Below are 70,190 nucleotides of genomic sequence, written 5' to 3' on the forward strand. Positions count from 1 at the left end.
TAGCAGGGAGTCAGTGAATGGTGGCGGAAGTCCTAGATGATGAGCTCACCTGTGCTGGGAGTGTGCGGCATGCAGGAGCACAGCTCGTGCAGAGGCTGGAGCAGGAGACGCCATGAGGCTGACAGGCTTGTCGCATTGCTGGAGCGCAAAGCAGGAAAAAGGCCCACTGTCCCACTCGTGCACAGCCCGTGAGCTGTGGGCCCCAGGGCCTCTCCGAGTGAGTGTGAGAGAGCCAAAAGGCAGCTGTTCCTTGGTAACCCCCCTCCGAAGGGTCGCCCCCCTACTTCTGCAGCTCTGTTTATTAGCAGCAGATTAGAGAGAGGAGGCGAAGGTGAGCCTTGTTGGGCTCCTTCTCCCTGGTCGTGGGCCCTTGGCAGCCTGGTCTCCGTAGCCACACTGGGCTTTACTAGACACTTGTTTGCTCCTATGTTCACGTTAGCTGCACCTTGCGGGTGAGCACACGGAGGCTCTGAGAGGGGCTGTGACGCGCCCTGAATCTCACCGCTGCAAGAGGCAGGACTGAAAGTGGACATGAAGGCACCTGCCACAAAGCTCTTGCCCAGCAGGGGCAGGAGGCCATGTCTGCCCGGCTGTCCTGCCACCCAGGCTCCCTCCTCTAGCATCCATCTGGGAGCAGAGGGTGGGTGGGCCTCCTCAGACTGCACGAGCCCGAGCAAGGGGCCAGCAGGGCAAGTTGGGACAAGGTGGATTTGGTCACAGTCCTACAATCCCTGGGCTTGTTGATCCCGCCACCCTGCTGCAGTCAGCTTAGAAAGCATCTTGCTCTCAGCAAACGGACTGGTGGATTTAGAGGCAGGAAGGGGCTGTGTGCACAACTTACTGTGACGCTGCTGTGGAGAATGAGTGTGTGTGTGTGTGTGTGAGAGAGAGAGAGAGAGAGAGAGACAGGAGAATCGCACAAGTCTGCACTGATTTCACATGAAAGGTTGTTTAAAGTCCCAGTGCACTCTGGGACCTGTGAGGTGACACCGCTCTTACATGTTGCCTTGACCCCAAGGTGGGAACTAAGGGCAGGACATGCCCCTAGGGTCAGGCTGCCTGGGTCCCAGCCATGGCCCAGTGCCTTCTAAGGTGGCTGAGCCGGCTCAGCACTTGGCACAGCCCCTGTTGTGCTGCGGGGAGCTCACCAGTCGCCATGTTGGTCTCCCTGTCCACTTGCCGGTGAGAAGGAGCAGCCTGTGGTTGGGGGTTAGGTCAGATGCTTGTCACAACATGAGGCTGTTGACGTGGGTTTCTGTCCCTGCCCGGACAGGGTGGCAGCAGCAGCAGCAGGCGTGGACGTGCCTGGCGAGATGAAGGGCCGGATCCCCACGGTGCTGCTGGCCTGTGGCTCCTTCAACCCCATCACCAACATGCACCTTCGCTTGTTTGAAGTGGCCAGAGACCACCTCCACGACACAGGTCAGTCATGGGTGTCTGAACAGGCCTCGTGGAGCCAGGATCCACTGTGGAGCTGCCGCTGTATGCACAGTGCTGTGCAGTGTTAGCCCCAGCAGGAGACGGAGCACAGCTCAGCATGCCCCCTCCTCACCGGGCTCACATTGCCCACAGCTGCGGGAAGGCAGCCGGTGCTTGGCAGAGCCTGGGCCTCAGCCTGGGCCTAACTGCTGGGTGCTCCCAGGGCTCAGCTCCACAGCCCAGTGGAGGAATCACCAGCCACTCTTCAGGCTATGTGAAAACCTTCGGCAGTGAGGTGTGTGTACTCCCCACGGCCTGGGGTGCTGGCTGCGCCCCTGGCGTGCTGAGGCTTTCTCCTTTTTCTGGAATTCTCTCCCCTCACAACCACTCCCTTCCCGCAGATGCGCTTGTCCTCCACTTGTGTTTCTTCCCTTTCTACCAGCAGCGTGAGACCTGGCGGAGACCTTGTGGTGTCTCCAGGCTTGTCTCTTCAGCCCTGCGCCTGACGCTGCCCTTGTAATGAAGAAGGTGTGTGAGTGTTGGTGGCGAGCAGCCTGCACTGTGAGCGCCTCTTCAGGCTGCGCTGCCGCAGCAGGTCATAGCCAGCAGGCACTGCTGAGCGCAGCGGTAACTGCCTGCTCCTTTGCCTTGAAGAATGCTTGGGGCAACAGGGGCTGGGCCACGCTGGCAGTGTTTGGATTTCCTACCGGGAGACCCTTTCATCATGGACATAGCATGGGTGCTCAGATTTGGCTCGTGGGTGTACATGGTTTTAAAAAGTTCATTTGTGATGTTTTGTCTTTGTTTTGCTAAGTCTGGGTAGAAACGGTCCCTCCCGGCGCATGGCCAGTCACTCCAGAGAGACCCGCAGCGTTGAGTGAATGGGTGAAGCACTCGGCCTGCCTTGCCCGCACGTGGTGGATGCATTCCCACATGGAGTGGTGGTTTTCCCAACGCAAAGTCACAGGCTTACTCAAGGAGGCTGGGTTAAGTCTGAACTCTGTTTTCTGTGATTTAGACAGATTGCTGTTTCTAATCAATGTAGCTTGGCCCTCGGCCTGTATTTCAACAACAGCCCACTTGTATTTCTCTTTGAGAAAGCAAATGTTGTCAGTTTAATTAATAATTATCCATTGAGCAACTCTCACACCTGTTCATTTCATATATTTACTGAGCATTTCTGTTCTCTACTCTGCCCAGCTACTGTGATCGGGGTATCGCCTGAGCTAATTCTTCATTCCAACCTTGGAAGATGAATTCACTTACTCCCTCACTGCCCGGATGAGCACGCTGGGCTCATCCAGCCAGGGCGGTGGAACAGCCGCCTGCTTCGTGGGCGTGCCCCCGCCGCCCTGCCTACCTCCTCTGTAGACTCGGCACATCTCCTGCTGAGTCCTTCTGCTGGGTATTGTACCAGGTGCAAGGACATAGGACAGGTTGCCCCTGTGTTCCTGGAGCCGTCTGAGGGTATGACAACAGTCAGATGCCACAAGGGCAAAATGACCAAGATGGCGTAGACCACTAGGGAGACATTCCCAATTCCACCAGCATGAGCAGCGTGGGGTTGGTAAAGGCAAGGAGTCTGGGAGAGACATTCCCAGTTCCGTTGGCATGAGTAGCGAAGAGTCTCGGGGAGCGTTTCTGAGGGCGTTAAGGACTGAGCCACAGAACAGGAAGGATGCAGAGGGCTCGGTGGCTGGCCCGGGATGCGGGGATGGAGCAGCCTTGCTGGTGGTGGTGCATGTGCGAAGGCCTGTGGGAGGGAGAAGGTGGCACCCAAGAGTGGGGCATCACCTGGGTTGGCATGAGGATTTGGGGGCAGTGGGAGCAAGCCGTGAGAGCCTTGCAGGCCTCTTGGAAGGAGTCTGCTTTTATGCTTGAAGCTACAAGATGAGGATTTTTGCCTCTCTTTCTCTGACTCTCAATGCTGTGCGTACTCACATATGCTAAGCAGTGTGAAGAGATGCCTGTTAACAAGCAGTCAAGGTAATTATTTTTTTAAAGATTTATTTATTTTTATTGCAAAGTCAGACATACAGAAAGGAGAGACAGAAAGATCTTCCGTCTGATGATTGACTCCCCAACAGCCGGTACTGTGCCAATCTGAAGCTGGGAGCAAGCGGCTCTTCCGGGTCTCCCACACGGGTACAGGGTCCCCAGGCCTTGGGCCATCCTTGACTGCTTTTCCAGGCCAAAAGCAGGGAGCTGGATGGGAAGCGGGGCCGCCGGGACCAGAACCGGTGACCATGTGAGATCCCGGCACGTCCAAGGCGAGGACTTTAGCTGCTAGGCCACCATGCCAGGCCCGAGGTAATTATTTAAAAATTTTGTTTATTTAAAAAGTCAGTTACCGAGAGAGGTCTTCCGTCACCTGGTTCACCTCTGATGGCTACAATGGCGGCAATGGTCGGGGCTGAGCCAGGCTGGAGCCAGGAGCTTCGCCCGGTTCTCCCACGTAGGCGCAGCGTTCCAAGCACGTGGGCCATCTTCTCCTGTTTGCAGGGAGCTAGATCGAAAGTGGCACTGTTGGCAGACAAACTGGCACCCATATGGGATGCCAGCAGCACAGGCAGAAGCTTAACCCACCATGTCACAGCGCCATCCCTTGAGACAATAGTTTTGACAGAGAGGTGGTAATGGCAATGGGGAGAAATTAACAGTTGATAGGAGTTGGAAAGCAAAACTGTCATAAAAGATGTAACCTGAGGCAGAGACAGAGCCCCCACATGGAAGGGCATCCTGGAGGAGGACCAAGATAGAGCAGTAGACAAGTTGAGCTGCAGGTGTGCCAAATTGGGAAGAATGCGGGAGTCCCACAGGAGAGAGGAGCCAGGAGAGGAGCCAGGCAGTCCAGGAAGGACAGAAGGCTCGCAGAGAAACCCGAGAAGGCCACGAGCTGGGAGGAGGCCAGAGAGTCTGTGTCTCCGTCTCCGGCATTGAGCGGGAGGATTTAAGTAAGGTTCAGGTTAGCTCAAGACTGGAAAATCCCAAGTGCAGACTAAGCTGTCTGCAGTGGGCGGTGGTGTCTGGGAAAGGAGCTTCGTTATCCAGCAGACTGGCTGTACATACGTCCAGCGACGAACATAGACAGCTAGAGAGAGTAGAGTGAGTTCTTGGGGGCAGGTGGGAGCATGGTGCAGTTTGCACATTGGTCAGCAGGGAGGGCTGAGCTGCCCTGGGGAGGCGAAGGAGTGGCCCTGGGAGCAGGTGTGCCCTGTACAAGCAGTGAGCGGCCACAGCTCCTGGCTCCCCAGAGCAGCTGGAAACAGCTCTCAAGGACTGTGGGGGCTGCATGGCCTGCAGTTACAAGCTGTGGAAAACAAAACCCTCGGCTGTAAATACTAAATTCCAATTTGTACTGTTTTTTTTTTTTTTTCCTCCTTGATGTATGGTCTAACAATCTTCAAACTCCTTTCTGGGTACCTGAGAAGTGAACAGTCAGTCACTTCGGGATCTTAGTAAGTTTTCTCAGTGTTGGAGGAGCAAGTCCCAAATGCGGCCAGAGAAGACTCGGAAACGCACTGTGATGTGGGGATGGGATTGGAGGTGTCTGTTGTGGGCTCATGGATAAATAAGGTGGGAAGAATGGTGCTTAGGTCCATGGGTCCATGGGTGGCTATACGAGAGCAGGTGAATGGATGAGTGTGGCCATGGACACAGACACATCTGTATCATAGCCCGGTCTGCATGTGCACGGAAATCAGGACACATCCCAGGAGCCACAGTATGAACCTACATCCTGAAGACCGTTCTCGACTGGAACGGCTGCTTAGAAAGCCAGTTCTGGAACTGGAGAGAGAAAGGACAAGATAGCCTTGATTCCTTGTGCTGGAGAGTACAGCAGTGCACAGGCTGGTCACATGTCTGGGCACACAGGAGCCGGCTGAAGGCCTGCCTCTGCCAATCTGAGCTTAAAAATAAATAATGAAGTAAAGGATCGTGACTCATTGAGTAGATTTGTAATTCCCAATTCTAAACTGATTGGAAAAAAAAATCATTGTGTGGTTAATCAGATGAACAAATGAGAGAGAAGAAAGAAAAAGTTCTTTCTTAGTGCAGATTCCAGTGTAGAAGGGACGGTAGAATCGTCAAATCACCGGTTGGCACTCATCCCAATTATTGATTTATGTAAAAAGCCCTAATGGATCCTAAAAGGAGTGTATTGAAATCACAGGGAATTTACACGGTCACAAAGTCATTTCTGACAGAAGGCTTATTCATTCTGAAGGGGAAAAAAATTAATAATAGCTTTGTAGCTGAGAAGCCTGGCAGACAGACCGTAACCACGTGGCTCGTGTGCAGAGCAGCAGATGGGCCTTCGGGGTGCCAGGCACACACAGAGGTGGCGCGTGGGAAGGACATGCCACCCGCCTGCAGCGTCCCCTCCGGAAGGGCATACCCTGGGATCGTCACATAGGACTTCGCGGAGGGTTGGGCCTGGGAGACCAGAAAGCCACTCCCGATCTGAGAAATCCCAGCAAGCCACAGCAGCCAAAGGCAATCTGTGATCTTGGACGGCTGTGCTGTGTGGTTAGGGCAATGGGGGACATGTGATCTGGTTTCTAAGTTGGAGAATTGTGTTACAGCATTGTGAATTTCTGTTGTTCATCATTGTATTGTGCTTGCAGAAAAGAATGGTTTTTTTATGCAAAAGAAACATAGTATTTAGGAATACAGGCAAAGCGTGTCCGAAGGTTACCCAGCTGCCTGGGAAGGTATGTGTATGAGAGAGGGCCGCACAGCCAAAGGAAGCAATGGAGCTGCTTCCGTTCAGGGAGTCAGCACAGTGCACCTGCGTAGAAACATTGTGGATCCTGTTCTTGCAACCTCCCCTGGACTCTGAAGTTATCAAACTAAAAGCGCAACATTTCTGAGATAAGAAATATAAACAATTAATTATGCATAATAAGCATTACTATACAAATAAGTAATAAATGTTTTTTAAATTGTTTTTTAAAGACAAGTTACAGTAGCCAGATTTAGGCTGAATTTGACAGTTCTTGGCCTCAATGATGTGGCTGCAGTGGGAGCTTGACCAGAGCAGCAGGGAGGGCCTCCCAAGCCCAGATGGACAGCCTGGCCTGCTGTCCTGTTGTCACTAGAGGGCAGCAGCCAGGACAAAGGTGAGTGTTGGGCGTGGTGTTTGGCTCTCACTGTTTGGCTTCTCCTATCTTTCAGGTAGGCAACACAGTTCTTGGCAGAGTGAGGCTTGCTAGGAAAGTGCTGAAGCTTGAGGAGGGACAACTCAAGACCTGCCACGTGAGACGATGAGAGCTAGAACCTCTTACGTAGTCCGTCAAAGCAGCTGGTCTACCTGGGGTCAGTACTGCGTGAGGCCTGTGGCTCTTCCAGCTGCTTCCGGATGCCCAGGTAGCCCCTCGCCAGAGAACGTAGCTGGGTTCAAACAGAGGCGGTTTGCTAGGTGGATGTGGTGAAAGTTGGAGGGCTATGGGGCTTTGGGCACTGCTCTCAGTCTCCTGAAAAGGGCTGACCTCGGAATCTCAGGCAGATCCCAAGCAAGGTGCGGGAGAGGGTGCAGACACCAGAGAGGAGAAAATGGGGTCTCATCAGGGTGGTGAGTAGGGAACTAGGAGGAGCTGACGGTGTCACGGGGACAGGGAGCAGGACTCCAGGACAAGGGACCGTCACAGGCGCTGGGGTGGGGAAGGTGTCCTAACCTGGGAAGAGCTGACGGTGTCACGGGGACAGGGAGCAGGACTCCAGGACAAGGGACCGTCCCAGGCGCTGGGATGGAGAAGGACAGGCATCCGAGACTGGGAAGAGCTGACGGTGTCACGGGGACAGGGAGCAGGACTCCAGGACAAGGGACCGTCACAGGCGCTGGGGTGGGGAAGGTGTCCTAACCTGGGAAGAGCTGACGGTGTCACGGGGACAGGGAGCAGGACTCCAGGACAAGGGACCGTCACAGGCGCTGGGGTGGGGAAGGTGTCCTAACCTGGGAAGAGCTGACGGTGTCACGGGGACAGGGAGCAGGACTCCAGGACAAGGGACCGTCACAGGCGCTGGGGTGGGGAAGGTGTCCTAACCTGGGAAGAACTGACGGTGTGGTCAGAGGGGGACAGGGAGCAGGACTCCAGGACAAGGGACCGTCCCAGGCGCTGGGATGGAGAAGGACAGGCATCCGAGACTGGGAAGAGCTGACGGTGTCACAGGGACAGGGAGCAGGTGCCTGGGCAACCCAGCTCTAGGTAACCCACAGCTCCAGCGGGCTCACTGATTCTAAGCAGTCAGGCCTTCTTCACCCGAGGGAGCAGGCCTCACCCTGGATAGCTCCAGTGGCCTGCACCTTGGTCACACAAAATGTTCCACCTCCCTGCCAAGGTGAGCTTGTACAGCCTTGTCCAATGCCCGAGGGAGGCTGTTCCATGCCTGCTAACCTGGGATCCCTGTTAACTGGAGAGAAGACTCAGGGAACTCTTGGTGGCTCGGTGCAGCCATCACTTTTCCTGCGTGGCCAGGAACTGTCCATTGCAAATCCTGTTCTCTGATTCTACTCTGGTTTGAACCCAGAGACCCAGACTTCATGTATCTTTTATGATCACTCTTTGATGGACTCAGCAGAAGCCTCTGGGGGTGGGGAGAGAGAGAGACGGTCCTGCAGGCTTAGGGCAAAGAACTGGGCACAGGCTGCTGCCCTGCCTCAGCAGGATGCGGGAGACTGCCCTGTCATGCTCCAGCCCTCATGCAGCCCTGCCCCTGGCTCACTCCTGAGTCCTGGGGTTCTCCTGTTTCTGTTTTATCTTAGGGGCCACCGCCCAACACAGAAAGAACCGCAGTGTGACGGTGGTGTTGGGGGGGACGCTGCTGCCGTTTCTGTGACGTCACTGGCTTCGGAGCCACCCTTGACCGCAGACCCCCTCCCTGGCCACATGGCCTTGAGCTGCTCGCTCCGTGTCCATAATCCGTGATGCCCAGCTGTAAGGTTGCAGCAGGAGCACCCTGCCTTGCAGGCTTATTCATCTCCCAGCTGAAATCAGCTAAGGTCCGTGGAGCCGCCAGGCCTTGCAGTACACCCAGGAGAGGTGTACTGTGTGACCTCCCTGTGTGCTGAGCAGCTGCACCTCCGGGCTGGCTCCCCCTGTGTCGGTAGCCAGAACTGGACAGGTTAACATCATAATATTCTCATATCTATGCATGGAAATGAGAAAACCACCAACAGTTCCTCCCGTCTGCCTGAGCCCTTGCTCTCAATGCTTTATGATCCTGCCTCACGCTGACCCTGCCTACCCCAGCCCCTTGCTCCTGGCAGCCCAGATTAAGTTGTATCATAAAGATGACAGCACAGCCCAAAGCCGCCTTCTTCTTCCCCCATTTGGGCAACCTGGGGCGATGAGGTGCTTTATGGCTCCTGCTTTTCCCTCTCAGTGACCTGCATTTTAAAGTCAAAGTGTATTTATTGAAATATCATTCACACACACAAAAAAGTAATATCACTCACATCAGCGATTTCTGTGTGAAATAATGTCTGGTGGGTGTCCAGCGGTGGCATGGAAGTCTGCTGCCCCGCAAGCCTGGCGTGAGCTCGGCGAGGATTAAATGCTTCCTGGCACCATCCTGGCACGGAGGTGCAGTGCAGTGGGAGATAAGGGGGAATGAAGCCATAATAGCTCCATTTAAGGCAGCGATGGCCCCAGGCCTGGGTCCCCTGGGCTGGGGACACTGCAAGAACACGAGTAAATATTCTATAAGCTCAGCAGGCTGCTTTAATCTCAGCCTCACACAGACATTTATTAATCAAATAGACTAATTTTAATATATATTCATGGGCACCTCTTCAGCCTGGTCTGAAAAACTGTTCATTTTCACATTTCTAATTTAGAAGGTTTCTCTAGAACAGATAGATTTAAGAGTGTCGAATTACTCCAGCAATTGTTTTGAACTGAGATCATTTCTTCCTCTCCTGTGGGGCTTCAGCGATTGGAGGGTTATACGTGCCACATTCCAGGTTCTTTCCAGAAGACTCTGGTGGTTAAATCACAAACGTGTATTTTCTTTGTCCTCATACAAGGGTATTTCAAGAAGTTGGGGTGGAGGGGTGGAACTGAAAGATAAATTTGCTTTGCAGCAAAAAGCAAGTTCAAATGATTTACAGTTTTTTATATAATGTGTATTGCGTGAGTTCTTGTGGCTCAGTGAGACAGATCTTGGAAGGGTCCTTGTGGCACAGTTCCCAGGCAGGTTAGGGGTGATGAGCATGTCACGGGGGGTGGGCTGTGCTTCCTGTGGGAGCCATCTGTCCCTGCCTTGGCTGGCTGGTGCACTCTCCTCTCCTCATTGCCCTGGGGTACCCTGCCCCACCCACCCTTGTCCAGCCTCCTCTTGCCTTTCCCCGTCCAGATACAAACCACAGCCCCCCCCCCTTTAAGCTTTTGCTGCTCTCCATTGTGTTTGTCCACCACATAGCCAGTGGGGGCTGCTCCTGAGGGCATGTAACGGCCTCTAGAGGCCTAACAGGAGGCTGCAGTCGCCCGACGTGGAGGGGCCACAGACCTGAAGCACATTCCACAGCAGAGGGGGGCTCAGATGGGAAGCCACTGCGAGGGGTGACTGCACTCCTACTCGGGTAACAGTCAGTGGGGTGGCAGGTGGTGGAAAGCAAGCAGGGGACTGACCACTCCTGACGGTTTTCTTGTACAGCTGTATGTGACCCACAGTCCGTCTCGTACCCAAAACCTGCACATGAATGTTCATCACAGCTATGTTCATCGTAGGCGAACCCTGGAGTCCACCTGACTGTCCTCCCTGGGGCCGCAGATACACGTGAAGGGCTCCTGGACAGCAAGACGAGGCAGGCTGTAGGAGCAACGTGGCTGCATCTCCAGGGACTACTGCTCAGGGAGGCACATCTTCCCAGAAGGTGGGATGCCATGGGACTCCATTACACAACTTTTTGTCTTTTTCAGGATTTATTGGTTTGATAGGCAGAGTTCTAGAGAGAGAAGGAAATCTTCCATCTGCTGGCTCACTTCCCAAAAGGCTATGATAGCTGGGGCTGGACCAGGCCAGAGCCAGGAGCCCCGCACTCCATCCAGCTCTCCCACGTGGATGGCAGGCACCCAGGCGTTTGAGCCACCCTCCACTCCTTTCCTGGCACATTAGCAGGAAATTGGATGGGAACAGCCAGGACTTGAACCAGTGCTCCTATGGGATGCCCGTGTCACAAGCAGCGGCTTGCCCTGAGATGACAGAATGAAATGCCCAAAGAGCAGATTCTGGGCCAGTGTTGGGCTGCCTCTGCTGCTTCTCCAGGCACAGTAGCAGGGAGCAGCATAAGAAGTGGAGCAGCAGGACTTGAACCATCACTCGTATGGAATGCCAGTGTAAGAAGCAGTGGCGTAACCTGTTATTCTGTAATGCTGGCCTGCACAGTGCAAGGATCAAGGGAGGAGACCACACTACCCTTCAGTGGACCTCTGCCCTGCCAGGGTTTCTCCAACAGCCCCCTTCATCCTCACACCATCCCTGTAAGGAGGAATTAGCATCCTCATTTTACAGGTGTGAGGAAGCAAGGTGAGATGGTGTGCTTTGTTAGGGAAGGCCCCAATCTCAGAGGAGGCGGGGCCTGGGCCCTTGTCTAGCAGGACTTGCCCCTCCCCTGAGCAGGTGAGCACGCTCCCCCTGGCCTCCTGTCAGGCCCAGGGAGCGTCTGCATCATCCTGACGAGAAGCAGTCCTCAGTTCCGAGTCCAGGCCTGAGCCTTTGGCTTCTTTGCTAAATAGACCATAACAAGAGGCCATGCAAAGCAGGCTCAGGCAGCCCAGGCTGCCATCAGATGAAACAGCAGTGAAGTACAACTCCCAGCTGCACAGAGGGTGTTAATTAAAAGGAATTGAAGAGATGGGCCTGCGTAAATATTCCTAAAGATGAGGTTGTCGAGCCAGAGTTAGACCATGGGGAAATTTAGGAGTTACTGATAATTATGGGGAAAATAAATCTTAAGAAGACAAAATCCTTTAAGGATAGATTTAATAAACTAATGAGATTGGTTATTTGCAAGGGGTGGGTGGGAGTGAAGTGGAAAGAATGTGGGAATGGAAAAGTAAAGAGAGGCTTGCATGAGAACAGAGTGGTTCTTTGCGGAGTGTTCTGGCTCTGGTTCTAGGCACTGCAGAGTCACCTGTGGCTCAGTCAGCTGGAAGGCAAGGGGGTCCCAAGATGAAGGGCACACAGCAACTGCAGAGCCTAACTCTGTTGCAAATGAACGCACAACCACCTGAAGGCAGAGGGAAGGAAGGAACCAACCTCAGATTGCGGGGGCCAATAGAGAGGACCTAGGGCAAAAACAGTAATAATGATCGGAATCCTCTTCTCTCAGTAATCCGCCTTGACGCTACTTCATGTAGATAGCAGGCGGAGCAAGCGAGCTGTTGCTGTGGATCCTGGTACCAGGTTTGCCACTGTTGAAAGCAGTTCCAACTAAAGATGGGAGTCCAGCCTGAACTCCTCGGGGTGGATGAGAAGTGCAGGTCTCTGTGTGAACAGGTAGGTGATGGTGAATAACACAGAGGTGCGTGTGTAGAGGTGTATGTGTGAGGTTAGAGGACACTAGATAGGCGGGGACAGGTAGGCTAATTAGATGTATAACATCGTTGATGCCTGCTAAGGAAGCTGGAGAGCACAGAGCCCCTGCAGCAGCCCGTACAAGCAGCACAGAAACCAAGTAAAAAGGTAGCGGATTCCAGGGCTAAGGCAGAGCATTCTGTGCTTCCAGAGAGCACAGAAGTGCTTAGTAAATGATGGAGCATGTCAGAAACATGCAGAGTTGACTTCATGGAGCTTCCATTGGGAAAACCTGAAATTACTCGAGGAACAAAATAAATAATGATACCGGATTACTCTCGTAAAATAAATACCCATGGGTCTTTCTTGATCAAATAAACAACTGAATGAATAATTAATCCAGGAGGAACAGAAGTTCTTTCTTACTATAGACTTCTAATTAATACTGTAGAAGTGTTGCAAATGGCAAATCACAATTTCGCAAGCAACACAGGAATGGTTGTTGCAGAACAGAATCACCCATGGGTGCTGAAATTAGTAGGCGGAAGTATAATGCGGAAAGAATAGTGCATAGACTCAAAGTGCTTTCCCAGAAAATACTCATTTTATAGACTCTGGGGGACTCATGACTTCCCTGTGGAGAAATGCAGCCAACACCACATGTCCAAGTTCATGGCACCAGAATCCCAGACGAGCCAGCATTCTGTACCCTGACGTGGGCACTGAGAAGGGCTCAGCCTCACTCCCAAAATATTCTTGTCAGCGTTGATAGCTTCATATAACCATGAGAAAACAAACCAGAACTGGGGGTGTTCTAAAAAGTGACCAGGAGTGCAATGGCATACCAGGCTCATCTTCTGCCTGCTGTTGCCAACATCCTTGGAAAGCACTTCGTGGGACCATGAGGGGAGTGAGGAAGAAGTGCCCAGATTAGTGAATAGTGTTAGATTCATGTTAACTTCCTGGCAGATCCCTGTACCTTGGGTATCTGTGGTGTTAGTGTTGGCAAAAGCTAAGGCCGTATGGGAACTCGACAACTTTTATATATCAAAAGTTCATTCAAAATGAAAAGTTAAGCCAGGAAGAACTACAGAGGAGGGTATCTGTAAATCAGTATCACCATGTTGAAGTAAATTGATTTGTTATAGCTTTTTAAAAAGCCTTGATTTTATCACCTAAAGCAGTCATAATATTATAGGTGAAGTATTTCTGAACTCTGTCGAACTCCAGTCGGTCCCATGAAGTTAGAGGGATTGCACCTGTTGAAGAGATGAAGGCTCGGGCCCGGCGGCATGGCCTAGCGGCTAAAGTCCTCTCCTTGAACGCCCCAGGATCCCATATGGGCGCCGGTTCTAATCCCGGCAGCTCCACTTCCCATCCAGCTCCCTGCTTGTGGCCTGGGAAAGCAGTCGAGGACGGCCCAATGCATTGGGACCCTGCACCCGCGTGGGAGACCCGAAAGAGGTTCCTGGTTCCCGGATCGGATCGGCGCGCACCGGCCCATTGCGGCTCACTTGGGGAGTGAGTCATTGGACAGAAGATCTTCCTCTCTGTCTCTCCTCCTCTCGGTATATCTGACTTTGTAATAAAAATAAATAAATCTTTAAAAAAAAGAGAGAGAGAGATGAAGGCTCAACCTGAGATGCTGCTGAAGCAAAAACATGCATAGAACACACAACCCAGCCAGAATGTCAAAGCTAGACAAAGGGATCGGCCTTCCCATCCCAGAGCTGCTGCCATCAGTCTCTGCAACTTGGGCCAAGTTAAGTCAGAGACCCTGGAAGACTGCTGGTCACCCTGGGTGCTGTTGGGTGCATGTCTCTGAAGGAGGGCGTCACAAGGGTGCCACTGCCCATGGGCTCCTGGAGCTGAGGGCCATCTCTGATCAGCCCAGCAGTGTCCCCAGGACAAGAGCAAGCGTCCCTAACTTTGGTCCCGGTCCCACAGGGGAGACTTCAGGTGGGACACAGCTTGGTACTATTTAGGAGATCTGTAAATATATGTCTATTTGCATATTCTGGAGAGTTAATGATAGTGGGTACAGAAGAATCATGACTCTCTGACTACTCCCTCAACCCCACACTCAGGGGCCTCAGTGACTCCTGCCACTGCGGAACTGTTTGGCAGACGCAACTATTGGAATGCAAACTGTTCATACGGAAGCACTGCTTAGGACTCAACACACCTGACAGTCTACAGAATTAAGAACAGTAGGGCTGGCGTGGCCCACCGTGCCCGGCCCACCGTGGCCAGCACGCCGTGGCCAGCATGCCGCAGCCCCCAGTGCAGACTTACAACAAGTATGACTCAGTGACAACAGACAGTCATTTGTGCCACCCCGTGTTGGTACCATGTTGGTGGTCCTTTGTGTCCTCCCTTTGGATGGCCAAGGATTTGCACTTCCTCTGGAGCTGAGCTCAGGCATGAGCCCATGGGGGCAGATGGTGTATCATCAACAATACCGCTGGACACTTCTGGAATGGCCCCATGCAGGATACTCAAGTGCAGCTTATGTCTGCACACCACATAGGTTTGTAGACCACGTAATTCCGATCCACATAACGGGCCCTGGCCCCAGACTGCCTGGGTTCGGCTTTCGTATGACTAATTTGCTTTGTAACCTTGTGCTGATTGCTGTTCATCACGGGAAGGGCAGCCATTTCCATATGTGCGTATGTTCAGGCCTGCGTGCACAAACTCTGAAGTAGTTTAATTACATGCACCAGCGCAAGCTAAGCAGTCATGTGCTGGGACCCTCCTGACCTGACCAGGCTTCATTTTGTGTTGCTCCTGAAGCGCCTTGGGGGTTGCCACCTGGACGGCTCCCCAACAAGTAAAGCCCAGCTTCCATGCTTCTGAAAGCAGCCGTGGCTACACCTTCCTGCCAGCAGCGCTGACCCAAAGGTAACTGAGAGGCCTGCCACCCTTTACCCTCCAGACTGTGGCTTCTGAGGTGCTCTGTGTTTCTGCCGCCTTGGAAAGCCGACTGGGATGCCATGTCAGCCAGGAGATGCGTGTGCACTTCTGTCTTGCCTCTCACGCTTCGGTACGAGCTGGAACGGTGACCTCTGTTCTCTGTCTTCTTTCCGTGTGAGAACATTGGAGGGCCAGTGGCCACCTTGGGGTCAGCAGGGGTGGCTGCAGTGTCAGTGACAGAAGTGCTGAGCCCCGTGTGGGTGCTGGCAGCAGGATCGGTGAGTTGTGTGCAGCTGGGGTAGTGTGATGACCTCGTGGCAGAGCAGTGATAGTGGGCGCTCTGGTGGAGACGCTGGCACTGTCACCCGTGGTGGGCGCTCTGGTGGAGACGCAGGCACTGTCCTAGCCATGGTGGGCACTCTGGTGGAGACACTGGCACTGTCACCCGTGGTGGGCGCTCTGGTGGAGACGTTGGCACTGTCACAGCCATGGTGGGCGCTCTGGTGGAGATACTGGCACTGGGCTTGCTGACCACCTGTGATGGTGGTGCGGGATCCAGGTGACCTTGGCAATGAGGACTCCTGGTGTTGGTGACGCTAGTTGTGGTGATGCTGTTGGCAGTGTGGATGATCACCAAGTGGACCAGTGCTCCAAGCTGTGCGTCAGGTTTGTGTCTGAGGAAGCGCCCCTCGGTTACCTAGCCGTCAGATGCCCAGGTCTCCTGGGCAGCCCATCTGAACCAGAGCAGGCCTGTCCCTCAGTCATCAGCGTGCAATGCTGTGAACTGCGTATCTCACATAGTGCAGTTGTCTGACTCCATGAGCAGAATCATCTCATGGGAGCTGGGAGCTTGGTAAGCCTCGGCAGCTGTGTGGGAGCCATGGCGCCCCGTGTGCATCCATGCATAGGGGGCTCCTGGGTGCTGCAAGAAACACCTGTGTCCCTGTGTCTCCCCAAGTGTTTCCCAAGCACTGTTATTTAGGGAGGTAGGGGGCTAGTCATTACAAAGAACGAGTAAGCAGCACCCAAAATGAGGAGAGAAAGAAAGCTTGAAACCCCACTGTCCTCCCTGCACCAGGACTGAGTACTAAGTGCTTGGTAAGACGGTTCGCTTCAGGTTCATTTAAAGTACATCTTACATTCCAACAAAACAGGATCATCCTTAAATTTCTATAATCAGAATTGACCCAGGCACATATCAGACATGGAAATTAAGGATGTTATTAGAAGTAAACCTCAAAAATTAAATCGGATCAGCTCTGTGAAACATTTGCAGCCTAAGAAACCTGTATGTTTTTAGTCCGTGCTCATAGAGTGACTGACTTGGTCATGCCAGAAAGGCAGCCCTTGTTGGCTCTGGCACTTGGCTCCGAGCTTGTACGATAACCTTGGGCACCAGAAAGGCAGTGGCCGCTCTACCGTCAGGGCCAGTCTGTTTCTCTGCCAACGCGTGAGCATCACCTGGGACCCCCGGGCCTCACCGCCGGCCAGCAGGTGTGGGTGCAGTGTGCTTCCCGTGGGTGTCAGTGCAGATCTGCCTGGAAAACAGGAGTGACATTGTAACGTTGTCCGCCCGACCCTGCTCATTCTACCCAGTGCTAACCTGGAGACTGCCTTCCCACCACATGCACACACACACACACACGCACACACACACATGCTCACGCACATCCCTTCCCAACCTAGGCTTCCTGCTTCTGCAGCAGGGTCAGGAGCTGCCCAGGGGGGAGGCAGACCGCTGAGCTACCAGCGGCTCTTCCCTAACCAGTGTTGTTACACTTCAGGGCAAAGTCCCCAACCCAGCTAGCCGTACTTAGAGAAGCCGAGGAGTGGCTTCCTGACTTCTCCAGCTATGCCGCCCCAGCACGAATGATTAGTCTTAACACGAGTCATGGGGGGAAAATGCAGCTAAAGTTTCAATTTCATACATAAAATGAAGCCCCGTGTTTCACTAGCGTCTTTAACTCCATGAGCCTGTTTTATGGCAACCCCTGGCCAATCCCGGACAGCTTCCACGATTGTAAATTACCAAGAAGGTAAATTGAAAACTTATTAAGAAATAGACACAGGCATCAGCACAGAGTCAAGAAGTGAACCAACCTTTGTTTATGGACGATTCCTTCTCCATCTCTTCAAGAAAGTTCAAGTGGAAAGAATTGATTGGAAGCAAGGCTCCACCTGTCTTGGGTCGCCATCTGCCTGCTGCGGGTTACATGGTTTAGAAGGTCTCGTCCAGAAAAGCTCAGCTTCCTGTACAGGCACCCTGCCGGGCACCCGGGGCTTCTCTACTGTCCTGCTCCCAACACTGATCACATGGTGGCCAGGCACCCCTCCTGGAACCCGGGGCTTTCCTCTGCACCTGCCCCCAACACTGATTATATGGTGACCAGGCACCCTGCCTGGCGTCCAGAGCTTCCCTGCTGTACTGTTCCTAATACTGATCATATGGTTACCATCATCTCTGCAGGCCTGAACCCCCACTCTGAACCCACTGTGCTGCTACTCTGCCTGATTGACATGCAGCCAGCCTGCCAGCCAGATGTGTGCAAGGACCTCCTCTTGCCTTCCAGGAGGGATGGAGGTGATGCTGATAATAAAGGATGAAGTACAGATCCCTTCCTAGTGTGCTCCCCAGGCGTGTGCCCCCCCAAGCTGTCCTCTGTTGCCCACATTGGCTCATGTCATTGTCCTGCCAGCCTTCTGCGGTACGGGCTAGGATTTGCTCTCGTGCAGGTGAAGGGACGGGTATGCCGGCAGGTGAGGTAACTGGCTCAGGGCACACAGCTCGTAAGGGTAGCAGAGCTGTGCTTCCCACTGGGTCTGGCCTGGCTGGCTGCACTTCATGATCCTCTACCGCGTGCTCCATCTGGGGGGGCAGTTGCAGCTACAACTTGCCCAGGCACAGGTGTAGACTAACAGCGTGTGTGGATTCCACACGAGGGAAGTAGTCCGGGGCCGTGCTGTGAGCTCCCGTGCCGTGGACCCTCAGGTGGGCTGCACAACCAGCTGGAACCACAACCTGTCCTCGCACCTGCCTTTCTTCCTGGACTGCACTGCCCCCACAGGGAAAGGAGGGAGTTCCTGAGAAATCAGGAGACCCCAGCTTCTGGGAGTTGTGTCCCCAAACCCTCCTGCTCTGAAAGGATCTCCTTCGGTTGGCAGGCACGGATGTGTGAGAGCCTGGTGGTGGAGTCATGCGAGAGAGCAATCTTGTGGTAGCGTGCAGCACGATGTACCCCCAGGAGGCAGTGGCCCCACCTCGGATCGGCAGTCAGCCAGCCCCAAGACCTGCAGCTAGGCAGGTGGTAGAAGAGAAACGGCCAGCGAGACAAGAAGCACCAAAGTCCTTTGTATCTGGGTAGGAATGTGCAGGAAGAGTCACCTGACTGAGAGACTCTTAGCACAGAAAGAAGGGAGACCACAGGCGAGCAGGCCCGGGATGCAGCGGACCATGCTTCCACCACGGCCACCGTGGTCCAGGCAGTGGACCAAGCTTCCGTCACGGCCACCGTGGTCCAGACAACTGCCTGTGTGTCCACCGTGGGCCAGGGTTCCAGGTCGCGGACCATGTGCGTGTGCTCTGCCTGCTCCAGGCTTCCAGGGTCCAGGCACTTTGAAGTGGATGAACACATCTGGCCAGCAGGGCACAGACGGGAGCAGTATCTGAGCTGCATCAGGTTCATTTGCACTTAGAAAACCAGGAAATTAAAGAAAAACCCAAGACTGATCCAATAAGTGTCAGGTCTGATGAGGAAAGAGGGAGGGCTCGGTCATCTGAGTTGTCTTTGCCAGAGCGGGCTGTGCCACTGAGCTCAGGGGTCAGGCTGCGTCGTGGTCATCCCTTCCTTGTTTCATTTGTTTGGTTCACATAGTTGAGAGGGACGCTGCTGCGTGGCCTCTAGTCAGGTGCGGATCAGGCATGGAGGAAGGATTTGTTTTTTTCCTCCTGTGTCCTGAGAGAGGAGGGAGGAGCACTCCTTGCTGTCAGTCCACATCAGACCCTGAGGATGGAGCCAGTCCTCTGATGATGCCTTCAAGATCCCGATGTGGGGAGGAGTGTTCTGGGGAGGACTTGAGCGGTTCCAGCAGCCCTGAGAAGTTGTTGGTTTCGTTGCTGCAAGGTTGAAAAAAAATCTCCAAGGTCTCAGCTGACGGTCGTTCCTTCTTAGAGTATGCCTAGGCAGTTAGTTGAGAGTCTGGGTTTTTTTTCCTTTTCTTAAGCTGTTCTATTACTACAGCTTGCTTTCCTTGGTTACTTAATTCTAACAGCACTTACAGCTGCACCTTATAGTTCTTATATTTTTGCCTTCCAAGACCTTGTTGCCAGGGAGCTTTTCGACCAACACAACGAAAGAAAAATGAAAATGGGCAAAAGGCTGTGTGAGGTGGGCGGGGTCTGGGCTGAGCTCTTCCCAGGATTCAGGTCTGCGACGGGAAGGAGGGAGTCAGCCGTCAGGCCGTGCCCCAGGGCTGCTGTGTCTGGGCCTTACCTGGTGCTTCCCACCGTTGTTGGGACACGTGTAGTTTTGTTTTAAATATGTGTGGTAATTCTCCATAAAATGCTGATCAATGTAGCAAGCTGCCTCTGTGGAAATAATGGAGGTTTTTGCAGTGTGGAATGTTATTAAGTCTGCTTCACGCCTCGTGAGGCTGCTGGCATTTTAAGCAGCAGTAACTTTTTATTAAAGCCTAGCCTGACTATGGGATAAGATCTCACTCTCCAGGTTAGTGGTGGAGGGGTCAGGCTCTGCGTCATACACACTGGCCGGTGTGGGGCACACATGGACACAGGAGGGACTGGCTGGTGAGGGCTCCAGGACCATGCATCCCAAACCATGTCAGGGAAGTGTGTGGCATTTTTAGGGTCCAAGCTTAGAAATCACACAGCATGGTTTCCGCCACTGAGCCATGTAGCTTGAATGCCCATGTCCATCTGAAAGGAGGGACACTCCTTCACCTCTCTGTGAGGGAGTGGCTGGATTCTCCGAGCACACACGTGAGACAGGAGGGACACTAGGGCCACGCTTGCCCATTCCTCTGCTGAGTCCACCAGGCCAGGGAGTGAGGGAGGGATGATGGCCAAGCACCTGTTCCAGCCCATCAAGCATTCTTGCTACCCAAATCTAATGAAACTGGGTGTAGCACTCACACACACACACTCACACTCTCTCTCTCTCTCTGTCTCACACACACACACACACACACACACACACACACGCTTTGGCTATGTCCAAGCCACAGAGTATTGATGGCGTGCGAAAGCAGGCAGCTTTTGTCCTGATCCAAGGTCGATAGGTCAGCCTGATTGGTTTGTTCCTCCTCTCCTGTCCTGGGGCCTGGGAGGACAGGAGGGACTGTGGCTACTTTGAGCATCCTTCTCCTGGGAGCAACAGAGGAACAGGAGTGCAAGCCCCACCAAGCAAGCAAGGTATACATTTCTGGCCATGTCACTTCTGCTAATACCCCTTTGGTCAGAGCAAGTCTCATGGCTGAGCCCAGAGAAAGGAGCGGGGAAGTGCATCCTGCCTTCGGATGGTCCAATTACAGAGAGTGAGGAATCAGGACCGATAGTTCCATCCACCATAGCCATTTGCTAGCACAAAGAAAATTGGATCAGGATATTGTGGCATTACAACTAGTGCTTAACGTATAATCTTGGATGCAGAATACCCATATAAAGTGGTAGGTTATCAAATTGCTAATAAAAGAATAATTCAACAAGACCAGGTAGCATTTATGCCAGGTATTCAAGGACAATATACCATAAAGATATCTATTAATATGTTGGATTACTAAGACAATATAGTTTTATGAAAGCTGAATCATCATCCCAATACACACTTAAAAGTCATTCAATGAAAGCCAACACCTATTCAGGGATTTTTTTTTTAGCACTCTTGGTAAATTAGACCTTTGAGGATGTTTCCTGCGCCTGTTGCATGCATCCCAGCCCTGCAGAGGCCCTCCACAGAGGGGAACACCTCCGGGGACATCCGTCACGAGCAAGAGCCGCCCCTACGGAAAGGAGATGCGACTGTGGGGGGACTTCTGTGTGTGCAGGAGGGGCAGAAGCATTTGAAAACCTCTTAGAACTCGTAAGAGCAATAAAGCAGCCAATTCAAAGTAAACCAACTGAAACAGGATTTCCTACAGTTGGAATGAAATGGAGAAGATATACGCACACACATAATAAAATAGAGTGAGAAGACTCCATCCACAAAAGAAATAGCCAAGGCTAGACAGCCCGTTGCCTGCCTGAGCTCGGCCCGAGGGGGGCTGAAACCCACAGCTGGAATCCTGTCGCCTCCAGCTGCTCCCAGGGAGACTTGTTCAGTAATTGGCTTTCCAGCGGAAATGTGGAAGGTTGGGTATTTTCCTTTGTTTCTCAAACTTGAGGAAAGTATCCTAAAACTGTCCTGAAGCCAGGTGCTCAGAATGTGTTAAAGTGTAACAATGGTAAAAAAGTGATTCTATGAATGTGATACTGACTGCAGCTGGGCACCTTGAAACATGAAGTTGATAAAATACACAACAAGGGAAAACAGGAAATCAGTGGGAGTCGGACAGCAGGTTGTTTAATTACCGGAAGTGGCACATTTCACGTATTTTCAGGGGGAAAAAAATTTGGTTTATTTTACTGAGTAAAATACTGAAGACCTCAGAGGGTTCCAAGTCAGCAACTTTCACTTGTGACCCGCAGTTCGCTCCCTAAACTGCACAAGCAAGTGTATTTCTCATGTGCACGGAAAAAAAAATAAAATACCAGGAACGCAGACACTGCCTTTATCTTTTACTGTGAACAAATGAACGTAGCAGGAGCTGATTGCAGCCCCCACTGGAGACAACTTTGTGGAGGAGGCCGGGCTGTCCAAGACAAAGCACAGGGCAGGTGGCCCTTCATGTCAGAAGGTGAGATTTTCAGGTTGGAGACTGTAGCGTGGCAAAACACAGGCTGTCCCATACATGGACGAGTGTTTGGACAAAGAACCGCATCGCCTCGCAAATGCTTGGGGCAGCCAATAGAGCAGGAAGCCGTTTCCGGCCAGTCCGACGATTTTCAAAACTGAAGCCAAAGGTGAGGAGAAAAGGAGCTGCGACGAGAACCCAGAAGGCAGACGGTGGAGCAAAGGCAGAGGGACAATGCAAGACACAGTCGTGAGGCCTTGCTGGACAGGGAGCAGGGAGCTCATTGGAGATCTGTGCCCAGCTGCCAACAGCCTGCTCTAGCTGGGAGGGCAGGTGCTTGAGCTGGAAGAGTTTTCTCTCTGGGTCAGCCAACAGACGCAACAGACAAACGCAGACTAGGCTTGTTTAAAAAGAGCTCAAATATAGCAGATAAATGAGCACTGGATGTGAGCAAGCACTTCACGGAGGGGGGAAATCTAAATAAGTCCTAGGATTGCATAGTTGCTTTTTTTTAAGATTTATTTATTTTATTATAAAGTCAGATATACAGAGAGGAGGAGAGACAGAGAGGAACATCGTCTGTCCATTGATTCCCTCCCCAAGCGGCCACAATGGCTGGAGCTGAGCCAGTCCAAAGCCAGGAGCCCAGAGCCTCTTCCTGGTTTCCCACTTGGGTGCAGGGTCCCAAGGCTTTAGGCCATCCTCAACTACTTTCCCATCCCATAAGCAGGGAGCTGGATGGGAAGCGGGGCCACAAGGATTAGAACCAGCACCCATATGGGATCCCGGCGCATGCAAGGCAAGGACTTTAGCCACTAGGCTATTGTCCCTGGCCCAGTGATCTGAAATTTTATCATAGTTTGCCATTGCATGAGCCTTCTTTTTTATTCGACATGCTGAGCTCTCAGCAAGCAGTTGATTCTAAAAATGTGTACCTTTTAGTCTGGGACAACACTTGCCACATTGAGTGACTTCTTGCTTGATTTTCTGTTCTTTCAGAAATTTACTTTAGACAGATGTTGTAACACCCAGATCAAGTGTCCAAGATTATCTTGTTGTTGGCAAACGATTCTCTAGAATTCATCTTCTAATTCTTCTTCCACTGGAACTTTCTTGCTGCTGTCATCTGCCACAGTGTACAACCATGGGGGCCAGGACTGGTCCGTGGCATCCTCACCAAGCAGCCTGGCATCCCATACCTGGCAAGCAGGAGGCAGCAGGCAACATCGTGTGACTGAGTGTCCCTTTCTGAGAGCCTCTTCCTGTCTGCCGTGGTCTCTTTGAAGCACGCCGTTCTGATTTTACAAACTGGACGGCATCTGCGGTATTTCTGCCACTGCTTCCTGAAATCCCCTCTCTGGGTGCCCTGAGTCCCCTGAGTCCCCGCCCTCCTGGTAGCCACAATGGTCACTGTCTCCTTGGTAGACATCACGGGGTACTATAAGGGCAGGGCAGCAGGGATCACAGGAAAACACTTGCCTCCTCTGACTGCAGGCACGGGACCAGGATGCAGGAATCCCATAGAAGATAGCATGGGACTGTGTCCAGGGGCAGTGGGGAAGTGAGAAGGCTTTACGCCAGTGACCATGTATTTGGAGGACAAGAAGGAGTTTTAGCTCAAATGATTATTTTTATCGACTCTCTCTCCTGGGTGCTGTACAAGAGCATTGATTTCTCAGTGTTCAGCCTGCACTGTGAAGATGAGTTAAAGCACTCCAGGACCCCACGCAGAGCAGGCCTGGAGGGGCCCCGTCCTGCCACCTGGTCCCTCCCGCGAAGCAGATTTGGGTGGAGGTTAAATGTACGTAGACTCCCTGGAGGAGTTCATCCTCCCAACACCCACCTCTTTTCAGGGGAAAGAGGGAAGCAACGTGTATGTTCTGTGTCTAACGGGCCCAGTTGTACAGCAACGTCACTGGCTTGGCTTTCTGTAATATTCATTCTCTTGAGTCATCAGTGTATATGTATGGTGAAACATTGGTGATTTCAAAGTAAGCAGCTTCAAGTTTTCGTCCTAGTATCTTGCAGGTCATTATCAATCAAGTTCACTTTTTACTGCCCACCTTCCCAAGAGAGATGGAGACTTAGTGTCCTAGTCACCAAAAGCGGGCATTCAACCATTACTGCCCCAGCAGAGGGCATGCGCTTGACCACCAGCCATTACTGCCCAGCAGAGGGGCATGCCCTTGACCACCAGCCATTACTACCCCAGCAGAGGGCATGCCCTTGACCACCAGCCATTACTGCCCAGCAGAGGGGCATGCCCTTGACTAGAGGTGACCTCTATGCTCTCGGCCACCACTCATGGAGCATCCCGGCTGCTCTTGGCTCTGACACAGTGTCTCTGCTTGTTGGCCATGAACCTGAGCTCTCCCTGGCCCTGCCAATGCCATGGCTGGCTCTGAGCCAGTTCACTCCCCATCACAGCCAGGGAGGGACCAGGCCAAAGCCAGGAACCGGGAGGTTCATGTGGGTTTCTCATGTGGGTGGTGGGGTCAAACACTTGAGTCATCTTCAGCTCCTTTTCCCAGAGCGTTAGCAGGGGAGCTGGATAGGAATCAGAGCAGCAGGGACATGAACGATCCATCATGTGGGATGCCAGCATCTCAGGCAGCAACTTACCCTGATATTCCACAACACTGGCTCCCCGCTCTCCCAGAACAGGGAAATTGGAGATCCTCTCCTCCCACACTCCAGCTGGGCAGCAGAATACAGATCCTCCATGCCTCGGGCATTCGGCCTCTTAGGTTTGGTCCACTAGGCACACTAGGCCCTCCCAAGGCTGACCACGTTGTGACGTAGGCAGAAGGCCCTCCCACGGCTGACCCAGCCAACCTTGGACTTCCAGCCCCCAAGCTGCAGGGTGGATCTGGGGTATTCTGTGATAGCTACCCAGAATGGACTGAAACAATGACATTTCAACCACGACAGTGCAAAGTGATGAAACAACTTTGGAGTATTGAAGAGAAACAGTGGCAGCCGATTATTACACACCTGGTGTGAATTTCTTTCCAGACTGCAGGATCAAGAACGAGGTCACTAACTTAAAGGAATCACGCAAGGTGAGGCCTCCTCAAAGCAGAGCGATGGCCAGGCGGAAGTCGGATTTGCAAGACATGAAGTACCAAGGAAGTGCAGTCCTTGGGCAAATCTAAAAAGCACCTCACACTCGTGTCAAGCCGAGGGGTCAGACCTGATGGGTTTGGGGAGAGCGCCAGCCCCGGGAGCAGTGGGTGCGGTGGAGCTCTCAGTTCCTGCCATGACTGAAGGAAAGCTAACATCCTTGATTCACTTTGGATAAAAGACTGCACATGTAAGTTACAGTCTAAAGGAGAAAGACGATAAATGGTAATTATCCAGAGAGAGAGCCAGAGAAACAGAATGCACGTGACAAAAAGAAAGTCAAACGCACGGCCATCCACGCCGCGCCGGCGACTCCAGGGCTCTGGTGCACCGCCGGTAACTGTCAGGCCGGAGCCAAGGCTCTTCCGCAATGCAGCTAGAGGTTATTTATAGCAGTCTTGCCTACTTTGGAAGTGCATAAAGCTTAAAAATAAAAAGTAAAAAAATGCCATGTGTATTCTAACCAAAATAAAACTGTTGAAACTGTGTCATCTGACCTTAAGCGAAAGAAAGAAAAAAAAAATTACCCAAGATACAAGCTTGTTTCACAGAAAGTCACGTAAAAATTACAAATGTTCACACCCTTATTTTCATATCCTTGAAAGAACTAAAAGGGAGATTTTTTAGCATACCCGTCAGGAAGCAGGCATCAGAACGTGAGCAGAGCAGATTCCTACTGAATGGAGAGAACCTTGGGCCAGGAAGCAGGGGACACACAGGGACCGATCCCCCAAACTGACCACTTACCAGGACATAGTGCAGCATCAGCACATTCCAGCTGATTGTATCAACTTCCAAAAAGTGCTACAATCTGGTTGGTAAGTAAGAAAAATGGACTGGCCCTGCTGTGGCGCTGACAATCATTTGGGGAATGCCAGCAGGTGGAAGATTCCCTCTGTGTGATCTAGACTTTCGAGTAAAATAAATAAATCTTAAGAAACAAAACAAAAAACTATGAAACATGCAAGGGGTACAAAGATGTGCTCAGAGGAAACTCCAATCAGTGAATTATTATTAGTTGGGAAGGCAGAGATAGATACGGGGAGATCTCCCTTTCCCTGGTTCATCCCAGCATGCCTCTCCCACAAGCTGGGGACTCAGTGCAGGTCTCCCAGGTGGCTGGCAGACACACACCACTGAAGCCATCCTTTGCTGCCTCCCCACACATACACTGGCTGAAAGCTAGAGTCAGGAACAGGAACTGGAAAGCAAATCCAGCCAGCAGGGTCTGGCGTGGTGACCCAACCGCTAAACCTTCACCTAGCTTGCACCAGGATCCTATATGGGCTCATGTCCAGCAGCCCTGCTTCCCATCCAGCTTCCTGCCTGTGGCCTGGGAAAGCAGCTGAGGACGGCCCAAAGCGTTGGGACCATTGCACCTGCGTGGGAGACCCAGAAGGGGCTCTGGGCGCCTGGCTGCTGATCAACTTTTGATGAAATCCATCATTGGTCCATGCAGGAATCTATTAAACTGGGAGGAGCAGGAGTGCTTCCTAAAGTGACGTATTTTTTAGGATCGACTCAGCTGGACTCAGCGACTCATCCGTCAGCCTAAGGGGCTTGGCACTGGCAAGGGCATTCTCCCCCAAAGGTCCACAGGGTGCAGGCTCAGCAGCACAGGCTCATCTGTTCCAAAGGCCGCCCACCCTTGCCCATTCACTCAGCCACATGTTCCCCGAAACACCAGCAGCCCATCGCCCATCGGACCTGGCAGTGCCAAATCCCATGCCTTCAGCTGTCAGCCATGGTGGTAGCTGGTGTCCCACCTGTCATGGTGTCTCTGTTACCTCCCACTTGGGGGGAATCACCCCTCAGCACACCCTGTCCTTCCCTGCCCACGCTGCCGTGTAGGTGCCTGGCCCAAGCGTCCCTTGGGCTTTGCATGCCCTGCCCATATTGCCATGTTGGTGCCTGGTCCAAGCATCCCTTGGGCTTTGCGTCATGGGCATCTGGAGGTCCCACCTGGAGGTCAGGTGGCAGAAGCTGAAGCTGTACCTCTTCCTTGCCTCAGAGCTGGCCCTCCACTGGGAGCATGCCTGGGTCCAGGCCCCCTTGGGTCAAGGCTCAGGGCTTGGAGCACCTGCCTGAATGCCCACTGCCAGTCTGCACCTATCTCACCTCTGTTCTCCCTTGCCTAGGAAGGTACCACGTGATCGCAGGGATCCTTTCGCCTGTCAATGACAAGTACAGGAAGAAGGACCTAGTGGCTGCCCATCACCGAGTGACCATGGCCCGGCTGGCCCTCCAGACATCCGACTGGATCCGGGTGGACCCCTGGGAGAGCGAGCAGGCACAGTGGGTCGAGACGGTGAAGGTGCTGAGGTAATGACTCCCTGCTGGGGGTGGGTTGGCGTCAGTGCAGCCACAGGGTAGGGCCTCCACTCCGCTTCTCAGCCGTGAGCCGAGAATTAGCTTTACTTAGATCCCAGCAGATCTACCCCTTCAGACAGGTCCGTGGGTGAGACTGTTACACACAGCTACCCCTCGGGCTCTCGGAGAGCCAGCACTGCCAGCCTGAGTTCAGAAGCTGATGGGATTTTGTAAAGACAGGCAGCCTGTCTAAAACCGTGAGGCCAGGCGCTTTGGGGCTCAGGGGCAATCCCCCTCACTGGTTCCATTTAGAATCGTCCTGGTGCGGTTGACAATACATTAATATCGGAGTGACAGGACTTGCCACGATAATCTAGTGGTTAAATCCTCGCCTTGCATGTGCCAGGATCAAATATGGGTGCCAGTTCATATCCCGACTACTCTGCTTCCCATCCAGCTCCCTGCTTGAGTCCTTGGAAAGCAGTTGAGGATGGACCAAGGCCTTGGGACCCTGCACCCGCATGGGAGACCCCGAGGAGACTCCTGGCTCCTGGCATCAGATCAGCTCAACACCAGCCTGTGTAGCTACTTGGGGTGTGAACCAGTAGAGGGAAGATCTTTCTCTCTGTATTTCCTTCTCTCTTTAAATCTGCCTTTCCAATACATTAAATATTTTAAAAATATATCAGAGTGACACCGGTGGGACTTCCTGAGGATACTGTTTCCTCTTACCAAGTTGCTAATTTTTAAAACTCCAGACCAACTTTCCTGCCTTTAGGCACCTGCTGAGTGGTTTCACTCGCTCTCGCGCGCTGCAGGGCGAGGACTGTGGTCTCCGGGCCGTTCCGTGCAGCCTGTCCTTCCATCTGCCGCCCTTCCAGAGCAGATGACACCAGAAGGGGAGTTCAGGGGTCACCTGTGTCGGATTTAAAAAGCAAAAACGTGGTGATACAGCAGTCGTGATCTTCAGAACGCGGACTGCTTTAAAGGCAGGTCAGGTTGGCATCATCTGGTCATATCTGAAATAAACCGAGAAAAAATCACCCTGGACCGCAGAGCCAGCCGGGACAGCTTCAACCCAGGCCATCGGCTCCAGGACCTGGCCATTAGCCAGCAGCCGGCACCTTTCCTGAGTGCTAACATGGCTCATTTACCTTTGCACAGGTCCTAACTATCAGGCCTCCTATCCCTGCCTTCCAAAGGAACGTGCTTTGGACTCAGGACTGCGTGATTCTTGATCACTACCCACTGTTAGCGAGAAGCCATGGCGGAACAGCGAAGTGTGTAGAAACAGGCTGCCTTCTTCCCCCTCTTGCCCAGGCCAGGCCCTCTCGGTGAGGCCAAGGGCACCTGCTGTCTCTCAGCACCTGCCTCGATGCCTGGCACGTAGCAAACCCTCAGTGATCGCTGTGGAATCAGTGAACTCGGATGTACAGAAGCAGCTTGAGCCTTCAAATCCGAGAGCCCCCAGCCCCGGACAGGGTGTCTTTGGGGTCTGGAGAGGACAGACACCCCCTGAACCCATCTGTTCCCACTGCAGGCACCACCACAGGCAGCTGCTCACGTCACCACCCCCGATGGGAGCCCCGGATGCCGGCAGCAAGGCCCTCTCCTCAGCCTCGGCAGGTGGGTGCCGGGCACTCACAGGGCAGCGTTGGGGTGCAGCCTTCTGGACACAAAGAACCGGAGGCCCGGTGGGCGGGCTGGGGTGACCCCTGAGGTCAAGAGGTCAGGCTTGGCAGTGGGCCATCTCCTGCTCTAAGCTATGGTGAGCACTGGGATTTGCCACCCCAAAGGTGGTTAGCTGCCCTGTGACTCGAGCTTGTGACATGGATTAGAGTCAGGGCCGCACAGGAACATGCTGGCACTGGCCACTGAGGTGCTTGGGAAAGCCTCACCCTCTGTGCTGCTCTGCCGCAGAGGGTGAGCGGTTCACTCCGAGGGGAGAGGTGTTCTTAAGCCATGCCAAGTTTCCTGTCTCTTAGTTGTTCCTTAGTTGTAACCCTCCGTGTCTGCCCTACTGCCCCCTCGTGGTGTTAGAGGGAGTTTCAGAGCAGGAGCAGCAACCGAGTCCAGGCAAGTTCACATGAGTGAGAGCGGCACCCAGCAGAGCAGGGCAGCGTGCCAGGGGAGGTGGGTGGGCAATGGCGGGCCTGCAGCACCCAGCAGAGGAGGGCAGCGTGCCAGGGGAGGTGGGTGGGCAATGGCGGGCCTGCAGCACCCAGCAGAGGAGGGCAACGTGCCAGGGGAGATCAGCAGAGCTGTCTGCTCTGGGCCCCTGGCTGTGGCGAGTGGGACACACGTCCAGGTCAGGAGGTTCAGCGTGCCCAGATGGGTTTCTTCATGAAGGACTTCTCAGAGCGTCTGCTGGGTCCCTGTGCACCGTGCAGCCAGGAATGGCTGCAGCCACTTACAGTCAGGGAACTCTTCAGTGCCACTTGGCACTTCCCAGGACTCCTCTAGGAAAATGACTAGGAAATACTCCTTTTTAAAGAAAACTGTTTATTTGAAAGAGTTTACAGAAAGACTGAGCATACACTGATTCACTGTCAGCATTTTCTTCTTTTTTTTAAAGATTCATTTATTTTTATTGGAAAGGCAGATCAGATTTATGGAGAGAAAGAGAGACAAAGATCTTTATGTACTGGCTCACTCTCCCAGTGGCCGCAACGGCGAGCTGAGCCTATCCGAAGCCGGGAACCAGGAGCCTCCTCTGGGTCTCCCATGCAGGTGCAGGGTCCCAAGGCTTTGGGCCGTCCTCCACTGCTTTCCCAGGCCACAGGCAGGGAGCTGGATGGGAAGAGAAGCAGCCGGGACACAAACCAGTGCCCATATGGGAGCTTGGAAGTGAAGAATTAGCCAGTTAAGCCACCACTGTTCCCCTGGAGCATTTCCTTAGAACAAGTTCCAGAGATCTGCATTAATCGGTGGTTCTAGAATGTGTGTTAAATGCAAACAGAAATCAAAAGGTCACAGCTGATTTCTTCAGAGACTTGCTGGTGGTCCAAAGAGCCTTTATAGTAGTTTCTTTGATGTATTTGTTTACTTGAGTGTCCAGAGAAAGAGAGCTTCTGTTTGCTGGGTCACTCCCCAGATGGCTGCAGTGAGTGAGGTTAGGCCAGACAAACCCAGAGCTTCACCCAGGTCTCCCACGTGGCTTCGAGCATCCAAGCACTTGGGTCGCATTCCATGTCTTCCCCAGGTGCGTAAGCAGGGAGCTGGATGGGGCGTGGAGCAGCCAGGACTTGAACTAGTGCTCACAGGGAAGCTGGCAAGTGGCGGCTTGATCCACAGTGCCACAGTGACCCCCTAAAGTAAATATGATGAGGCTTAATCATAAGAGAGCCTAGTGTTAGGACCTAGAGCACTAGGGCCGAAATGAATCTCAGATAGGCAATGGCCCGGGGGTGGGGAGGGGGTTCTTAGGGCTTCTAGAACTTTCCCTTCTGTCAGCATCTGGGACTCCAGGGACAACACAGGCAACCCTGGAAGCGCTCCGCGGAGGCACCAAGTGTCGCCCCTGTTTGGACACTGAGTAAAAACAGTTTCTGTATTCCTCGACACCGCCATAATGCGTCCTTAAACCCCACAGCCAGTGTGTGTGCCCTGCGATCCGCCACGCTTTTCCTTTTGGGGGTAGAGCGGCGGGGCGACCCGGTGCCGCCTGAGGAAAGCGCCCGCTGACACCGCCCCTTCCAGCGCGGCCCCTGGTAACCTTGCCGGCCCTGTTTCCGCAGCTGCGCCTGAGCTGAAGCTCCTGTGTGGGGCCGACTTCCTGAAGAGCTTTGGGGTCCCAGGCCTGTGGGAGGAGGCGCACGTGCATGAGATCGTGACCAAGTTTGGCGTGGTGTGCGTGGGCCGCGTGGGGCACGACGCCGAGGCGTACATCGCCGACCTGCCCGTCCTGCGCAGGAACCGCCACAACATCCACGTGGCCCACGCGCCCGTGCACAACGCGCTGAGCGCCACCTACGTCCGCCAGGCCTTGGCACAGGGGCACAGCGTCAAGTACCTGCTCCCCGACGCCGTCCTCGCCTACATCCGGCTCCACCGGCTGTACCTCGGGGGCACAAGTGCCCGCGGCGGGAACCACAGCGGGGCGCACTAGGGCCACCAACAGCCCTGGGAGGTCTTCAGCTTTGTGGCTCACGGTTCCACATTCCCCCAGGGACTGGCCTGGGGGGGGAGGGGCTGTGGGGTTCCAGGAAGAGATGCCTTGGGGAGGAGGTAAGGCTGCCTCTCAGGCACAAGCGTTTCCTGCTCAGCCAGGCACATGAACAAAGGGACCATCGGGCAGACGCTGGCACCACGGCATTCCCCGTGTGGCAGGAAGTAGAGGAGGAAGGGCGTTCCTCCCAGGAACCACCAATGCTGCAGGCGGCTCTCCGCTGGGAGATCAGTAGGGGGGCTGACAGCTCAGCGGAATGGAGAGCCAACACCTTGCCCAAAGCCCCCAGTGCACGCTGTGGGACTCAGCCCAGCCCCTTTCCCTGCCCCGTACCTGTTTGCCTGCCTCCACATGGAAGGTTTGGTTATCCCTTCTCCAAAGTCTGCCCCAGCTCCAAGCCTCACTTTGTCTCACAGATCACTTGAAATCCAAAGAGAAAATGTGTGTGGGCACGAGCCTGTGATGCACTGAGCTGACACCAGCTGTGGTTCCTCGTCCTCTCACTTTGGTTCCGGTGTCTCTGCATCTAGCTTGCCAGGGAGTTATGTTGATTTTGCAAGAACAGAAAAACAGTGCTTTGGGCTCCTGGGTATTTCCAGTCTTAAATAAAGGTTCTGCTATGTTAACGCAGGCTTCCCAAGTGACAGGAGCTGTGTATCCTAGCCCGAGGACAGAATGTTTCATTGTTGATACCGTCTGTGTCACCTGGGACAGAAGGATGTGAAATCCCGTGTTCAGCCGCTAGCGCTCAGCTTTGCCAGGTGTGCTTGGTAATTGGGTCGATTACATGAATGTGAGTCTTCTTTCGCAGGCCCGCCCCTCCTGTGCCACCACGTCCCTGCCCTCCCTTCTTGCAGGGACTCGGGGCACCCACTGTGTTCCATTTCAGTGGCAGTGTTACTTTCTTGGGCCAGAGCTCAGGATGAAAGCACCACATGTCCCCGACTAATAGGCCGTCTAACACAGTGCACCCTGGCTCACGGCTCAGTGTTTAGGACAGTTGGAATACCCTCAGGGTGGCACCTGGCACCGCAGGCCGCAAGGACTGGAGAAGGACCCCGGAGTTCATGTACTTAGCGCATTTCCAAGCTCTCTCAAGCTGGGATGCCACAAATGAAATCCCACTAGGAAAACAATGTGTGCTCTGTTGACGTGGGGGCACCTGGCCTTTCCCTCTCCTGGTGCAAAGTCAGAACGTGTCTGCCTGCCCTGTCTGTCCTGCCTTCTGCGAGTCCTGCACATGCCACCTCCTTCAGGGTCTCCCACACAGGTACAGGACTTCTGCAGCTTTCCCAGGCGCATCAGCAGGGAGCTAGATCAAAGGTGGAGCAGCTGGAACTCCAACTAGAACTCAAGATGCCAGCACCATAGGTGGCAGCGTAGAGTGCTGTGCCACAACACCAGCACCAACTTTCTTACTTCTTACATTTTCAAAAATCTGTTTCTGGTTTTTATAATTTAAATCAAAAATAATGAGAGGAAGCAGGAAGGCAAAGGGACAGGGCAGGGAGAGTGAAAGGAAAATTAATTCAAGCCTGTGTGCTGGGTGAGTGAGTGGGTGAGTGAGTGAGAGACTGGGTGAGTGAGTGGGTGAGTGACAGTACTGGATGAGTGAGTGCAGTGTGACTGAGGCGCTGGCTGACAGTGAAGTAGCCTTGCTGGCAGTAGCCAGGCAGAGCAAGCAACAGTGACGGGAAATGTGATTAGCAGTACTTTTTGTTGTTTGTTTTATTTGGAAGAGTCACAGAGAGAAAGAGGTCCTTCATCTTCAGTTTCACTGCAATGGCTGCAGTGGCTGCGGCTGGGCCAGCCCAAAGCAGGAGTCAGGAGCCTCTTCCAGGTCTGCCATGTGGGTGCAGAGGCCCAAGCAGTCGGACAGTCTTGGTGGGCAGGTCTCCAGACCAACCCTGCCCCCAGCACTCGGGTCTCCAGCCCGCTGCCTCCGTGCTCCGTGACACACTAGACACCCCAAGCCAACAACCTTCCTCTTGTTCCCATCCTCCTGGCCCCCGCCTGTCTGCCTGTCTGCTCACTCCTGCCCTCGGATCCAGCACAGCCCCCCAACCACTCAGAGGCCCCAGCGAAATGGGCTCTGCAGGACCCAGGGTGATGGAAGAATACACGCTCCTGTCCCACACTCCCAAGGAGGCAGCGCGGACACACAGCCCCTTCCTTTGGCAGTAACAGAAGGGGATGGGCCTTGGGGTCACCACTCAAAACTGGGCTGGAATCATCGTGTCTTGCCCTAGAGTTACGTGTGTGGCTTTCAGCCAATTACCTGCTCCTCGGCTCCTGGGCCACCTGACTTGCAGAAGCTCGCACACATGGCTTTGTCCCCAGAAGTGCGTCCCTCTCCTTTCCCCCTTCTGCTCGTGCACCCAGCCCTGTGCCAGGCTCCCAGACACTCAGGGGCCTGCTGATGACATTGTCAGCTCCCGGCCTTACCCAGGCCCCAGGTCTCACAGTGAATGTGCGCTGAGCTCATGGCACTGTGGACCAAGCCCTTGAGGAGTGTAGGATGCAGTCTCTGACCACATGGCACTGATGGTCTCACCACGGAATGCAGTGGCAGTGTGGCTAAGCATTATGGGTACAGAGCTGTCCGTCTAGCTGCAGCAGTGCCCACGTCATGGCCCGGGATGCTCAGGGCTCTCAGTGGTCAGACTGTGCAGAAATGAAGCCCAAGGACCTTAGTAGGTGGAGGTGTGGAGGCTGAGGGATCTGTAGGAGGCAGACATGGCTGTGAGGACCCAGAAGAGAGGGTCACCTGCACAGGGTTGAGAGTGAAGGGGAAGGGCTTAAGTTCTTGGGAAGAGCAGTTGCTGGATGCCTGGGATGCTCTGCTGGCCAGGGAGAGCAGGAAGCTGGGATCTGAGGTGGAGGGATGCATGCCCGACTCCTCAGGGTCCAGCCTGTCAGAGCCATGGCACAGAGGTGTTAGGGAACTCACTCCAGAACACACAGCTGGGAAACAGTGTATGTGGCATTCAGAGCCACTGCCCCTTAAGCTCCATCCCTCCTTCCTGGTGGATCCCATCAGTCCAGAGGCAGGGGGCGGGGCAAGGCAGGGAAGGTGCCAGGTGCCAGGCAGTGTTTGCCTCGTGCTCGGTGTCACCGGTCCCAGCATCTTCCTCATTGTTTTGAATGTGCAGAACCCCTGCAAGCTGTTCTCGCCCCTCCACTTGTAAGCAGAGGCTGTGGACTGAGGCCCTGGGCCCAGGCCCACACAGCTGGTCTTGGCCCGCTTTCCCCTCGTCACGGCATGGGCCCTGATGTGTGTTCACTCACAGGAGAGACCGCAGACTAGGTCAAGGTGTGCCTGACCAGCTGCTTGCCTTTCACTGTACAATTCTGCGCTGTGGACGTACAAACACTGTGCTGGCCAGACTTATTCTTAGCCAGGTTGCAGCCTCGCCCAGGGAATGCAGCAAGCCCAAGCAGGGAGTCCTGCGTGTTCACATCTCTCTGCCACCAACAAGAAGGAGGTCTGCCACTTCCTTCTGTCCGCCCCCTTGGCCCACCTATCTCCTTCTCCTGCCCTCATCCCCATCTCCCAGAACCTGATTCTCTTCAAAATCCAGCCAGAACCTCACCTCCACCAGGGAGCCCTCCTCATCCTTCCTTTCTGTGCTTGGTTGCTCTTTCTTTACTCATCTGAACTAATATTACAGCAGACAGGAGGATGCTCTGATCAGCGGATTGGATTAAATCTGGCAGAAGGGCCTGACGGGGGGTAACCTGGTGCTGGGGATGCTGAGAAACCAGTGGCTGGGGTGGATGGCCTCTGAGAGCCAGCAAACGGCTTAGACCAGCAGGAGCAGCTGAGCAATGAACAGCCAGGGCTGTGTGGGAGCTTCCTTGCCTGCAGGTCAGGAGGGCACGAAGTCACAGCAGGACCCACGCAATGCCTTGGAGAATGCAGGCGGCACGCACCCAGGTCCCTGCCGGCGCCAGGTGTCCTGCACCTGGGCAGGGCTGGCACAGCCTGTCCTGGCTGCCAGGCTAGGAGCCAGGGAGGGACCCAGAGCCAGAGCCTGTTTGCGCAGCTGATGGCCTAAGCATCCCAGCTGGGGTCGCAGTGGAGCCAGTGGGATGGACTGGGCTGGGGGGTGGGGCAGCTGCCCAGGGTCTTGACACTCAAGCTGGGTGCTTGGGCACCTCCCCCACCTCGGGGCCGGGCGGGGCGGGGAGAGGATACCTCTTGGCAGGATCTAGAGACATCTTCGTGGGGTGCCACCGGCATCTGGTCAGTGGCACACTAATGTGACCCCCGCCCCCCAGTATAGGCAGGGAGAGGCCGAGGAACGCCCCGCCACCACCAAAGCAGAGGGGGTAAGGAGGCTAAAACGCAATTTGCTTCCTGGAAGCCCGCTTGGGCTTGCTTCCCGGGTCCTCCCAGAGGCGCGCCCGCAGAGCCCCGCTGAGAAGAAAACGTGCCTGCTGTCAGCTAGGCTGTGATCTGTGCATGAAACAACTTAAAAGAGATGTTTAGTCTTTGAACCCGTGTGATTATGTCACCCCCCCTCCCTGCACGGTGCCAAAGACAGCCGTTTAAAGGCACTGGGACAACACGCCCAAGGTGGCAAATGGGCCGCGGTGACGTTTCCAGCCGCGGAGGAGCGCCGGAGAGCCTGGGCGCACGGGGCCAGACGGCACCACGCAGGAGAAAGGCTCGCGCGGCCCCAAGCTGCCTGGGGGAGAGGTTAAGGAGAAAGTTCAGTCCTTGTTGGGTGATCACCGGCTCCTGCTGCGGTCCTGGAGCCGGACTTCACAGCGCTCCGGAATCCCCCTAGGGCGTCACGCGGCGCCTCCCCAGCTTCGTGGAACCGCGGAGCGCGCCCAGGCCTGCGCCGACCTCTCCTCGGCCTCCGGGTTTAGGGGCTGGGTCCCAGCCCTCCGGGGAGCAGCCAGAGGCATCAGATGGGGTCCCTGGGGAACCGAGCAGTCGGGGCGACGAAAGCAGCCCCTGGCCTTCTGAGCTAGCCGGAGGTGTGAGCAGAGGTTGGACGCCGGCCAGGACGACTCGGGACCCTGGGCGTCCCCGCCCCGCCAAGGGGAGGAGCTACGACTACAATGGATCCTCCCGGGCTTTGTGCGCGCTGGGAAGCCCGCTGTCGCCGCCCACCGAGCCCCGGGCGCCCCCGAGGGCGCACATTTCCGGGCCGCCCACCGCCTGGATCGCCCCCGCCGAGCCTCCTCGAGTGTTGTCCGTCTGCTCCACGTCCCAGCCACCCCATCACCATCCGAAATGCCTGTCGACTTCTCCGGGTACTGGAAGATGCTGGCCAACCACAATTTCGAGGAGTACCTGCGCGCCCTCGGTAAGCCCGCGCGCCCCTCAAGCTGCCAGGAGCCAGCCAGCGGCCCGCGGGGCCAGGGTTGTCAGGGCTAATAGGTGGCAGACTCTGGACTTGAGTAATTTAATGCGTAGAGCTGGGCTTCATGCGCTAGTTTCTGTTTCTGAAGGATTAACCCAAGGGCAGAAAACTTTGTTGGCAGAATCCCGAGGCACACACGGCTGCTGCCCGCAGGCACAGCCCGGGTGCAGCGGCAGGGCATCCTCCTGGCGTCGCGTGGCGCGGGCTGCTGGGGGTGGTTCCGAATCTTCCTGCCAACTTCCTTGCCCCTCTCGGCCCTCGCGCTGCCCACCCCCGCAGATGTCAACGTGGCGTTGCGCAAGATCGCCTGCTTGCTGAAGCCGGACAAAGAGATCGTTCAGGAGGGGGACCACATGGTCATCCGCACGCTGAGCACTTTCCGGAACTACATCATGGACTTCCAGGTCGGCCAGGAGTTCGAAGAGGACCTCACGGGCATCGACGACCGCAAGTGCATGGTGAGGACTCCTGTGCCTGGGCGGGGAGCACGCGCAGGGAGGGCTGGACCTGAGGGAGCCAGGGGACAACCCACGGCTCCCCAGCGCAGCCATGCTGGGCCTCCCGTGCGTGGGCTCGTTGCCAGGTGCTTTGTTCCCATGCACAGGACGGGAACCTGCCCATTCTGCAGACGAAGAGATCCGAGGAAACCTGCCCAGTGAGGGAGGGACAGAATTCCAAGGCCAGTCTGTCACCCCTGAGAACTAGCCTGGAGGAGGGGAGAAAGACAGCAGGGATGGAGAACACAAACACAGGAGGCCCTGGGGGTGAAGCAGCCTCCAGTGGCTGCAGGAAACAGGGCGCCTTGATCCTGCTGGCAAGCCCTCTGACCTGCCTGTTCTTGCCCCAAAGCTGGAATTTGGCTGCTGGCCATCTCATACACACACTCACTCACTCACACACACACTCACACACCAGCCACTGCCCACTGAGCTTGCAGCTGACTTACGAAGAGGACATTGTCCCTGCAGCCCAGGTCACCGGAAGCAGCTGGAGGAGAGGGGAGAGGGGCTCCCCTCCAGCCCAACAATGGGAAGTTGGTGACCAGGAGACCCCAATTAGCTCTGGCAGATCCCCAGGAGGTCAGCTTCAGGCCACTGGGAAGTCAAGGTCCCCTAATCTTGACCCTGGAAACGGCTAATGCTCACAGCCGGGCCTTGCTTATGGAGCAGCCCTCCTGCCCACCCCTCCCCCTGCGCAAGGACCCTGACAGTCCAGCAGGGGGCCACTAGTCAGCCGGTATCAGCAGTGGCCAGGGGAGGCGGGGAGAAGCTAGGGGCCCTGTGAGAGGGGCACCAGAGCCCTGAGCTCCAGCCCTGCCCTGGGCCAGTCTGCTTGCCAGCCCCGTGGGCCTGGGCATGCCAGAGGAAGGACCTCAGGCCTGGTGATGGAGGCCCCAGTCGGGCTGAGCCTGCAGTTGCTGGGATCGAAGGGGGAGCCACCGTGGGAGGGAATACCCTTGCCATGCCTTTGCAAGTTTCAAGGCTCCCAAATCTGCTGGGGAAAGAGGCCTCCCAAACGCCCCGGATGTGGGCCCTGGCCCACTGGACTCACCTTTGCCCCAGAGGAGCTGTGCTTGTCTCCCAGGACGCAGCTTCTCTCTGGGGTGCACCCGGCTTGGGGTGCCCTGTACTCAGCTGGGTGCCCTCCCTCACCCCGCAAGGCCTGAGCTGCTGCTCGTTGAACGCTTCTCATTGCAGCATACTGCACGCTGGCAGCACAGTGGGCTGAGGAGGGGGGGTCCGGGGGCAGGAGAACCCCCAGCTAAGTGGGACTTCCAGGATATAGTTAAGAATGGGGGCGTCTGTGGGGAACCCCCAGATGGGACCACATGGACAAAGGACCTGGAAAGGCCTGGCTGGAGAGAGAGAGGTGCAGCAAGTTGTGACTGGGCCTCCTGGGGGCCTCCCAGGCCTTGCTGAGAGAGGCGTGGCCAGGCTGCCATCCCACTGCACAGGGCCGGGGCTCCCTGAGCCGGAGGCCGGCAGGCTGTGGATCTGCCGCTTTCCACGGACACCTTATCTGTGTCCTGGAATGGCCGCAGAGGGTGGGTCTGCTTTGCAGATGTGTTTCGTTTGGCCTGTGTGATGCTAGAAAACTTTCCAAGCCCATTGCCAACAACTTCCAGAGTGTAAGATCCCCCAGGAGAATTCATTATTCTGATAGCGCGTACCAGAATAAACCCCGTGGGGCTGCAGGCCATAGGCACAGTGACTCCTGCCTTGCATGGGAGCCTGGGACCCTGTCACAGTGGCTCTGTCGAGAGGGGTGTTCCGGGCTCTGCTGCTGTCTGCAGCCCACCTGTGACCTCAAATGAGGGGATCAGATGGCCCTTAGGGACCTGTCTGGAAGGCAGTGGGTCCCCAGACGCTGCACGCAGGGAGCCTTTTGGCTGCTGCAGGCTGGGCCTGGACTGCACTCTGCCCAGGCTCAGGGGCACTTTGGAGCCACCCCACCGCAGCCCCAGCTGGGGCCATTCTCTCATGTGCAGAGACTGGGCTGCACCTCCTACAGCATGCTGTCAGAACAGGGAGACGCAGGCAGCAGGGTTAGCATGAGAGCGCTTGGCAGGGCAGGGCACCTAGAGAACACAAAGGTGCTCCCCACTCCCGAACAAGGAGAACCCCTGGGGAACACTCTGCTCCTTGTCCCCCGCAAAGCACACGCAGTTTCTGTGTGTGACCTTGGAATCACAGCAATGGAGACAGAAGGCCATTTGTCATCACGCTGTGGACAGGGCCAGGTTTCCTTGGAGGAGGCAGCCTGGTTGGCGCAGAAGCAGTGTGCCTCCCACCCGCCTCTTCTGAGGCAGCCTTGAACTCCGGATGACCCCGCACGGGGCCTGCCTTCCACTCCCAGCCCTCGCTTCTTGCTTTGTTTTTGTTATGAACACAGAAACTCTGAGATAGCATGGAGAGTGTATGCCGAGACCATCCGCCCCGCCGGGCCTACTCCCACCACCCAGAACTTGCCCCTGTTCCTGTGGGAAACTGTGTTTGTGTCTGGAAATCTCCCCTGGGGTCCATGCTGGGCATGCTCTGAGGCCCCCAAAGCCTAAGGGAGCAGGCAGGGCTGGAAGGGGAGAGGTCCATGCTGGGTGTGCATGCTCTGTGTCCCCCAAAGCCTAAGGGAGCAGGCAGGGCAGGAAGGGGAGAGGTCCGTGCTGGGTGTGCATGCTCTGTGTCCCCCAAAGCCTAAGGGAGCAGGCAGGGCAGGAAGGGGAGAGGTCCGTGCTGGGTGTGCATGCTCTGTGTCCCCCTCCAAAGCCTAAGGGAGCAGGCAGGGCGGGAAGGGGAGAGGTCCGTGCTGGGCGTGCATGCTCTGTGTTCCCCTCCAAAGCCTAAGGGAGCAGGCAGGGCTGGAGGCAGGACAGGAAGGGCAGAGATGGCTTTTTCACTCTGATGTTCATTGGGCGTCTTTCATACCAACACTTAGACATTTTCTGAATTCCACCTGTTTTCAAGAATTTTTGGTCTGAAAGGTAGAGTGACGGAGAGACAGGAAGAGACAGATTTGCTAATTCACTCCTAAATAAGCCTGGGAAAACCAAGATCCCAGAGCTCCATCCGGGACTCCCACGCGAACGGCAGTGACCTAAGTACTTGGACGTCACTCACTGCCTTGCAGGTACATTAGGAGGGAGCTGGGTCAGAGGCAAGAACAGCCAGAAATTGACCCAGTGTCAGATGCCAGCGTCACGCTCAGTGACTTGCCTGGCTGTGTTGCAACTCGCCCTTCCCTTCCTGACTTTCTGATGTCCATCCGCCCTTCCAGTCTGTGATGAGACGCAAAAGCCACCCAGCTGCTGCTCTGGAAACACTGGCCCGTTTCCTGATGCTGTTCCTCACCCATTCAGGAAACATTCGTGGCCTTATTTTAAAACTCAATGCCAGTAGTGAAAGCTAACTCCCTGGCTGCGGCGGTAACCCTGCCAGGGGACTGGCCCTTTCTGCAAACCTGCCTGGACCGTGCACCGGCGCTGTGCTGGGTCCGTGCCTGGACAGAAACACAGGGTCCCTTTCATGTCTTAGAGACAAGTTCCCGACCTTTGAATCGGCATCACAGCATGCTTTTGAGGATTACCAAAAGAATTAAAGCAACCCAAATAAAATTCACAAAGTAGCTTTCTCAAGCCACTGTGGTTTATTAGGCTCGGGGTTTTGTGAGGCAGGGACAAAAGAAAAGGCCACGTGCCCAATCTTTGCTAAGTACCTGCCCGCACCGAGTGCTGGGGTCAGCTTCTCCTTTGAGCACCAACGTAAATGCTGCTTTGTACGTGTCTTTATACTCATTGGACAGATGGGAATTGCAAACCGTAAAGAAGGAAAACGGGATGATGCCAGAAGAGAGGAAGGAAGAGAAGGGAGCATTACAGAGTTCCTGGGGTTCCTCACGAAAGGCCACTTTGAAGCTGCCCTCATGTGTAAGCCACCTGGCCCCTGCCCTTCGTCCTGACACTGTGGCCTGGGTTTCTGGCCCTGGCCTTGAAGACCTCGCAAGGATTGCAGCCCGTGGCAATGGTGGCATGCCCGGTTGGAGCTGGGATCTTGCAGCCAGAGCACTGCCCACGTAGACTCCTGGAGGCCAGGGGTAGGCGGGGCCTGAGAGGTGGTTTGTCTAATCAGCTTCCCGATGGCGGAGGCTGTTGCCTGGAGGTCCATGCCTTTGAGAACTGCTGGGAAAGCACGGGGAGGAGGCAGCTGGCTCAAGCCCAGGTTCCCAGGATGAGATGTGCCCCAGCACAGTTCAACATGCTGAGCTGGGGCAGAGATCAAAGGGGGCAGCTAGCCCTGTCCCTGGTGACACTGGTGCTGCAGCCGCCAAGGCCGAGGCGCCAAGCAGCAAGTGGGAGCCTTGGCTTGGGCCTGGGACACACCCTGCTCCCTGCACTTCAGTCCTCATTCCCAGAAAGCACCTGTGGCTGTCCCCTCCCAGGCACTGTCCTGAGAAATGAACAGGGCAGGGAAGTGTTGCCATTTTCTGTTGCTGCCTTGCAACCCCCGCCCCTGCACCTGCCCCACACTGAGTGCCTGGTGGTGGGCGCTGATTTTGTTTCCCAGATCTGCGGTTTGGGCAGAGCCAGGCTCTGGAGGATCCACTCTTCCAATGTCTGCGTTCTCGCTGCACGCAGCTGGGCCCACAAAGAAAGGAGAGAGGGGAGAGCAGCAGGCCCCCAGGGGCTACCTCACCCGGGAGCACATAGCAACAGGCGGCCACTGTCTGTTGGAAGAGGTCACAAGGGTCCAGAGGGCTTCCGGGGTGGGACAGGTGGCCCAGTTCTAGAAGGCCGAGCAGGGGGCAGGCACTTTGGTCTAGGGTGCGTGATGCAGGATGAAGGGCTTCGAGGTGTGTGGCCCACACTGGGCACCCTGTGCCCGGGAAAGCTTGCTCCTGGCTGCTCTGCCGAGGCGTCTCCAGGTCGGGCTGTTTAGTTTGTGCCTGTCCCTGTGGACTGCTGGAGCGGGAGGGGCAGCTCTCCCATGCAGTCAGGGAGGGGGTCGCCCCTGCTTGCCTGCCTGAGCCCAGAAGAGGCAGCAGCGTATGTGGACTAGAAGGGAAGCCTGTGAGGAGCAGGGTGGCCGTAAGCTCCATGTTCAGCCCCACACCCTTTCCCGTGTTCCAAGTAGACGGGCCAAGCAGCAGCTAGTCATTCATCACGGATGCCTCCTTTGCACCAGGGGAAGTGGGTGGGACGGGGAGCCCTCCTGGCATCCCAAGGGGGTGTGTCATGGCCGTCACTGAGGTGCTGTTGGTGGGAGAGTAAGGGGGGTTGAGGTTGTTGGTAGCCGGGAGGCCCAGCCTCAGCCCAGGGTCTGGGGCAGACATTGTCCTGGCACTGAGGGACTGCTGGCAGCTCTGAGCAAAGATTGTGCCACACACACACATACACACGCCTGTGCAGGGGCAGACATTGCCCTGGCACTGAGGGACTGCTGGCAGCTCTGAGCAAAGATTGTGCCACACACACACACACACACGCCTGTGCGGGGCAGACATTGTCCTGGCACTGAGGGACTGCTGGCAGCTCTGAGCGAGGATCGTGCCTCACACACACACGCCTGCGCAGGCAGGTGTCCCTCATGGTGTCTGGAGTTGCACCATTGAGTGCATGTCTTGGTTAGGCAGCAACAGCTTCTCTGTGTGTTTTTCCAACTTGCAAGCACCTGGAATGCTGGGCTGTTTAAGACAAGGGTGTCACTGAGGTCTCCTTCTGTCTCCTTCTGCCTTGTTCCTTCCTTCTCCCCTCCCCATCTCCTCCCTCCATTCTTTTAGTGAGATGGGCGTGAAGGCAGGGGCAGCTGGGAGCGTGGGCACCAAGCCCTCGCCAGCTTCCCAGTGGCACGGCCCTGCCCTCAGGAAGCAGAGGCTAAATCCTCTGCCCATGGGTGTGAATCAGACACTGACTCAGAGAGCCCACTTAGAGGAGATTGCATTCTGGGACGGTCATAAAGAATACGCACGCAAAAAGCCCACTCTGTCTGACAACCCCGAGCCCCGCCACTCTCAGCCAGGGCCACCGTGTGGCAGGCAGGCCATGCCCCAGCTCATATGTACTCCTGCCTGAGCCCCCAGCAGCATGACCATCCCAGGAGCATCAAGTGAACACAGCAGCACCTCAGACCATACATGTGGTTGTTGGTGGTGATCACTGCCAGACCCCTCACCATTTAGCAGGAGCTAACGTGGGCAGGAAGTTCCCCTGTGCCGGGTGTTCTGTGAAGCGCTCCTCATGCAGTAACTCTTTTGATCCTCCTAATTCGGTGATGAAGGCGCAGCATTCTTTGTATATTATATATTAAAGCAGTAACATGCACAATGAGAGGTACCTTGCCTGCCTCCAGACAGCTGCAGGTTACCCCTGGGAGAGCTGGGCCAATTGCTATCTTCAGGGCTCAGAGCTGTGAATTCGTGTCTTTATGAAGCTTTTAAAATCTAAACCATGGTGCCTCCCAGTAGAGTGGAGGAACTGTGGGATTCCAACCCTGCAGGCTGCAGCCCGGCTGGGAGGGTTCAAGGAAACTGTGTCGCCCCTTGCATGTTTATGCTCAGCCACAGCCCGGGTGGCTTTGGGGCCAGGCAGCTGCCTTTAGGCCTCTGTGCCTTTGCTCATCTGTGAATTATAAATGGGAAAGGCCTCCTTCGTGCTGGTGTTCCAATGTGTGTGGGGAACGTGTGTTTGGCAAGGTTTCATCTCTGATTTACTTGAAAGGCAGAGTGACAGACAGATTTCTCATCCCCCTAATGCCCACAGCAGCCAGAGCTGGGTCGTTCCGCAGCACAAGCCGAGAGCTCCATCCGATCTCCCCATGGGGCCATGGCCTGGCGCTCCCAGGCTGGGCGTTAGCAGCAGTGAGGACTAGAAGCAGAACTCCAGGTTGGAGTGTGCGGGTCCCAGGCCATGGCTTAAGCGCTGCCTCCTAGTGCCCACCCCTGAGCTGTCATTGTTAATGCTTCTACCCTGCAAAGTATGTCCTCTGAGAAATGAATTCACGGTGTGCTTTAAGCCCCCTTGTGTCTGCCTTGAGCCCATTGCCTGCCCAATGCTCCCATCTGAGCATCCTGCTGAATAGTCAGAGGTTGGACAGCCTGGTGTGCGCAGTCATGGAGTAGGGTGCCTCCTCCTTGGTGGCTGCCGATCTGGCTGTAGTCTCCATGTGTGCAAGATGAGGTCTCTGGGAGGCGAGTGCCCTGTGATGCGTCCCTTGCCTACTGCCCGGCCCAGCATAGGACCGGTGCTTCACACATGCTGTTATGGTGAACGGGGTACAGTGGCGACAGTCATGCTCCACTCCACCACCAGGAAGCCTTCCTGACCTCACCACCCAGCCCATCGGGGAGCACAAGCTTCATGCCAAGCTGCATGTACCGCTTTTCTCCAGGGTGAGTTGCCCATGGCTAGGGCCCCAGAAGCAGCAAGCAGGTCCCATCCAGACCTGTGGCTTTCTCGGGGTCTTGAGGTCTCTGGCAGTTTGAACCCATCTGAGCACATTGTGGAATGCTTAAGGGAACAGCATATAGCAGGCGAGCTGGTGGGTCTACACATGCGTTCACTTTGTTGACCGAAGCGCCGTGTCGTCCCTCGCTGTGAGTCCCTGCGAGCAGCCGGAGTTGCTCTCTGACCCTTGTCTGCCCACAGAGGCCTCGCTGTGCGTCCCTGCGAGTGGCCGGAGTTGCTCTCTGACCCTTGTCTGCCCACAGAGGCCTCGCTGTGCGTCCCTGCGAGCGGCCGGAGTTGCTCTCTGACCCTTGTCTGCCCACAGAGGCCTCGCTGTGCGTCCCTGCGAGCGGCCGGAGTTGCTCTCTGACCCTTGTCTGCCCACAGAGGCCTCGCTGTGCGTCCCTGCAAGTGGCCGGAGTTGCGCTCTGACCCTTGTCTGCCCACAGAGGCCTCGCTGTGCGTCCCTGCGAGCGGCCGGAGTTGCTCTCTGACCCTTGTCTGCCCACAGAGGCCTCGCTGTGAGTCCCTGCGAGCGGCCGGAGTTGCGCTCTGACCCTTGTCTGCCCACAGAGGCCTCGCTGTGCGTCCCTGCGAGCGGCCGGAGTTGCTCTCTGACCCTTGTCTGCCCACAGAGGCCTCGCTCTGGCGTCCCTGTTAGTGATAATCGCCTTTAGCAGCTTTCGTGTCTGCTTGTTCACGTTGTTTTGAAGGCCTTACCATATTAATTTAAACCCACATATGGTTTTGGATTGTTGCCAGCCCCTCCCCCTGGGATGCAGCAGAAGTGGGCCCACCCACCCTGTCTGTCACAGTGGCCCCAGAGAGCTGGGCTGAACAATGCCCCATCCTTAGCACCTGGTGGCAAGCCGGAAAGCCATCGTAAGCCTGATTTTCATCCTCCCTAAAGCTCAAAGATTAAGTAGAGCATTGCATGTGGCCGCCAGCACGCGGGCACTCGGCAGGCTCCCAGTTCCGTTGCTGAACACAGCAGTGAAGGCGGAGCCCTTCCCATTGTCCTGCGAACCTGTGGCTCTCCCAACATCTGAGTCCAAGAGGATGTGTGTGATGCCGTGGAACGTGCTATTCACTCCCGACCTGGGTCTGCCTGCTGCAGCTCTGGGAGCACCACAGGAGGAGGCAGGGAGCAGGAGCCGAGACACTGTGACGGCTGAGGTTCAGGGCTCCTTTACCCTGGGGATGGCCTGGCAAACACTGCGGCCTCCGCGATGAGTCCACCTAGCAGATCAGAGCCGCAAGAAGGCCGCAGTCTGCTGCCCGACGCCCAGCGCCTTGAGCCCAGGGCGGGCTGCCATACCATGCATCCCAAGCGTGTAGTGCCTTTATCGTCGCTGCAGTGAGGGGGCCAGCCACCCGTGTGGGACACTTTGCCGGAGTCCACCTCTACACAGCCTTGGCTGTGGTAGGCGTTAGGGAGTGAAGTCGTGAATGAAGGGGCTCTGTCTGTCTCTGCCTCTCAAACAGTTTTCTAAAAATACATTTAAAAAGAGAGAAAAATATCTTAATCACTTTTGAATAAGAGGCCCCTCAATTTCATTTTGTGCTGGACCCTGCAAATTATGTAGCTATTTCCTGGATATTACACAACAATTAAAATGATGGTTATGGAGAATATTCGCTGAAGTGGGAAATTGCTTCTAATAAGGAAAGAAATGAGGATACAGACCCATAAAGGGTGCAGCGTTCATTTTGTTAGAAATGTATGTGTGTACAGTGGAAGTCTAGTGAGAATGAATGCTGGACCCCTCTCTGAAGACAAGGCCCCATGGCGCTGTCTCGTGGCCATTTTCCTCCTGTTCCCATGCAGATTGGCATTGCATGGCGTTGCCTAATGTGAATGTCATGGCTGGGGACACGCAATTCTCTGGTCGCTCTGGGTGATGGGAGTCCTTCATGTGTCATCAGGCTGATGACAAAATGGGGTGTCCTCTGGAGCCCCTCAAAGTCAAGGGCTGACCCCTTCGTGCCCACATCCCCTCCCAGCCCTGGCATGAAGGGACAGCATTGCCTGGGCACCTTGTCTGATTGCTGGCTTTCCCAGGTCAGCCCTGTCAGGCACCAGCCATGCTGCGTGCCCACCTGGAGGGACCTCCCCCTCTCTGCCCTGGGGCTACACCCACATCCCAAAGTAGTCTCTAGACCAAGGGGAGAAGCTGCCCAAAGCCTCCCATGCCCACTCTCCCTGTGGACAAAGAACTGCCCCATGAGCAGGTGCAGAGGTGCACCCCATCCCTGTACGCAGAGCTGGGGGGCTGTGTGGGACTCCTCTGGGCCTGACCTCCACCCCACCTGCGGAGCCCGGGGGGGGGGGGGGCGGGGGGCGGTGGCCCAGGGCGCCTCCCGGCCTGATTTGGCCTGTGTGTCTCCTGCACACTTCATCCCGACAGCAGAGGGCGATCTGGCTCAGCCGGCGAGGGAACCAGGGGAAGCTGTGCTCCCTTGGGCAGTGCCTGCTGTGCCCCCTGGGTAGTGCCTGCTGTGCTCCCCTGGGTAGTGCCTGCTGTGTCCCCTGGACAGTGCCTGCCGTGCTCCCCTGGGCAGTGCCTGCTCACACCACACCCTTTTCCCCACATCTCTCCTCTCCTACACCGTTGTCAGGCTGCTGCTGAGGCATCCTGGAACCTCAGAGGTGACAGGCGGGACGCAGGGCCCCAGAGAGCAGTGGACTCAGAACTGCCCCACGAGCAGGGGGCAGACTTCTGCCCATTTGAGTGCAGTTGCCCCTGGAGGAAAGGTCATTTGAAAGGAGTCATTTGGTGCAGCAGTGAAGATGCGACTCGGCCACCTGCATCCCACAAGGGAGAGCCCAGGTTCGAGTCCTGGCCCTGCTTCTATTTCCAGCTTCCTGCTGTTGTGTTCCCTGGGAATGGCAGCGATGGCTCAGGTCCTTGGGCCTCTGCCGCCCACTGGGAGACCTGGGTGGAGTTTCAGGCGCCCAGCATTGGTCTGGCCCAATTCTGGCTCTTACAGGCATTTAGGGAGTGAACCAGCAGGTGGAAGATCACTGTCATCAACTCCTTTTCACACAAAATGAAGTTACAGCTTTTAAAATGTAAGTGACGGAGGTGGGCAGCCACAGCTGTGGCTGATGCCCGCTGGACTCTGGCTCACAGGCCCCTATCCACACTGCGCACTTCTGGCTGTGTGGTCTATGGTGGGGGGCAGAATGCCCAGCCTCTTGGGCACACTGTGTTCTGGTGTGGGAGGAAAGACACTACTCAATCAATACGCTGAGCTCTCCCAGGGACACAGGCTGGGCCTGCTCCTCCTGCCTGTCCTCCCTCTGGCATTGCCAACACCAGGCAGAGCACACAGTGCCCAGGGAGCAGGCAAAGCTCAAAGGTGCGGGAAGCAGGGAAGTCAGGTGGCACTCACCTGTGCTGTGCTCAGAGCAGGCCGGGCGCCTGTTAGTAGCCCACATCTGTGCTGTGCTCAGAGTAGGCCGGGCGCCTGTTAGCAGTCCACATCTGTGCTGTGCTCAGAGCAGGCCGGGTGCCTGTTAGCAGTCCACAGTCCCCTAGGACGACCCAACCTGCTGCTTTCTGGCGCAACCTGTGCTGCCCCAGCTCTACCTGCCTCCCCCAGGGCCTCCTTTACTGGCCTTCAGGCCCCATCTTTTGGGGTGCCTCTGCTCCCCTGGGCTCCTACAGCCTGAGCCTGCATCCTGAGGCCGTCAAGCAGCCCACAGAGCTGTGTTCTAGCTGGCTCCTCCACTGCCCTCTCCTGAGTTCAAGGAAAAGCAACCTTGGGCTCCAGATGCACAAAACAAATGCATGAGGATTAGAGATGGTATGGCAAGGGCCTGGCAGTGCAAGCAGGCACCCCACGGGCACCAGGAGTGCCTTTGCCAGGGTGCTTCCCCCTAGGACATTTGCCCTGCCAGTGACGAGCTCTTTGAAGGCAAGGGTGGGGTCTTTGGTGGGGGGGGAGTCCCGGGACCTAGCAAGGTTGCAACAATGAATGAATACATCACATGTCCAAGAATAGTGGCCAGCAAGATGGGCGGGTGGGTGGGGAAGAACCCTCGGAAGTCCCCGCCCCTGTTCTCAGCCCTTCAAGGGCAGCTCCACCCGATGACACTGCCTCCCTCATGACACCTTGAAATGAATGAGGCTCTCCATGCATTTTAAACCGGGTTTGCATGCTCTAGTAAATGGTGGATGGGCAGTGTTGGGCCACACATTTGCTATAACGACATTAACAGGAGCGCATCCTGGATCACCAAGGTTGGGGCCCTTGTCCGTGACCCCCAGAGGCCACTTGCTGCAGACTGACAACTGTGCTTTTTGCCTGGCAGACCACAGTGAGCTGGGACGGAGACAAGCTCGAGTGTGTGCAGAAGGGCGAGAAGGAAGGACGAGGCTGGACCCAGTGGATTGAGGGCGATGAGCTGCACTTGGTAGGTCCTGGGCCTGGCGGGGCTGTGACCCGGATGGAGGGCCCAGTGGGACTGCGAAGAGGGTACATGGCCGGGTCCTGGCTCTGCTTTGAAGCCTCTCCTGTAGGCACCTGGAGTTTCTTGAGTGACTTGCAAAACCTAGACGATTGTTTTCAAGGTCTGGCGGACTCCGTTGTCCCTTCTGAGGGAGGAGGGATGGAGCTGCATCAGAGAAGAGCCCTGCTCTCTGTATTCCACAAGCCTTCAGATCTCTCCACGCAGGTCGTGGGCCCTCCCCTGAGGACGACAGCGTGGAGGCTCTAGAAGATCAGATTGTCAAAATGCGCACTTAGAAGCTGACAGAACCTATTTGCTCCCAAATTATGTAAATGTGCGCCGTGCTACACTGAGGCAGGACAGAGCGGAGAGGGAGCCATGGGGCTGCCTTGAGGCATGCTCTCGGTCAAGGGGAGGGACCAACTTCCTCAGCTGCTGCTGGGCCCCACTACTCTCGCCTCCAGGCTGGACCTCAGTCCACTGTCTGGGAAGAGTGTGCCTAGGCCCACAGCAAGGTCCTTAATGCCAGAAGGGCAGGCACAGCTCATGTCCCATTACAAGGTGGGCAGGGGGTGCCCCTTTGCTTCTCGCCCTCCCTTCTTGGAACTCCCCAGGTCGCAGCCTTCCACAAAGGAACTTGGTCCAGGCAACCTCATTTCCAATGCCCAGTGCCACGCTGTGGGCTCCCTCCCTTGGCCTCATATGCAAACTGCCGAGACCTAATGTCTGCAGCGCCCTAAGGCCTGACCTTGGCACATCTCCTCCCTTGGGCCCTCAGTTCTCCAGCTGCAGAGCCAAGAGGGTGGGTGAATGAAGCCGTAACCCTGGCCCTGTGAGCCCCATAGCTCTGTGGCTCCATGCTACAGGCTGCAAGCTGAGGGCACAGGCCCTTTTTATGTCATCCTCTGAGGGCTTCAGACGAATTCTGCCACCAGCTTATCAATCAGGAGATGTCACATGCATATTCCGATTTCCAGCATCTTTCCGAGGAGTCTTGGAAGCTGTGGCAGGACCACCGCTGTAGCCAGCAGGAGGTAGACAGGTGTGCTGGCTGCCTGGGCAGCTCCTCGTTGTCCTCCCAGTACTGTAGCCCCTGAGCCACGCTGGAACTGGTCTGCTGTGGGACCAGGCATTTGTCAAAGTCCCCTGGCTGTACCAGTGTGCAACTTGGAATTGTCGCACTAGCCTGCAACCTTAGCCTTGAGCAACCTGCTGAGCTCCTGCAGTGGGGTAGGGAGGGAGGGGTCTGGAGCCCTGTCACTAAGCCAAGATCACATTGTGGCTTGAGATGCTTAAAGGGGTTGGCCCCTGAAGGGCAGGAGGGGAAGGAGGACCGTCTGGAGACAGCAAGCCTGGTCCTTGGTAACCAGGTAGTTTGTTCAAACCAACAGTCGGGGGAAGGGAGGTGAATGGAAGCCAATCTCTGTTTTCCAAGTTTCTGCCCCCAGATACACTGAGCCCCAAGTGTGGCCGTGCTCTGCCCAGTAACCAGCGTGTCTCTGTTCCAGGAGATGAGGGTGCAGGGTGTGGTCTGCAAGCAAGTATTCAAGAAGGTGCAGTGAGCCCCGGGAGAGGACTGCGCGGTCCAGGAAAAGAGGCATGGACGCAGGGGCCAGGGACGACCCCAACCCCTCTGCATGGCACGGGGCAGAGTGTCCAGCCTCCCCCACTTTCCCACAACCCCCCAATGGCTTAGTCTGACTCTTGGCTTTGTCTCTTTCCTTAAAATGAAGCTATCTTAATAAAATCAATCCCTGTCCAAGATGTCAGCTTGGGGGAAGCTTCATGTTCCACGGTGCTCACTTTGGCTCTGGGGCTCCCTGGGCTGGCATCTCCCCAAGCTGCCCCTGTGTGCATGGGGGACCATTGCAGCCAAACATCTGCAGGTGGGGCGCAGACTTAGGGCCAGAAGGTGTGGATTAAGTGCCTCTCATACTGCATGTCTAGTCAGGGACAGTGTCAGGAGTGCGACCAAAGGAGAAGCTGCCCTGCACCCCGGGGACCTAGCCAGCAGTGACTTTGTAACTGCCTTATATCCAAAAGCAATGTTCTGGAATTATCTGTTAGTGAAGTGGGATCCAGGGTTATGCCCAGGCATAACTTGCAGATCCCCGCTAGCAGAGCCTCATGTTCAGAATGACAGCTAGCTGTGCCTCTGCATAAAAAAACAAGGAGAGCAGAGGAGTAAGGAGGTCAGAGGTCAAGGGTGGGAAAAGCAATCACAAAAGGTTGGACTCAAACAGTGACCCTTAGTCAAGTTGACCATCTGCCCAGGCTGCGCTGCTTGGAATGGACACTGGCTTAGCTCACATTCACATGAACTGGGTTCCCGTCCCAACTGTGCCTACACGGCAACACCACAGCCCCTGGAGCTCACTGCCCTGGTCAGGAGGCCGCGGCAACAGACAGCCTCAGTTCCCACACAGGTGGGCTGTGCAGGGAGTTCCTAATGTGTGTGAGCTTGCAGATGGCCACGCTGGCCCAGGGTGCTCAGACCTAGCTCTGTGTAAGAGCCCCCTGGAGAGCTCTGCCCAGGCTGCTCCCCAGAATCTGTTACAGCTGAAACTTCTCAAAGTACCAGCTGGTACTGGCCTTTAAAGGCTGCTGGGTGATTCCACCCAGGCATTGAGAGCCACCGGCCCAGTCCAGTGGTTCTCAGCCGAGGCTAATTCAGCCTCACCCCCGACTCCAGCAGCTTTCTGCCTCCCAGAGATTCCTGGCTTCGTGTCATGGGACGGGTTGTTCCAGGCATGCGTGGGTCAGAGGCCAGGGTGACAGTCGTGCAAGCCTCATCCAGATGATGTGCCAGCAACGACAAGGTGGAGAAAACCGGGCCTGAGACGGACGTTACATGCAGAAGGTTGTTTCCTGGTAAGGAGAGCTCCGGGCGGCTGCAGGCCCTGGAGCCCTCCGCACCTTGCGGTCCCTGTCCCTGGCCTGACAGGAGGATTCAGCAACAGGAGCGGCTCTGTTCATGTCAGGTGCATGGAATTAACAGAGCCCTCGCCTCACGCCACACCTGTTGGGCACCTGGAAATATCTGCAACCATGTGAGTTCCCCGCCCATCTCGGGCATTCCGACCCCAGCCAGACCTCCTCCACCTGGCCACTGGGTAGCATGCACGTGTTTTTCATGTAGGTATTGTAGCTTTGCCCTTGGGAACCTCTGGGCTCTGGCAAGGATTCATCCTTTTTTTCTAAAGATTTAACTATTTGGAAGGCAGAGTGATAGAGAGAGGGAGAGACACCCTCGGTTCACTCCCCAAGTGACTGCATCATCTGGGCCAAAGCCAGGAGCCGGGGAATCTCTCTGGGTCTCCAACAGGGGCGCAGCGGGTCCCAGGACCAGGACCTTCTGCTGCTCCGGGCGCATTAACCCTAGCAGCCCCCGGTGATTTAACTGTACCAGTAATGAAATCGCTGGTAATGTTATGATGCCCGTGAGGACGGAAGGCAGGGTTACCGCCCAGCTCAACCGAGGCCACTGGCTGAAACAAAGGAAACCCATTTCACATCTCCCTGAGTCTAGCCACTTGGAAAGAGCACATTTTTCACACTTTTCGAACTGAGGGGGAGAGAGTTAATTTCTCAGAATGTTCTCTGGGCACCTTTGCTTGTGTCGACATCACCTGACTTGCAGCTTTCGCACAGCAAGCCTGGCAGGTGGCCCTCACCCAGGAAGGCCCAGGATGAAGAGCAAGCCTGGCAGGTGGCCCTCACCCAGGAAGGCCCAGGATGAAGAGCAAGCCTGGCAGGTGGCCCTCACCCAGGAAAGGCCCAGGATGAAGTGGCTGGGGTCCAACCTCCGCAACCTCGCAGTCCAGCTCCAGATCCCAGCTCTGCTCCTTCTAATCCTGCCAGGTGAAGGTGAGTCAGGCCACTGCCTGTCACATCACAAGCAACTTTACCAGTGGGTTGTTTAGTTTTGTATGATTTATGTTATTTTAAAGTCAGAGTTACAGAGGACAAGTGAGAGTTCTTCCATCTACTCTTCACTTCCCAAATGGTTACAATGGCTATGGTTGAGCAGGGCTGAGGCTAGGAGCTTTTTCCAGGTCTCCCGCGTGGGTACAGGAGCCCCAAGGACTTGAACTGTCCTCCAGTGCTTTCCAAGTATGTTAGCAGGGAGCTGGATTATAAGTAGAGTGGGTAGGACTGGAACCAGTGCCCACTGGGATGCTGACATGGAGACAGCTTTAACAGCTATACCACAACACCAGTGAGTTATCAGCTTGGCTTTCTGTGTACAACATGAGAGTGAATGAAAAACTGATTTCACTGCAGCCCGGGGGGAGCCAGGAGACATCTAGGGAACTCAGATGGGGTGTCCTGTCTGGGGTGGGGGCCCCTGGGCAGTAAGGAGGCATCTAGGGAACTCAGACGGGGTGTCCTGTCTGGGGTGGGGGCCCCTGGGCAGTAAGGAGGCATCTAGGGAACTCAGACGGGGTGTCCTGTCTGGGGTGGGGCCCTGGGCAGTAAGGAGGCATCTAGGGAACTCAGATGGGGTGTCCTGTCTGGGGTGGGGCCCTGGGCAGTAAGGAGGCATCTAGGGAACTCAGATGGGGTGTCCTGTCTGGGGTGGGGGCCCCTGGGCAGTAAGGAGGCATCTAGGGAACTCAGACGGGGTGTTCTGTCTGGGGTGGGGGCCCCTGCTCCCTCCTGACTCCAGCTGTGAGGCAGACAGAAGGACAAGGCCAGGGCCTCTGAACATCAACCAGGATAAACACAAGATAACCTGTAACTGTGGCTGTCTCTTAAGGCCCAGGCCAAATCCTGCCCATTTGCCTTATAGCACTTACATTATTTAAGCCATTCAAAAATAATAACACATTGTTTTTATCATTAGGATGACTTTGTTAACTCCTAATGAGTCAGTGGATCCAGGCCATGACTATCAATGTTTTTTGAAAGGCAGAGCGATAGAAACAGAGGTGATCCATCTGCCGATTACTCCCCCAATGGCTGCATTAGCCAGGACTGGGTCAAGCCCCACGGGCGCCAACACCCACATACTTGACCAACCTCTGCTGCTTCTCCTGGGTGTGTTATCAGGCGGCTGGGTTGGAACTGGAACAGCAGTGACTTGAACCATTACTCATATGGGAAGCTGGCATTGGCTTAGTACACTTAGTACACTTAGTACACTTTGCCACAACACTAGCCCCCATCAGTGGTTGTTAATATCACAAAATAGGCCACTAGGTGGTGTTTGTGTCTCCTACACAACACCTATGAAGAGGTCCTACCAAGAAATGACCTCAGAACCTGAAAAAGTTTTACATCTAGCAACAAATTTACAGAAAATCCAGGGGCTTGCTAAGGAACACTGCTTGGTTCTCTAGCCAGTCTCAAGGACTTGGAAGACCTGGGAAGGAGGAAGTGCTGGGCCTGAATCCACAAGAGAAGGATCTGGAAAGGCAAATGGGGTGGTCGGCTCTGCCTGAGCCGGGGTGTGTGCTGCAGTGGTGCGGCGCACCCCATCGGGGTGGCAGCAGTGCCTCCTAATCAAAATGTGCAACATAGTAATCTTAAAAGATTTTTGAAAAGCGACAGGCCAATGTTCTTCCCTCTGATTGGTTCCTTCTAGCCTCACCTCAGTTATGTGGGAGGGGCTTCTTGAACGTGGAGTAAGGAGAGATTGTTGTGGGAACACGGAGGTTACACAAGATTCAGTCTCAGCATTCACCAGAAACAGAGTTCACCTGTAGTTCACGCTTATTTTCTTTTTAGAGATTTATTTTTACTGGAAAGTCAGATTTAGAGAGACAAGGAGAGATAGAAAGATCTTCCTTCCGCTGGTTCGCTCCCCATGTGGCCTCAATGACCAGAGCTGAGCCAATCCGAAGCCAGGAATGTTTGTGCAGGGTCCCAAGGCTTTGGGCCGTCCTCCACTGCTTTCCCAGGCCCCGAGCAGGGAGCTGGATGGGAAGTGGAGCTACCGGGATTAGAACTGGCACCCCATACGGGATCCCAGAGCATGCAAGTCTAGGATGTAGCCACTAGAATACCATGCTGGGCCCAGACCTTTAATTTTTAAAGTTGCCTGAGACTTCCAGAAGCCCCCACTAGCACATGCCAACCACTTGGGCATAGACCTGGAGTAAGCTGGTGGGGGAGCAAGGTGGTAAGGGCCCAGGTTGATGCAGAGGGGGTGATCACAGAGACAGTGGAGCAGGCAGCTGGGGTGGTGTTAAGATGTTTTGCCCAGCTCTTTGACACACCTCACTTTAGCAGGTGGAACCCAGTTCCCTTCTCCTTGCATATGACCTGGTGGCAAAAGCCGTGTATGTAGCTTCTGAAAGGGTACATGGGGTACATCCTCGCCTCTCCCATGGCCACTTGGCCTGCAGAAAGCCAGCGGCCAGTGAGGAAGACGTGCAGGTAGCCCCGTGGAGGCCCACGCGGCGAGCAAGAGAGATCTCTCCAGCAGCCTGGGAGCCCTCTGTGGAGGATGCTCCAGTGCAGCTGTCAGCAGGTCCCCTGACCCTCACCTGTGCTGTCTGAAGCTCCTGGGTCTGGGGTCATTTGTTCCACGGCAGCACGTCACTAATACGGAATTCTCAGCTACATGGCCAGCAGGTCCTGCTCGTGCTCAGTGTCTCAGTGGGACTCTGCCAGATCCCCTGACCCCAGGGTGCATGGCATACCCACCAGCAGGCAGCAGGCTCCACAGGCAGGGCCGACAGGCAGAACTGGCATTGGAACTGGTTCTTAATGACAGCAGGACAGTGCCTCTTTCATGAAGCCACAGTTCAGGCTGGACATCAGGGAGCTAAAGAAGGGAGCTTCCTGTGGCAGGGATGGAGGAGAGCTCTGGCTGACGTGGGTGGTTCTGAAGGCCAGGGAGATCCGGATCTGGAGCACAGACGAGGACGGAGGTTCTCACGTTACTGCAGTCACGCAAACCCCAGTAGAGACTAAGGCAGGAAGGGATGAAGATGAGATCGTATTGGACTAGGTTGAGTTCTGAATCTGATGACCCTGTCCCTGCGGGGGCAGAAGCATGCTGAGGACCGCTGGCCATCTAGAGAGCAGGAGAGGGCCCCCAGAAGTCAGGGGAAAAGCATTCACCGGCTTCTCCCCAAGTGGAAGTGGAGGTCTGTTGTTTTCAGCAAAAATCAGAAAAAAGAAAGAAAGAAAAACGCTCCAGTAATATGAAGTAATTAGGAGCCGTAGCACACAATTTCAGGATGGAATGTTGTTTTCCTCTGAATGTGTGTCTTAGGGCTGGTCCATTGCATGTGTGCATGTGTTGTGGATGGTGGTGGCTGTTACAGAGAGAGCCTTATCTTCAGCCTTCTTGCATCAAAAGAAGAAGCCGAAGGGGGTACTGCCTTCACCCAAAGCCACCATCTTGTTCTCTCTGTGACCTCAGGTGTGGCAACCCATGATGTGCCACAGGGCACCCGGATGCCTGCCCTGGAGTATCTGCCCTCCTCCTGCTGGGCGGTAAGGCGCCCTGAAGAAATGCCTCCCGAAGCACCAGCACATACCCTGTGTGAGTGTGATAGCTCCTGCAATGCCCATATTCCCCTGAAAAATATCCCACCCTTGATAGCAAATTGCCAAGGATGTGCTTAGAAAGCTCCATCTCTGGAAAGCCTCCCTTGACGAACTCTTTCAGTAAATCCATTCAGTTTGGTTGGATGGTGCTACTGTAAGAGAACAGCCAAGTCCACCTGCACACACCAGGAGCCCTTTCTGACGGACTCCTGGTACCACCACAGGGCCACCAGCACACACCAGGAGCCCTTTCTGACGGACTCCTGGGACCACCACAGGGCCACCAGCACACACCAGGAGCCCTTTCTGACGGACTCCTGGGACCACCACAGGGCTGCACACACCAGGAGCCCTTTCTGACGGACTCCTGGGACCACCACAGGGCCACCAGCACACTGCCTCCAGCCGACAGGACCAGCTCGCACACTGCCTGCCTCCATTGCTTGCCCTGCTGTGCATTCTCGGCGTGGCTGTTCTGGAGTGTGCAGGAAGTTAATGAGCAGCCTGAACGCCGTGCTGGGTGGCCACCAGCTCCATCCTGGCACGCTTGCCTTTATGACCTTTCAGAGCCACCCAGGGGCAGACACCTCTTGCCACGCAGCAAGGGGCAGGGATCTTTGGCCTGCAGATGAGGCCACCTCTGAGAGCACACTGTCACTGAGGTGCGGTGGGCATTGCATCATTTAGCTAGGGGGTTGAGATAATGCTGAGTGCACTTTGGGACAGGAACATTTTACAGCCCTCATGGCTAACCCTCGAGCTGCCCGTAATCAGTCTGTTTCCCTGGCCCCCCACCTGCTCCTCAAGACAGTGAAAAGTCCCGCTGCAGAAAGGTGTCTCCACAGCAGTCCTGGGCACGTCCTTGAATGAAGTCCATTCTTTTAGGGGCACACTTTAAAAATATATATTTGGGGCCTGACATGATGGCTCAGTGGCTAAATCCTCGTCTTGCACCTCTGGGACCCCATTTGGGTGCCGGTTTATTTCCTGGCTGATCTCCATGTTTTTTTAAAAAAAGATTTATTTGTTTTGTCTTTTTGTGTGTGTGTGTGGAAAGGCAGATTTACAGAAAGAAGATAAAGAAAAAGATCTTTCATCAACTGCTTCACTCCCCAAATGGCCTAAATGGCCGGAACTGAGCCAATCCAAAGCCAGGAGCTTCCTCTGGGTCTCCCACATGGGTACAGGGCACAAGGCTTTGGGCTATCCTCAACTACTTTCACAGGAACAAATAATGTCACTGCGTTTTTCCCTTAAAGTTTCTTCTTTTTTGGGTAGAGAGTTTAGAATCTTTCTGTTCTTTTTATTCTTTGTTCTCACATTCCCTCCTTCTCTGGATGCAATTATTTTAATTGGTTCAGTATCAATATGTGTTTATGGTTACACATTGCTTTGTGTTATGTAGCTTCCATTTCTGTTTTTTGCGAAGTCAGTGTTCGGTCTCAGTGTTTGCCGGTGGTTTGGGCTCCATTCCTGGTGCCCAGGAAGATGAGCTGCTTCCACCTGCTGCACGGTGTCCCGTGGTGTGCGTCCTCCGCCTTGCCCTGACGGACACCATCTCCTCACACACCTGCGAGAGAACAGCCTCACAACACTCACTTGGCAACAGAAATGCTCCACGTGGGTGAAGCGTAGATTGGACGTGCTGGAAGGAATAAGGCCAGCCAGGGACACCAGCTGCACCGACACGTCCTCACCGTGCCGCAGCCCTGTCACCCCTGCATGGCTGCTTCTCAAATTCCATGGGCAACAGAATGAAGAGAAAAGTTTTTTTTTAGTGTAAAAAAATCAAAATCCACGCGTTGTCTTTTCACCCCACACATCTCCCATAAACTTTTTGAAGAGTCTGTGTGTACTGCCATTACAGCGGAAGCTTTCCTGTTGAACTCTGGCTGCCGCGTCTGCTGTAAGGGATAGCTCCTTACCGTCTAATCCACACCGCTGGTTCCTAACGAGCTGGCATGCCACTCCACGTGTCTTGTTAGAATTTCCCGCTCCCCATGCTGGCACTAATGTAAGTATGTATCTTTAAGAAAAATAGGATTGTTTTCTTTTTCCACTGGATTTTCAGGTACCCTGTTCATATTCCAGATGGTAACGCTTCTTGCTTCTACATGTTGCCTTCTCCTAGTCTGTCACAAATCAGTCGTGTCCCTGCCATCCTTTTGATGCCATCATTTCTTGGTGTGTGATTTGTGTTCTGACGTTTGGTTTTGGTTTGAGGAGTCTTTCTTCCAGTCCAAATTAGTCTCTGACATTTTCTTCCAAAAAGGTTTTAATTTCATCATTCACATTTAGATTTTTATTCACTTAGAATTCGCCTTCAGGGGCTGGCATCAAGGCATGTGAGTTAAGCCTCCATCCATGATACCAGCCTCCCACATAAGTGCCAGTTCAAGTCCCAGCAGCTCCACTTCCAGTACAGCTCACCACTAACAGCCTGCGAAAGTGGCAGAGGACGGCTGAAGTCCTTGAAACCCTGTGCCATGTGGGACGCCTGGGGCAGCTCCAGGCTCCAGATGGGCCCAGCTCTCACCTTGCAGCCCTGTGGGGGGAGATGGGGTGAACCAGTAGATGGAAGATCACTCTCTTTCCCTGTTTCTCCTTCTCTCTTTGTAAATCTTTCAAATTAAAATAAGTGATTCTTGCTTTAAAAAAAAATTGCCTTTATATGGGTTACTAGAGATCACTTGTTCTATTTTTCTCTGGCTCATGGACCGCTTCGCTCGTTCAGTTCCTTACTGATTCCATAATGCTGTATTGTGCATTAACTCCCTGCCATCGCAGGAGTCTGGGTCCGACCCCTCTGCTCCACTCCGCTGGTCCGTCGGGTCCGACCCCTCTGCTCCACTCCGCTGGTCCGTCGGGTCCGACCCCTCTGCTCCACTCCATCATTCTAGTTATCGAAGCTGGTGGCTAAGACGACGATGTATTTATGACATTGGCTTTGCAGTGCATCTTACAGCTGGTAAGACAAATCCCCATTTTCAGTGCTCTTTATAAAGACTTAGCTATTCATGAGCCTTTACTCCACCATATAAACTTTAGAGTGATTTTATCATCTTCCAAAAATAGTCTACCTGAAATTTCATTGCAAACTGCATTGAATTGCTAGATGAACTGGAAGGGAAGCCTTTATCGTGTTCAATTACTGAATCCGAGAGCCTGGCATGTCTGCCATCTTCAGTCACCGTCTGTGCTGTTTAGCACAGGGTCCAGGAGCCCCCGCAGGAGGCCTTGTGCGGGTTGCTTCTTTCATTCCTACACTCGTACATCTCTTTCCCTCCTGAACAATTTCTTCATTTTTACGTCACATTGCCCAGTAAGTCATGGCTGGCATAGGGCAATGCTATTGATTTTTGGAGGTTGTTTTTATCTTTGGCAAACTTTCCAGACTCTTATCTGCTCTGACAGATTGAGTGCTGATTCTGATATTTCCTGGGTAAGTGATGTGAAACCTCCAATAATGACAGTTTTGAGTCTTTATTCTTAGGCTGGCATGTCTTAGACATGAAGCAATCTAGACCAGGGAGAAAAAGGGTGAACTTCCCAATTCATTTAACAAGTGCAATATTTATATCTAAACTATATAAAAAATAGTTTAAACAGGGCCCGGCGGCGTGGCCTGGTGGCTAAAGTCCTCGCCTTGAACGCCCCGGGATCCCATATGGGCGCCGGTTCTAATCCCGGCAGCTCCACTTCCCATCCAGCTCCCTGCTTGTGGCCTGGGAAAGCAGTAGAGGACAGCCCAATGCACTGGGACACTGCACCCGCGTGGGAGACCTGGAAGAGGTTCCTGGTTCCTGGCATCGGATCGGCGCACATCGGCCGTTGCGGTCACTTGGGGAGTGAATCATTGGACGGAGGATCTTCCTCTCTGTCTCTCCTCCTCTCTTTGTATGTCTGACTTTGTAATAAAAATAAATCTTTAAAAAAATAGTTTAAACAAAGAAAAATGTCCATTAATCTCATTAATACATGAATGTGTAAACACTGTAAGTGAATGTAGTCAGATATGATCAGGACCGAAAGCCAACGCCCCACGTGCAGTGGTGCTGTCTGCTGGAACATACGCTGTTTTGGTGTGATTTATCTTGCTAATTTGTGAAAGGAGAAAACCTTATGCAGCTGAACACCTATTACAGATACTGACTTAAAAATAAAAGCCAAGTAAAACACGTAGAGATGACTTGCTCTTCACAAGATATGCTGGAGTATAAAGTAACATCAGTCTAATTGGCTAAAACATTAAAAGCAGTTGTAAAATCAAGAGCAAAAACCAGATATCCACTTTCATTGCTATTACTTAATACTTTTCTGTAAGGTTATGCATAGTAGTTAGACAAGCAATAGCTTTGAAAGTATAAAATTAGAACCAAGGAGGCAAAATGATCATTATTTGCAGATTAAGTTATTATTATTTGGCTAGTAGACTCAAAATAAGACCATCTGTGCCTCTTTGAAAAAGCGTGCTGAAAATTCTGCCTCCATCCCCTGGTGTGATCTGAACGTGACCTGAGAGTTCCTGCTTCCGAGGTGTCACCCAAAGGCGACTCGGCAAAAGGTCAACATTTGGAGTGATTTCTTTTTAAAAAATATTATTTTTATTTGAAAGACAGATTTAGAGCGAGAGAAGAAGAGACAGAAAGATCTTCTATGCCCTGGTTTACGCTCCAAATGGCCACAATGGCCAGAGCTGAGCCCATCCAAAGCCTGGGCCAGGAGCTTCTTCCAGGTCTCCCACGGAGGTGCAGGGTCCCAAGGCTTTGGGCCGACCTCCACTGCTTTCCCAGGCCACAAGCAGGGATACAAACCAGGGTCTATAGGGGATACTGACCCTTGTAGGAGGAGGAGAATACATTGTTATGGAGGGAAACTTCTCAATATAGAGATACAGATCTGTTAACCTTGGATAGCACATGTGCATAACATACCGACTATCAAGTCAGGACATGCAGTCGGTGTATTCGGTCTCTAGCCCTCTTAGCTGGGCCAGTGCTGTAGTAGAGCAGGCAAAGCAGCCATCTGCAGCAGAATCAGCCCCACATTCACACCTGTGAAGTTCCAACTGCTCCACTGCCAGTCTAGCTCCCTCCTAATGCACCTGGGAGAGTGGCAGAAAGTGCCCCAAGGTTGGACCTATAGTACCCCATGGGAGACCAAGAAGAAGCTCCTGGCTCCTGGCACCAACCTGACCCGGCTTTGGCCATTATGGCCACTCGGGGAGTGAGCTAGCACATGGAAGATCCCCCTCCCCACTCTATGTAACTAAATAATAGATAAATACATACATTTTAAAAAATTATAAAGGTCTGGGCCCGGCACAGTAGCTTAGCTGGGGAGGTCCTCACCTTGCACACACTGGGATCCCATATGGGTGCTGGTTCTAATCCCAGTGGCCCCACTTCTCATCCAGCTTTCGGCTTATGGCCTGGGAAAGCAGTTGAGTATAGCCAAAAGTCTTGGGACCCTGCACCTGCATGGGAGACCCGCAGGGGGTTCCTGGCTCCTGGTTTTGTATCAGCCCGGCTCCAGCCACTGCGGCCACCTGGGGAGTGAATCAAGGATGGGGGATCTTCCTCTCTGTCTCTCCTACTCTCTGGATATCTGACTTAACAATAAAAATAAATAAATCTTTTTAAAAATTATAAAGTTCTATTAGCTGGTTTGTGCATTTTCAGTTGATGTACATTTGAGAACCAAACATAGATATTGGGATTTTCTTGAATATTCACTTTGCCATCTCCCACCAGTTTAACCCAGAGAAGACTGGCCATCTCATTTGCTCTGAGAACACCTCTGAAGAACCCACCAAATCGAGTTCCCCCAGCATCTCTTCTCGTAAAGTAAAGAAACAAATTGTTGTGACTTTTCAGGAACTCAACCATTCACGTTGCAGCTGAAGAGTTTAATCAGGATGTCAAGGAAACTCATCAAGATTTAGGGAATCTGCAAAAAATATCTAGCACATTTGGTAACTTACAATATTGAGCTTTGCAAACTTCCTGTTATAAATCAGAGCAAGCGAATTTCCTGCCCAAGTTTCGTCCTTTCTTCTGCTGTTTTCAGAATAAGTCTCTGCTGCTCCTTCTGACACAGGCCACCGAGGAGCCACACGTTCAGAACTAGTTTCAGAATAGAAAGATAGTATTTAGGATAGCATGCTGCACATTCATCATTGTCATTGTCAAATGTTTTCAGTTTTGATGTTTGTATAGTAAGCATAAGTCATTGTAAGCACGTGAGAGCCCCGTGGGGTCCTCGGTGGACGTGGAGTGTTGTGCGCAGGAAGCTCAGGAGTGGCTCCGGGACACCAGAGCCTGTGCCTGCTCTGCTTCTCATATTGTTCTTGCACAGTTGAAACCACTCATGTAAAATATGACTAATTGAAGAAATTAACTGCTATTGCACAGAGAAAACTAGAGTGGATAATTAAGAACTTTCTGCCATCCTGAAAGATTTGAGCAAATTAACAAAGCTCATAACACAGCTTCCTACAGCCACATGCATCCTGTGTGGCCAAAGGAACGCATCCGTTAGCACGACGCATTGCTCTAGCTTGCCTTACAGCATGCAAAGCCAAGCCAAGGTGCGCTCAGCACTCCTGCTCTGTCCCACTTAGAAAGTGGCTAGATGGCCATTAATTACATATTGTATTTTAATTTGGCACCAGTTTTTGGTTACTTAGAAATTTGGAATTATCTTTAAGCTGACATGACAAAATATAATTACTGTTGAAAAACGTTGATCAGAATAACGATTTAGTTGAAAATAAATTCACATTTTTCACGATCTTAAACATTATTGTTTATTTGTGAAAAATGAAAGCGTAAGCAAATGGAACAAACTGCTCGTATTGTTTTTCAGATTTATTTATTTGCTCACTTACCTATCGCTTCTCGGAAAGGCAGAGCTGGCGTGTGGGGGAGAGGAAGAGACAGAGAGACCTTCCGTTTGCTGGTTCACTCCTCCAATGGCCCCAACAGTCAAGTTGTACCCAGCTGCTGTCAGGAGCCAGGAAGTCCATCCGGGGATCCGAACCACCATCTGCTGTGAGAGGTCAGTGCTACAGGCGGCTCCGCCACTGCCGCGCAACACCAGCCCTTGCTTGTGTGACAGAGTACTTGGAAAAGACAAAGCTGCTTTGAGTCTTTTTGCCCGACATTTATTTATGTGGGTTTGGATTCATGTGTTAGCTTCAGGAAGAACACTTCTTAGCACATTTTGATAGCACCACAAAGCAGCAGAAGTGTAATTGTCTATGTTACACATTTTATGTAGGCACTTAGTTATTCTCTGAACCAATCACAAAAGCTGCTTTAATTGAAAAGACTTTGTAATGTAATTTATACCCTCTGGAAACAGGGATACACACACACACACACACACTCATTCAGGGGTAAATGCTTTTGCCAGTTTCAGACCACCATTAAACTAATAGCTTCAATTCTACAATTTTCGTTGGAGTAGTTTTATAGAACCCCCCAAACCTGGGCCCGCTTGCCTGATCTGCAGAAAACCAAGCCCTGGCATTGGGTGGTCGGGGAATGCAGGTATCACACAGCGCACAAGGGCCTGACCGTCACTGCTCTGTTCCCGGGCTCCTCCAAGGAGGTGAAGATGAAGGTTCTTACAGTTGGGAATCAGGGCTGACGGTGCATGACCTACCTCGTGTCCAGTTCCGGGTAGTCAGCAGTGCACATGACCTTGCTTTGAATGGTCAGCATTGCCAAGATCTTCAGGGATTTTATGACAGTCACGTGGATTCCAGCTGGTTTGGGGGTTATGGCTAAGTGGTGGTTACCTTCTGCCCCAGAGCTGGAATTTTGTTGCTTATATCAAAATCACACTTCAACAAAGTACTCGAGGCACCACTTACCAAGCAGGTGTTGTCCGCCAGAGACGCAGCTAGCTCCTGGAATCCAGATTAGAACCTCACCGGGCCGGCTGGGCAGTCCCCCAAGTCCGTGAATTCCTTTTGCTAAAGGGCAGGCAAAGACACCTTGGACCAAGGTGACAGACAGGAGGCTGGGCCCTGCCGTTACAGAGGCTCAATCCCAAAGTGACACCAGAGACGCAGATTGAAAAACAAGAACAAAACTCAACATGCCTGATGCCAAAGGAGCCGTCTAGTCCCAGTGGGCAGGAGATACTGGGTTCATGTGTGTTCAAGACAGACAACCACAACAGCATTCCCCACGCCTGCAGGACTGGAAATTCACAAGAACGTGTCAAAAACCTCATGAAAATGCAGCATCAAAAGGTAGTTTTATATTGGTACGAAAGCAAAGTTTGAAATACACAGAGCGTTTATATAATATGTATTTTGTGACATTTTTGAAGATACCACATATACATGGGTTTCAAAAATTTTTACACTGAAACAATAAGATTAATCTTTAACTCCATTTACCAGAGGCGTCTTGAAGCACCGTGGGGTCACCTTAGGGGCCGGACGGCAGCACTCCAACCTCACTCACCGCTGTGCTGGGGAGTCGTGACTTAGTGGCTGAAATGGAACAAAAGACACAAAATTAACTGAGAGAAAGAAAAGCACAGAGGATATAGGTTCGGTGAAGTCTATTGCCTCTTGGAATTCACCTTTAGGAGCCGGGAAAGTTGTCTCAATTTAAGCTGCGTCCATAGGTTACCTGGCTTTGTCAGGGGGCTCTATTATAGCCTCAGCAGAAACTCCAAAATTGTTAAAAGCTCATTTTTTTCAAAGTATAAATTCATACCTCTCATATAAATACAAACTCAACCTTGGCAAAGACTTAAAATTACTTCATTATTTAATGAGAGAAACAGTAAGATGTTAACAACTGCTTCAAATGAAGATTTGACTTGCAGAAGTTTAGATGCCGCTGGGACAAACCCAGCTGCACTGCATAGTCAAGGAATCATTTGCATAGCTATAAACTCGAAATATTTACATTATAATCAGTTCTCAGAGTTCAGGTCTATTTTTAAACAGTTGGAAAGATGCCCGTTCAAAAGCAGTGAAGGCAGAGGGAACCTAAATGAATGGCCTAAGAGAGAAGACACACTCAATTTGTGTGTGTGCATTTCCAATTTTCCATAAGTTTCCTCAAAAGAATAGCAATGGTACACAGCCCACGAAAACCATGAGCGTGCAAGAGCAGACAGGAGCAGACGAGAGACAGGAGAAGTTGCAAAGTGAGTAGATGAGCAGTAACTCACTGAGCAGATTGGGAAAACGGAAACTCAATGTCACAAAGAGGTGAGGCGATTAGAAGGCGCCCAGCCCACCACCAGAACTCTGCGGGATTCCCATCAGTTAAAGTAGCAAACGATGCCCTGAGTCAGAAGCAGAAAGGTCAGGAACAAGGAGCATCCATCGGGAAACGAGCTGTGCCCGTCCTGCCCCGCCAAAGCCACACGCTTGTTCCAGAAAGTGATTCCCCCAGAGCTCTGGATTCAAGACGCCGGGCACAGCACTGTACCCTCGAGCTGAAGTGCACCCCAACAGGAGCCCACCAGCTGGAGGCTAGAGTCCCAGGAGGATACTCAATTCCAGTGAGAATGAGTTCTCTAGTCAGCTTGAGAGTTTGGAAAGAATGAATGAAAGGTGTATTAAGTTGAAACATGAAGCTGAAAATATTCAGCTATTTTATACTTACAAAAACCAACCATTTTGGGTTTTTTTTTTTAAGATTTACTTTTAATTGGAAAGTCAGATTTACAGAGAGAAGATGATACAGAAAGAAAGATCTTCCATCTGCTAGTTCACTCCCCAAGTGGCCACAATGGCTGGAGCTGAGCTGATCCGAAGCCAGGAGCCTCCTCCAGGTCTCCCCTGCAGGTGCAGGGTCCCAAGGCCTTGGACCATCTTCAATTACTTTCCCAGGCCACGAGCTGGGAGCTGGAAGGGAAGTAGAGCAGCCTGAACATGAACCGCTCCCATATGGGATCCTGGTGCATGCAAGACAAGGACTTTAGCCACTAGGCTACCATGCTGGGCCCAAAAAACCAACCATTTAAAATAAGCGAACAAAACCCTGAGACCATCACTCCCTAGGTTGACAGGAATGAGATCTCATTACAGTGAATTACTTCAACTAGAAGTTGTATTTAAATAGTCAAACAATGGATTATATAATAAACAAAAGGTTTATACTAAAATGGAATTCAAAGAAAAGTTTATTTTGGTGCAAAAATGATTGAACGTCCAGCCCTTCCATGTCCCGCCACATGCGTGTGCAGCAGGGAGAACCTCACCGGATGCTGCTCCCTGGATCTTGGACTTTTCATTCTTCAGATGTGTGAGAGAAGAACTTCTAAGTTTTTATAAATTCCTGAGTCTCAGATACTCAGCACAGATCAGATTATGCATACTGCTTGCTTGATACAACGGCAAGAAGGGAATATCTACTTGCTCTTTATGTATATAAAGAGGCTGTCTAAACAGATCAGATAAATGAATACAGATGGTTTCCTGCTCCACAGTAGCAAATGGGAAATGAGCATAGGTGAGCCACGCTTTTCATTACCTTTCCATAGCACTTTAATTTTGAGCTATGTGAGCTATTCAAAGGCGCATTAAAGTATGAATCGGTAAATGCATAAATGTGAAGTGGATCGTATATGCTGATTTGGGAAGACTGACATGATCTACATGAAAAGGCAAGACGTTGCTTGGGGCTGGTGCATGGAAAGGTCAGGAGGCGCTTCCACTGGTGGATTGCCACGGGCAGTCCAGGGCGCCTTGGGGGAGAGGCACGGACAGCCCCCTGGGGAGTCATTACCTCCAGGTGACGCACAGGTGCCCTGGCTCCTGGTGGACATGGATCCGGTGGCTGACACCCAGCCTGGGGATGCACAGGTCCTCTGGCTCCTGGTGGACATGGATCCGGGGCCCGATGAGCCCCGAAGGTTTACTCAAGGCCCCAACTCTGCTGGCCTCGTGGAGGCATCAGGCTGAGAAACACTGAATCTGACTCACCAAGTGCATGGCCAAGGCCACAAAGCCAGAACTCCTCACCAGCAACCCAGCACTGGCCCAAGCATGGGAACACAGGGGATCTGCTAATGCTTGATCCTGGGTCAAGGGCAGCACCTGCCCAAACCAGAGCTCTGAGGGGAGCGAGGACCTTCAGCCATCCTCGGCTCTCCCCTTACACAGAGCCTCCTGGGAACTTGACAGATACTGTTCATTCCTGAGCTCCTGCACGTTTGGGGTATGCAGTGTCCCCCCTCCATGCTGCTCACACGTGGACGCGGTGCCCCCCGTCCACGGTGCTCACACTTGGAGGCGGCTTCTCCTCTCCACGGTGCTCACACGTGGACGTGGTATCCCCCTCACAGTACTCACACGTGGACGTGGTGTCCCCCCTCCACGGTGCTCACACGTGGACGTGGCGTCCCCCCTCCACGGTGCTCACACTTGGAAGAAGATCAGCCTCAACTACACAGTTGAGAAGGCTCTCGGAGGCCCAGGGCCCATGAAGCAGCACAGGGCAGCTCACTGGGTGACTGGACAGGGTCCAAGTTGAAGAACCATTGCAATAAATTCTGCAAATATTATTTATATTGATCCTCAACATTGCCTTAAGAGAGAAACACTATTTTCCTTCATGAGAAAATGAAGACTAACAGACCTGAGAGAAGAGTTTCTGATCTCAGCTCCATGGGTCTCTTACCAGCTGTGTGACCTTTGGGAAGACACCTAACCTCTCTGAGCCTCATCCTGTTCAGCCTTACTGTGGGAGCCCCAGCGCACCTTCTCTCTACAAGGACTGCTAAGAGAGTGAAACAAAGCAAGCCAGGACAAGTACTCAGCATGCCCAAGGAGGGGTAGCAGCTGTTCTAGTCACAGGTCAGAACAGGGCACTTACTGGAAAGCTGCATTTGATGAATGGTGGGAGAGTGTATGGTATCTTATTGATCAGTTTGCCAGCGTTTTCATTGCATTTGAAGCCTGGAGGATTGCTGGCAGCTCACAGCTTTACGGGCCTTCAGCATCATTGCCTCCTTCCATCCTTACAGTGCAGGAAGTCGGGGCTGCTTGCTGCTCAAGGACCCTCCCCTGCAACTCTCACCCTCAGGACACGCACTTTCCGTCTCCCCAAACATTGGACATTCCTCACCCTCCAGCGCGTATCCAGGACCTAATGAGCCCCTGACCTCAGGGTGAACACACACACACACATACACACACATACACACACTGCAGTTATCTGATTTTCCATCTGACTTTGCCTAGTCTGGAAAATGTCAGGCATTCCTTGCGTCTCCTGGAGGGAAGGTCAGGGAACAGCAACTTTCACTAGGCAGGATTGCCCAGGGCATTCCAAGGAACCTTGGAGCCGGAGGGCCAGCTCCTTTGGGAAGAGGGAGTTTTGTCGAGTTCTGCCAGCCAACTGCCTCTTCCTGACAGCTGGCAGAGGGTAGGGCAGTACAGAAGAGGAGGGCACTGCAAGGGCCCCTGGCTGCCACAGTAATGTGGTCCCTCTGGCCCTGGGAAGAGTTTACACCCACCCTCCCTTTTCTGCTCTGCCTGGTGACAGCGAGAGTAAAGACTGGCATAACTGACTTAGAAAGCCAAGACCAGGCCCAGCGCTGCCTGGGGCTGAGGGTCCTGCCTGGGGCTGAGGGGACCCTCCTGGGGCTGGGGGGACCCTCCTGGGGCTGGGGGGACCCTCCTGGGGCTGGGGGGGCTGCCTGGGGCTGGGGGAGCTGCCTGGGACTGAGGGGACCCGCCTGGGGCTGGGGTAACTGCCTGGGACTGGGGGACCTGCCTGGGCCTGAGGGGGCTGCCTGGGGCTGGGGGACCTGCCTGGGCCTGAGGGGGCTGCCTGGGCCTGAGGGGGCTGCCTGGGCCTGAGGGGGCTGCCTGGGGCTGGGGGACCCGCCTGGGGTCACCTGTGCATCTCCAGGTTGGGGCTGCTGTATCTGAAATTCATTTAGATCTGGATATGTGCTTGTACTTGAATGATAGCAGGGTTTAGAAATCTTGCTTAAAACATCTTTTCCCTCTTCACCTAAGATTTATTCCAGTTGCATTCCAGCAGTTGTTTAAACGGTCGACATTGATCTGATTGCTGTGCTGTTTCTTTGTAGACTGAGTGGTTGTTTTGTTCTTTCCAGATGATTCTAGACTTGTTGTGATTTCATTTTTTCTCAATCTTCGTGGCAGGTGCTGTGTTTTGTACCTTCCAGATAGTTCTGTTCAGGCCATCAGCCTCTTGAGCTGTGGTAACTAGCTGTTCAGCTACCTAGTATCTTTTAGTTTTTGCAACTGTAATTCTTTTTAGAACCTTTCTTTGGTTGTTTTAATATGTTTGTTAAAAGTTTCTATTGTTCCTATGTTAAGTACTTTTTAACTTTCTTCAGTCAGTCCAAACACTTACTTTAAAATCTGTACATTATATGTTTCTTACCACCTTATCTTAAGGAAATCCGATTTAACTGTATGTTAGCTCATGATCAGTTTCATGCGTGTTTTCTAAATCTGGGTGCTGAGTTTATATTTGACACGACTTCATCGTGGAGGATTCTGTAAAGGTACTCACTGTAGAGAGCCTTTCATTTCCTTTC

At 53.8% G+C, this 70,190-nt stretch overlaps 2 protein-coding genes across 2 annotated transcripts; both read left to right on the top strand.

Annotated features, from left to right (window-relative positions):
• Positions 1-1,274: 1,274 nt before the first annotated feature.
• NMNAT3 (nicotinamide nucleotide adenylyltransferase 3) lies at positions 1,275-31,303 on the top strand. The gene is made up of 4 exons (XM_004588412.2): positions 1,275-1,422; positions 27,024-27,207; positions 28,736-28,821; positions 30,933-31,303. The coding sequence occupies exons 1-4, from the start codon at positions 1,314-1,316 to the stop codon at positions 31,301-31,303; spliced, it is 750 nt and encodes a 249-aa protein (XP_004588469.2). The 5' UTR covers positions 1,275-1,313.
• Positions 31,304-36,436: 5,133 nt separating this feature from the next.
• On the top strand, positions 36,437-50,892 carry RBP1 (retinol binding protein 1). The gene is given in 5 exon segments (XM_004588346.3): positions 36,437-36,447; positions 36,449-36,684; positions 37,021-37,199; positions 48,993-49,094; positions 50,639-50,892. Coding segments are annotated over 5 exon segments (582 nt in total). The 3' UTR covers positions 50,693-50,892.
• Positions 50,893-70,190: the final 19,298 nt, after the last annotated feature.

This window comes from Ochotona princeps, chromosome 30, assembly GCF_030435755.1.
Source record: "Ochotona princeps isolate mOchPri1 chromosome 30, mOchPri1.hap1, whole genome shotgun sequence".
Lineage (NCBI taxonomy): Eukaryota > Metazoa > Chordata > Mammalia > Lagomorpha > Ochotonidae > Ochotona > Ochotona princeps.

Bases quoted from the DNA above. Each gene is read 5' to 3' on its own strand.
- NMNAT3 (XM_004588412.2), top strand. From the start codon at position 1,314: ATGAAGGGCCGGATCCCCACGGTGCTGCTGGCCTGTGGCTCCTTCAAC. The intron at 1,423-27,023 runs GTCAGTCATGGG...TCCCTTGCCTAG, and splicing joins AGACCACCTCCACGACACAG to GAAGGTACCACGTGATCGCA. The intron at 28,822-30,932 runs GTGGGTGCCGGG...CTGTTTCCGCAG, and splicing joins CCTCTCCTCAGCCTCGGCAG to CTGCGCCTGAGCTGAAGCTC.